General features: G+C 36.0%; 2 pseudogenes; one reads left to right on the forward strand and one right to left on the reverse strand.

Moving 5' to 3' along the window:
- Positions 1-22,214: 22,214 nt before the first annotated feature.
- On the reverse strand, positions 22,215-22,627 carry LOC116854494 (annotated as a pseudogene).
- Positions 22,628-27,361: 4,734 nt separating this feature from the next.
- LOC116854495 lies at positions 27,362-29,947 on the forward strand (annotated as a pseudogene).
- Positions 29,948-72,089: the final 42,142 nt, after the last annotated feature.

Here is a 72,089-nt window from a genome sequence, read left to right on the forward strand (position 1 = left end):
CATAGATACATAAGGTGTCATCACTCAGTTTGTTCCATAATTGACTCTTCAAAATATCATTCTATTCTAAGAAGCCACTTGCTTCATGGATATGGAGAACACAGTGAGAATAGTGAATTCCTTAAGCTATGATACCACTTCCACTTTTCGTTTGGTATAAAATGAATTCACTTTTCATTTCAAGGACCCTAGTTCTTTGAACTGGCACATCTCTGGAAAATGTTCAGTGTGCACCACTCTCTGTTGTGAGAATTAAGTTCAAACTTACATTCACACTATCTGAAGTTTTCCAGTTACACAAATCAAGTAAGACTTTAATGGGCCACCATCAATTTCAGTCCAAGGGACACTATGATTAGTTAGGTAACGTCAATGTTCCCTGTGGGTCAAACCTTTCTGTTCTTGACAAGGAACCTGGTCCTTGTCACTTCTGGATCTCATCATTCTTACTGGATTCAGAAAGCCCACTTTGATAGTAAAAGCACCCGATGTTGTTCCTGGCCTGTGTGGCGCTCTTCACAGATGCTGGGGCACTCTTCTCCAATGTGTCAAACACCAAAGTTTTGTTGACAAGAATATCTACAGGGCTCTCACCGTTAGGGTGTGAGTGAGAAGATCTTACATAAAAAAGTCAACCCAGCATTTCACTTTTTCCAGCCTTTGATTATTCAAGAGAATACCAAGGAAGTTATGAAATCTCAAGTTCATTTAGTGTGGACCATTTTTTGGTCCAAGTTTGAATATATTGATTAAGCAAGTTGTTGGAGCATTCCTAGTCACTCAAATTAACATAGTGAATAGAAAATCTCTGCTTAGTGCTCTTATATTAATATATTTAACTTGATTGAACACTATTCTTTTTCCACTCTGATTCTATACCTTAGGTTAGGTTCCCATACATATTCTGTAGGCTTGTGTTAAAAATGAGAAAAATCATGCAATTTTTTTGGTGTATAGGGTGATTCCAAATGGGTCATACTTTGCCAGTATGCCAGAAGCCTGCTAGGACTTAGTTCTGGTTATAGTTGTAGAAACAAGATGCATGGGTGTGAGATCAGTAATTCATTGCAAAGCACCTACTTCACTGGAGACAAATACAGGTTTTAAGGTAAGGGGAATTTAATATTCTCAGAAAGAGGAATAGAGTTGCCTTTATGGGTAAATGAGGCTCAGTAAGATTTAGGAATTCAAAGTCTTCAACTTCATCACAATCTGTTAATCAGTCTTTATCCCAATTTTTAGGTCTACAGATTTCCAATATTTGACATAATTTTAGAATGCCCATGAAATTGGGAATTCTGTTTTAATAGTAATTTAGAAATTTGTAGATTAGAATTAGGACTTCATTCTCAAAAATCTTGATCCTGAAACCCCAGTGAAATAATGAATTATTTTAGTGTAGTCTTAAAATTTCTCTGACCCCCTACTTGAAACTTGAGCTTAGAATTTAAAGGACTGGCCTTATAATTTTCTTTCTACAAGTTCTCTGTGCATTAGAAGCAAACATTCACTCACATTATTCTTAGTATTTTTCACTACAATATTTTATGGAAGCAAATACTTGGTCACACATGGCCTGGCCTTCTATTGGTATTTCATTATATGTGATAATAAAGGTAATCCTTTTTTGCCACTGTAGGTTGTGGACTACCAGTGTGTCTTACCAATGACATTATTGGTCCTAAATGTAATCAGATCAGAGAACTAATTACATATTCCCATTGTAAGTTTCTGTTTCCCAGAAGAACTTCTGATACTAACAATGTTATCAGTCAGTGTTCTGACAAAGAAGCAAACCTCCAACAATATTACGAAAATACTATAGAACAGGGATTCATTATGGGACTAAGATAGCACACAACTGTGGAAGAAGCTGGAAAATAGGATTTTTAAATTTTTTTTATTTTTTTAACTTTTTTTCAGTGTACCAGAATTCATTGTTTATGCACCACACCCAGTGCTCCATGCAATACGTGCCCTCCATAATACTCACCACCCAGCTCACCCACCTTCTCATCCCCTGCCCCTTCAAAATGTTCAGATTGTTTTTCAGATTCCATAGTCTCTCATGGTTCATCTTCCCCTCCAATTTCCCTCAACTCCCTTCTCCTCTCCACCTCCACATGTCCTCTGTGTTATTTCTTATACTCCACAAATAAGTGAAACCATATGATAATTGACTCTCTCTGCTTGACTTATTTCATTCAGCATAATCTCTTCCAGTCCCATCCATGTTGATACAAAAGTTGAGTATTCATCCTTTCTGATGGAGGCATAATACTCCATAGTGTATATGGACCACATCTTCCTTATCCATCCATCCATTGAAGGGCACCTTGGTTTTTTCCACAGTTTGGCCACCATGGCCATTGCTGCTATGAACATTGGGGTACAGATGGCCCTTCTTTTCACTACATCTGTATCTTTGGGGTAAATACCCAGTAATGCAATTGCAGGGTCATAGGGAAGCTCTATTTTTAATTTCTTGAGGAATCTCCACACTGTTTTCCAAAGTGGCTGCACCAACTTGCATTCCCACCAACAGTGTAAGAGGGTTCCCCTTTCTCCACATCCTCTCCAACACATACTGTTTCCTGTCTTGTTAATTTTGGCCACTCTAAATGGTGGTATCTCAATGTGGTTTTGATTTGAATCTCCCTGATGGCTAGTGATGATGAACATTTTTTCATGTGTCTGTTAGCCATTTGTATGTCTTCATTGGAGAAGTGTCTGTTCATGTCCTCTGCCCATTTTTTGACATGATTATCTGTTTTGTGTGTGTTGATTTGAGGAGTTCTTTATAGATCCTGGATATCAGCCTTTTGTCTGTACTATAATTTGTGAATATCTTCTCCCATTCTGTGGGTTGCCTCTTTGTTTTGTTGACTGTTTCCTTTGCTGTGCAGAAGCTTTTGATCTTGATGAGGTCCCCAAAATTCATTTTTCTTTGCTTTTGTTTTCTTTGCTTTTGGAGACATATCTTGAAAGAAGTTGCTGTGGCTGATATCAAAGAGGTTACTGCCTATGTTGTCCTCTAGGATTCTGATGGATTCCTGCCTCACGTTGAGGTCTCTTATCCATTCCGAGTTTATCTTTGTGTATGGTGTAAGAGAATGATTGGGTTTCATTCTTCTACATATAGCTGTCCAGTTGGAAAATAGGATTTTTTAAGAATTTCAGAGGAATTGGAGATGCACAGGAAAGTCAGTAACTGGCCCTTATCTGGCACATCCAGGTGCCAGACTTGGACCATAAAAGACACATGATGGAGTTCTGGCAGCAATGTTTAAACAACTCAGAATTCCAAATAATAATTCGTTTGCAGTTTTGACTATAGGTATTGGCACTTCTCCATTGCTCACAAATATAAACTACTTAACATTTCATCATCCATCCATTTTGGCAGAAAGAAAGGTGCTTTGTGTAGAAAATATTTTTCGATTCTAATGTGGGAGTGAAATTACATAAGTATTTATTTCAAAGGAAATGAGTAACCACAGATCAGTAGGTTCATTTTATTTCGCACTGATATTTATTTCATTTTTTCCTTGCTGAGTTTAATTTAAAAAATCTTGTGTAGAGAAGTTCAGTGCAATTAAATCAGCAGGAAAATGTATTTATTATGGAGAAAGCATTAAGAAACAAAGAAAAAGACTGCTGAGAGAATTTATTTTGGTAATTCCACCCAGAGGGCTAAGGTTAAAGATTCAATTTATACTCAACAGGGAGGAAGTAGTGAATAAAGGAGGCAGAGTGACTTAGCAAGATATTTTTGTGGTACAAATATTTCATGAGAAATAGTCAAATTTGTTTGGTACTGGGACTAGAAAATACCAGCATGGAAAACAGAGCTTTGGAAAAAATCAACGAGGTCCATTTTGCAGTTGGGAATAGATAAACAGATCTTCTTCAGTATGATATAATAAGATGTAAGCAAAATGTCATGAGAACAAAAAGAAATGAACTCTTTTACCTCAGATAGATTGTGAAGAGTCTATCAAAGAGATAACATTAACTGGAACTTAGAGAATTGGTAAGTCTTTTCTTGCTGCCACTTAAGGAGTGGATGGTGATGTCCTAGCAATGGAGATCAGCAGGTTCAACATTATGGGGGCTCATCAAAGATTCAGCAGTGTGAAGGGAGGAGGGAAAATTAGGATTTAGAAACATGTTGCTGGTATGCAATAAATGGTGATGATCTGGGAGATACGCTGATGGTGGTGCAGAGAGTGGAGAGGGGATGAGAGGACTGATTTCATGAATGATTTTTAGGAGTGTCATGAAAGGACTTTTGTAGACTAAATTAAAATTGTTGGATGGAGAAAAATCAATGAATATCTCCGAAGTAGTAAAATGATCAAAATTTATAATATTTAAGGAAACTAGTACCAAAGCAGAGAAAGGACTGGTGTTGGAAGAGAAATAAATTGCTGCAAAAGATACAACTCTATCTAAAGCTTATTCAAGAAAGAAAAATTGTGAAGATACATTAGAGAGACCAGGGAATGGGCATTTGGAGACATTTTTTAAAAAGGACGAGAGAGAGAGAAAGAGAGAGAGAATATTATGGCTTCTGAAGTTATAGGGAAAGTAGAGATAAGTACAGAGTTATGTTAAGTGGAAGAAGTATAATTCTGTAAGACAGAAAAACCAGAATAAAATTAAAGTCATTTCACAAAATGTTAACAGAATTATAAGGCCAAAGATTTGTCTCTGAAAAGAAAGAAGGAAGGAAAGAAAGAAGAAAGGAAAGAAGAAAGAAAAGAAAGGAAAAAGAAAAAGAAAAGAAAGGAAGAAGAGAAAGAAAGAAAGAAAGAAAGAAAGAACGAAAAGCAAGCCAGTTACTGGGGAAATTTTGGAAATGTAAAATTTTGTTAAGTGTTAAGGAGTGATCATTATTTCTGAAGGAATTGGGGAAAAAACAGAATTTTTTCCTGAAACATGTATAAATGAAGGTGTATCTTAAAAGACATGTGAAAAAGAATTTATAAAATATATGATGCCTCTTTCACTTTTTTTAAAAAGGATAATAAGAAGGTTAAGTTCAACCATATCTCAGCCTTTGCCTGCCCTGAACCGGTTCTTTAAATGTGACCAAGTTGTTGAAACTTAATCATATTTTTTTCCATCATAGGACCAAATTATACACTGAACTTCTATTCAGTTATTTTCACTTAACATTATTTTGTTTATTCTCACCTATGTTATTCTTCAAAATAACGTTTTAGTAATGTAGAATATTTGATTTCATATGTGGATTATGATTTATTAAAGTTTTTCCAGTTGTTGGGCCTTTGTACTCTTATTTTTGGTATTATAAAAAAACAGCTGATGAGCATCCAAATACAACAATTGAAAATAGTTTTTTTATAGGAATTTTCTTGAAGTGGAATTACTGGATGAAGGGATTAAATATATTTATGTCTCTGGAAATATGATGTTCAATAGTCCTCTAAAAATACACGACAGCTACAAGCCCATTAGCAGTGCATGAGAAGGACTGTATCATCACATGCATGTCAATGATCAATATTGACATTTAAAAAAATATTTACTAATTTGAGAGGCAAAAATGGGTATTTCATTGACTTGTTTGCTGGCAATATTGATGATTTTTTATTATGCTTGTTTATTATTTACACTGATTTTTGGGCATTTTATCTAATTTTCTAGAAAAGTTCATTTCTGAAAATGAGACAACCACACATCATTTTTTTGTACATCAGTAGCATAATATTTTGGAAATATATTGAGAAGTGTTCTATGGGAAGAAGAGCACATTTGTGTTTAAAACATTGCATTTCTGAAAGAATTACTTAAATTTGAATAACAAATGAAACAAATGTAGAAATAATGACTCAGAAGATTTGGAATACAAGCATTATTACTGAACTGAATATATATGACATATCAATTATGTAATATATAAATATTGAATAATTATTATGGGCATATTTTTGATATAAACTATTGGTATTCTTATAAGATGGATTTTAAATACAAAACACATGTTAGCAAAATTAAAAATTTAAAAATACATCTTACTGGGAGGAATTAAGATGGCAGAGTGGTAGGGGGATCTTGGGCTTGTCCATTGAACACAAGTAGATCAACATCAAATCATTCTGAACAATGAGGAAATAGATCTGAAAAATAAGAAAACAGTCTGCACAACTGGAGGGAGAGAATGTACTTGATGGAAAATTCAGAGACATGAATTGGGGGAGAGAAAAGCCATGGTGTGGTGGTGGGGAGGGAACCCTTCTTGTAGAGAAAAGTCAGGGAGAGAGGGAGAGAGAAGGAGACAACAGTGGGTGGAGTTTGTGCAAGACACTGGTGTGGGGATCCCCTAGGTCCCACTGGGAGAAAACATTCCCTGTTCTGGAGTACATTTGGAAGACAATATGTTGCCTCTCCAAGGACAAAAAACCCACCAGGTGCCACTGAACAGCTGTTCAGAGTCTCTTGCAGAGGGCAGAAACCTGATCACAACTTTTCACTGTGCTCCCCATATAGTCAGGGCACCCACACAGGTGTGTGAGTGCTTTTCTGGGACAGAATGATGCCAGGTGCAGTGCTGTGAGGTGCTCCTCCAGAGGAGGGGATCAGTCTTCCCCTTGCTGGTTCCCTTAAGATTTGGAGTTATGAATCCCAGCCTCTGGCCAGAGATAAAATACCGAAGAACTGTAGCACCAGGTGCCAACAACCCAGGCACAGAAAAGTTAAGGGTGGGGAACTGGCAAAAGCCTGGGACATAAGAGAGGAGATTGATTGCTATTCAGTGAGGCCATGAGTCCCCCTCTTCAGGGACAAGGGAGCAGGGTGGTGCTATCATACACACACCCCACCCACCAGCACAGTTGGACTTCAGGAGAAACACAGCAGAGTCACTCACACCAAACTCCACAACCCTGAGCCCAGCAGCACCATCTTTACTAGGGCAAGTCTAACTGAACCAGTTCAGCAGGCCTCTTCCTCAGAAGACCAACACAGGGCCCCCATGTGTACCAAGTGCACTAATCATAGAGTACTCCAAAGTGTCAGCTTCAGCTATGAAACTGGCACAAAAACAGACACACAGGTCAGAACAGAGTAGAGAACCCAAAAATGGACCCACAAGTATATGGTCAATTAATCTTCAACAAAACAGGAAAGAGGGGCACATGGGTGTCTCAGTCATTGGGCGTCTGCCTTCCGCTCAGTCACAACCCCAGGGTCCTAGGATCGAGCCCCTCATTGGACTCCCTGCTCAGTGAGAAGTCTGCTTCTCCTTCTCCCTCTCTCTGCCTGCCAGAACCCCTGCTTGTGTGCTTTCTATCTCTGTCAAATAAATAAATAAATAAAATCTTAAGGAAAAAAAAAAACAGGAAAGAATATCCAAAGGAAAAAAGACAGTCTCTTCAACAAATGGTGTTAGAAAAACTGGACAGCTTTCATCCCCATCAGAATGGCTAAAATGAACAACTTAGGAAATGACAGATGTTGGGAAGGATGTGGAGAAAGGGAACCTTCTTACACTTTTGGTGGGAATGCAAACTGGTGCAGCCACCCTGGAAAACAGTATGGAGGTTCTTCAAAAAGTTAAAAATAGAACTACCCTACTGTCTAGCAATTGCACTACTATGTATTTATATAAAGGATACACAAATACTGATTCAAAGGAGCACATACACCCCAGTGTTTATAGCAGCACTATAAAAAAATAGCCAAAGTATAGAAAGAGCCCAAATTTCCATCAACCAATGAATGGATAAAGAAGATATGGTATATATATACTATGCAATATTACTCAGCCATCAAAAAGAATGAAATCTTGCTATTTGTAATGACGTGGATGGAATTAGAGTGTATTATGCTAAGTGAAATGTCAGTCAGAGAAAGACAAATACATATGATTTCATTCACATAGAATTTAAGAAACAAAATGGACGAACATAGTGGAGGGGAAAGAAAAATAAAATAAGGTAAAAACAGAGGGAGAAATACCATAAAGTATTCTTAACTATAGGGAACAAACTGAGGGATACTAGAGGAGAGTAGGGGGTGGGCTAAATAGGAGATGAGTATTAAGGAGGGCATGTGTTTTTGATGAGCACTGGGTATTATATGTAAGTGATGAATCACTAAATTCCCTTCCTGAAACCAATACTATACCATGTGTTAAGTAACTTGAATTTAAATATAATCTTGGAAGAAAAAATAAAAATAAAATGTATTTCGGTATTCTGTTTCCAAATTCCTAAATTGTATTAGGGAAAAAACATGAAGTGAGAGAAATAAGGTAAATAACATCATAAATTCCTTTTCTAATGTAGGTGGAATCAACAAATATAATTCCATTCTTAACATTGATAACTAAAGACAGCATAAACATTTATAAAAATTTGAATGTTGATATTAATAGAAGTACTCCAAGACTGTCTTCCAAAAATGCATATAAAATAAATTTAAAAAATATTTATATAGCTAATTATGTAAGTCAAACGTACAACATAGTATCTTAAACACAAATAGGAGGGAACGAGTTAGAAAAATGTGAGCTAAAATAAACATGCAATAAATTCCACAATTGCTAGAGCCAATGCTCATAAATTCAACTTAGTATTAAATATTATGCTTCTCTAAGGTATAGGGTTGTTGATTCATTATGTTCAATCACTAGTACACCTGAAACTAATGTAATAATTGTGTGTCAACTACACTTCAATTAAAAAAAATTGTTATGCTTCTAAAACACATTAGGTGCATTTCCAAAAAACACTAATCATGGTAGAGCTTATGGGGAAAATAAAGTTGGGACTAGACCTCTGAGAAGTTTATATGAAACTGTTTAACCTCTAAAAAACAATAACAGTCCTAAACAATATCCTAGAACAGATCAAAAGATATTTTAAGATCACATAAAGTAAAATATATAGTGATTTTTGTTCTAATTTGTTATAGTAAATGTAGAAGTGTATCATTAAAAAGAAAGAAGAGAAACAACCAGACATTGTGCCTCTCCTAGTGAAGTGATGCTATTTAAGACTTTTCAACTCTAGATCTATCTAGTAGTTTATAAGAAATATGGGAGATTAAAATCATGTTAACTTCTTGAGGATGCAATCAATGAAGTCTAGAATTTGGAAACTTGTATATAACAAGGGAACTGATTTCTTCAGCAAAAAATTCACAAGAGAAAGAAAAAAAAATGGAAGGCATGAAATAATCAAGGACTATCAATCAAATACACCTTATAAACCTTGTATTTCAGGTTTCAAGATGACTTGTGTAGAGGGAAATTATTGAAAATACAGATAATACAAAATTGGTCATACTTTGATAACTATTAAAGCTTGGTGATGAATGCATGTAGTGTCATTAAACTATACTATACACTTTTGCATGTGCTTGAAATTTGCCATTAAGAAAATAAAGACAAAGCAAAGAATGATATGGAAATGGTATGAATGAGAGTACAAGCTACTGAGTTGTGGAGACAAGGGAAACTTTCCCAGCTATGGAAGGAATAGCACAAATGAATTTTGCTTCCAAACAGAGCAAGTGTATAAACTGAGTCAAGAGAAGGAAACTGGGGTATACAGACATTGCGTATAGCATTCGTATGCAGTTTGCTGCATTTAGCTGTGTTGAAATACTTTGCATTCAACTGTTACTTGGTTGCCTTGACTTGTTCATTATGAACAAAGTAATTCATGGTGCAGAAACATACACTTTAGGAGGACAGACTATATGTAAGAAGGAAGAAGGGATAATGACAATTAAATCAGTATATAGTTAAAATGAATTAAATTAGGCAAAGAAGATCATCCATTTTTCAAATTTTTAAAAATTTTTTTAAGATCATCCATTTTACCTTGACAAAATAATAAGCCCTCATTAAGTATAAAAATCATGAACATTTATACATATCTTATCTCTTACCACATTAATATGTAAGTGCAAATTATTTTCAACCAATTTGTATTTATTATTCAGATGCATTCCTATATGTTTTTTGATATTAGTATTCCTTCCAGTAGTTTTTTTAATCAAACATTTCAATTTTTGAGTGATAATTTTATTTCCATGATCTGGAGGGTGTCTATATTTTCCCATGTCAAGCTCATATATGATATAATGTTTGAGCTTACATGCAACAAAATTCTTTTTGTTATTTTTATACACAAATTATAATTTGAAATGTGTCTGAATTCCTGGATAATTAGACTTCTTTCTTAAATTTTTGTAATATTCCCTTTCTGTCTTCTGAAATTTAGTGTTCAAAAACTTCATTTTTTTGTATCTGTGAAGGTATTTTTCCTAATTTTTAAAAAAGATTTTATTTATTTATTTGACAGACAGAGATCACAAGTAGGCAGAAAGGCAGGCAGAGAGAGAGGGGGAAGCAGGCTCCCTGAGGAGCAGAGAGCCCGATGCGGGGCTCGATCCCAGGACTCTGAGATCATGACCTGAGCCGAAGGCAGAGGCTTTAACCCACTGAGCCACCCAGGCACCCCATTTTTCCTAATATTTTTAGAATTCAAAAAGTTCAGCAGAACTTACTGTACATGTTGCTTTTACTCACCTTACCCTGTTACAAGAAGAGACATTTTGATCACTTAGTTTTATGATTATTGATTTTAACCAATTTCCTTTTCTAGGAATAGTTACTAGTTGCAAGTTGAATTTTCATGATTAATAATAAATATGTTCCTTTCATTTGGGATTATCTCAACTTTGTCCTTTACAATATTTATCCAAATTTTTCAATCTATATTTTTCTGAAAGGTCAAATGTTATTTATTGTCTGCAAGAAACATTTACAAGTATTTGGATGCTAGTTTTACCATTTGGTTTCAATTCATAATACAGACTTGATTAAAATATCATGGCATTAACACAAAGATTACATAAATGCAAATAGTATGAAACAAGTTATATTTTATAGGTATTCTTCAATAGAAAGCATAGCTTATATAGTTTAAATTATGGGACACATGTTAATAGTGTAAGCGCTTCTTTAATTGTTATATTGAGCACAGATATACATAGCTGTGAAGTAACTGAATTTCCACCCCAGTATAGTATTGAATTATTTCACATAAATATCGTTTAAAAATAATTTTATCCATGAATCAGTACTGTAGGTTTAGTTAGTATGAATTTGTTAATTAAGTTTTATTAATACAAGTTTCTTGATAACTCTAGTAACTTCTTTCTCAATCACTAAATTTTGACCTGGCACTTTAACCCTCAGCATCCTCTGATCTGTTGTTATTGTTAGTGATTTCCCATGGATAGAAATAATTACAATATTTCCTTTCTGTTGGAGAGAACATCCAAGTGATTTTGTCTTTAACAAAGCATACTTCTTCAAAATATAAGCTTTGTACTAAAATAAATTAATCATGGTTCCATAGGGATTTACATTCTCTTTCTCCCAGAACTTGTCTCTAATATCAGAGTGGTTTATGTTTTTGAATTGATAGTCCACGTGCAGAAAATTCTTAGGATCCATTCTCATCTGCTTTGGGAAATGAAAAGCAGTGTGGGTCTTTTGAAATGAATGCCAAAAAAGGGTAACCATGTCTCCAGTTCTACCACAGACTTGGATATTGGAGACTTTTTGAGTGTTCCTGCCATCTCTGGTTACTTCCAGGTAGATCCTGAACTTAAATTTGGCTCCAGTAGTATTGATTATGATTTAAGAGATACCAATAAAGTTCTGAGCCTACATTTCTTCTTTTTAAAAATGTTCGTAGTCAGGGCTCCTGGGTGGCTCAGATGGTAAAGCATCTGCCTTCAGTTCAGGTTATGGTCTCCAGGTCTTGGGATAGAGATCTGAATTGAGGTATCACGGGCTCCCTGCTCAGTGGGGAGTTTGCTTCTCTCTCTCCCTCTCCGTGTGCCTCTCCGCCTTGTTCTCTCTCTCTCTCACTTTCAAATGAATAAATAAAATCTTTAAAAAAATGCTCATAGTCATCATAAATCACAATGCATGATGGGGAATGGCTAGCAAATAAACATTTAATGGATATGTATTTATTTCTGTTGTCATGGTTGTTTATCAGTAAGTTTATTCCCAATATATTGATTTTTAACATAGCTTAACTCTTTCGATTCTCTACTCTCGACTAATCCATGGTATTATAATTTGAGAACTTTAACTATTTCACTGCCTTCCCTTAAAACATTTTTTCCTTTTTGCATTCCATCCCATTTTTTTTTCTTTAAATCATTTGTTACTATTTATAAATCTGGGCAAAAAAGAACCCCTTGGTATCTGTTTCTAATGTGTTTTTCACATTGCCTTTTCTCAATATGCTTAATAAACTATTAATAAATAATTTTAAATGATGCTGGAGAAACTACATACTAATGTTGACAGAGATAAAATGCAGCAATTGTTAAGGGCAGATTGATTTCAAGCTTTCATCACTGGATGTGGAGTTGTAAGAACACTACTATAAAACAGTGTTTATTACAATTATATTTAATGAGGACAACAAACAAAATCACGGCAGCATATCCCATTCCAAACTTTTTAGCATTTTAATCAGGAAAAAATATTTCTTGATCAGGCAACACTACCTAATTGGGAAGTATCCTAATGGGTCTTTGCCTGGATATTTGATACAAAAACAAATACCAATGATTGAGAATTAAACTGGGACATGCAACATGGTAATTTAATTCATGATTATTTCCTTATTGTTATAGAGCAAATTATTCCTACGTCAAGCACTTCATGAAGCTAAGGGATGATGTACACTGCTTGAAAAGGTCAATCTCCCTAAGTGGGTAAATGGGCATTTGTTGAGCCAAGAGGGTGACTTGAACTTCTCACTGCTTTTCCAGCGAAAGGGAGGGGCTTCATTCTGAGGCACCTAGAAATTCAGACCCATGCCCTCATGTGTGCCCAGCACGCCCTAAGGAGGCAGTCTCAAACTTGCTTAGAAAGCTTAAAAGGGCATTTGTAACTTCCAGAGGGTTATGCTTTACGACACAATCAATAGATTTACCATGAGTCACTTGAGAAGAAGTGTAACAGAGCTATCAAGAAAACAGGTTTGGGGCTCAGATGACTAGGGCTCAGTGTTGGGGCCTATCCGTTACTAGTTGTTTGACCTTGGGCAAAATGCTCAACCCCTCAAGCTCTCATTTTCCTTACTTTGGAAACTAAGGTTTGTTGGTGGGGAAAGTCAAGTGAAATAACATGAATAAAATTCTCATAGTTCTTGGCACAGAACTGGTGTCTCCAAATGATAGGCTCCAGTTTTTTCTAGATGTTTTAAATATATTTTTAAAATATTTTGTTTATTTGAGAGACAGAGACTGAGACAGAATCACAGAGAGAAAGCATGAGCAGGGGAGAGGAGCAGAGGGAGAGGGAAAAGCAGTGCAGGGAGCCCCGAGCAGGGAGCCTAAGGCAGGGCTTCATCTCAAGACTCTGAAATCATGACCTCAGCCAAGGCAGATGCTTACCCCAGCCACCCAGGCACCCCTAGATGTTTTAAATATTTAAACAACAAACAATGCAATGTATTTATTGTCCTTACAAAACACATAGTTTCATGTGTTTTTCACTTACTTGTAGGAGTTGAGAACCTCCAAATCACATGGAAATAAGAAATGTTTATTAGTGCTAACATTGTTTAGTATTTCTTGATTTTTTTTTAAATGTAAAGTATCTTGCTGAAGACATGACATGACTCTAATTAAAACTCAGTCTTTTAGGCATTTATTTTTGTTCTTATTCTAGAACAGGAGTAATAGAGACAGGCAAAATAATATTCCTAATTAAGTTAATTGTGCCTAGTCAGTTAATCATAAGGTGCATAAATTTATCTCCGCACTGCATGAGCCTAGAAGGTACTTACTGGAAATTACGCATTTCTCACTGAAAATTAAGAAAACTGGGGGCAAAATACAGTTGAGGTTTGCCTAGACACATTTTGCTCTGATTTGATTTTAATAGAAGACATCTTGCAAGAATAAGGTTATGGTACTCTGTTCATGCAATAATTTCTAACAGTCAATAGGACCATTTTGATATATTTCATTATGCTTATAAATTGAAAGGAGACGTTCAGGCCTGCATGGAAATGCTGATGACAGCGAGCTCCAGGCATCTACCTTGCCCCCTTGAACTTCATTCACAGCTCACACTGTAGGAACCACCCTCTGCTGGCAGTCCTGCCATCTTCGCTTCCATTTAAATTGGCACATTTTATTCTAGAGAGACATAGCATGCTTGCTCTGAAACTTGATATTTATCCTGTTTGTATTCTAACCGTCTTCCAAAGTGTAGGTGGGAGTACCATTAGTGTCACAGAATAGTGTACCAATGTTAGAGATAAATGTGTGCAATGGTTTTCAAGGGATAAAAAATGAAGTGAAATTATATAAATAAAAGTTACATATTGGCTGACATACAGGAAGCCCCCCCCAACTGACAGCTACTATTGTTAGAAATTTTTTTGATTGTCTAAATGGCAAACAATACAACATATATGTTATTCTTGCCAAACAAGTAATCTAATATTTCACTGCCAGTCATGAAGAATTCAACTATAATCAATTTCAAAGATGCAGAAAAGGGGAACATTACAGGAATTAAATTGACCATGGCCTTTTGCTTAGGATCTATCTGATGAAGAAATATGGGCCTTCTGGTTTGCTTTGCTCTTTTTCTTTGTTTCTTTGGCTATCACCATATTGAGGGATTCCATTTCTTGGAGCCACTGCCTGACTGATTACAGTCCTCCACAGGATGAGACCAACTGAGGAAGGAAAAGCTTATGAACAGATGCAACATTCCCTGACTGAATTTAAAACCTTTTTTTTTTCTATATCACAAGTTTTGTTAATAAATTCCTACTTATTGAGTGCCTACAGGATGTTTATCTGTACCTTTGGCAATATATTTAATTCCAATTCAGCTATATGCTGTTGAGGTATACATTATGCAAGAGGAAATATTAATTTGGGTTAGGAGACACATTTTGGTTTATTCCAGAGTTCTTTAGATTCTTCAGTGTGACCTGGACAGGGCATATTTTCTATAAGACAAATATATTAGCTCATTTGTGACCCAAGTTTGATGTATCATTAACTTCCTTCTAGCTAATATGTTGGTCTTTTCCAAAAGGAATGATTTATTACAAGTGGGATTCATTCATTCCTAATTGAGGTCATTAAATTACAAACATTTTAAACAAAAGTTAATAGATGCTTGAGCTGGCATTTAAAAAAGTTCACTATTAGTTGATTTTAAGTTAATGAACTCTGTTAAAGAAGTGTATTGTTGCTGATTTAATTTAAGTCTTTATTAGGGATTAAGACTTGGAGGGACTTGCCTAAACTCTCGATCAATCATGTGACCTGAAGCACATTGTTTAACCTTATGAATCTCATATTCCTCGTAAACAAATTGGTAAAAATTATAATTTTCCTGAAATGGTGATTTTGAGTATTAAACCAAGTCAAATAATGTAAAGTGCTTTGCATAGCCAAATGATCTATTATTTGATGATAGTTAAAAGTATCTTTATTTTGGTCCTTTAAAAAATTTTTCAGGTAATTCTCTAAGATAGATCTTAAAATGTTGCAAGAATAAGAAAGAGAAGCAGAGAAACAAATAAAAATTATACAAGCATGGGGTGGAGGAGAGTTCTCTTCAAGGGGCCCCATGCTCTTGATTACGGCCTAGACTAAGGGGTAAGAGCAGGGGAGGTGGAAACAGAGTTCTATCTTGAGCTATATCATGTTTGAAGGGAGTTCCCACTGCATATTCTTTACACCCTGAAAACAAAATCTACACAACAATGATAAAAATAGGCCATAATCCAGATTCTAGTTGTTATCATGAAAAAAAAAATATTGATATCACTGGCTCAGATATGGACGTTTCCACTGGTGAATCATCCTACTTTTTGCTGTAGTAGGGACTAATCTTACAATTTTAACATATTATTGCCCTTTTTTATTTCCTCCAATACTTCTTAGTACAATTAAGCTTTCAAGTTCCGGTAAAGGTGGCTGCAATTTCATTATTTTTATGTCTCATCAAATTATTTACCTTGCCAGGCATTTACCACCTGCTTTTCCCCGGAATTTCAGTTCAAATTTGTTTTAAAGAACAAATGTGTTGCCCTCACTGCTGAGGAAAGAATGTTAGCAGGGGAACAGAAGAGAAAAACATGAAAAACTCATTAGAAGAAGAGCATTTGTTTTTGTAATGCCATTTATAATGTGATAGATTTACGGGAAAGCACTGATGAAATATTCAGGTATGTATATCCAATTTGTAGAAGAAGTAATGGCCATTTCCCCAAGGATTCTGAACTCTCATCTGCTGAATTATGGTACCCCATTTGTCTTGCCTCTGCCAGGAAATTCACTTGTGAATGTTTAAAATACATTGGTTTCCAGGTAGTTTCTTTCATTTGAGGAGAGGGAATGTCTTCTATTTTATTACATTTATATTTGGTCTCTCACTCTGAAGTGGATTGAGGATGGTCTCCCTGGATGTGGTGCATAGGCATAAATTAAGCATGAAGTCCAAATTCTCATGTTTCTTACTTCACTTTCTTTCCTCCCTCGGCAACTACCACCACATGCCCAAATGACACCTCAGGAGACAGTTTAAAATGACTAATTTAGGTTTTGTTATGGTTGAGGTATTTGGAAGGTATTAAAATATTTACTGTGACTTCGCATACTAATTTAACGTTTTATATTTAATATGTATATTGTATAACTCTTGTAATTATTTATAAGATTATTATTATGCTAAATGGAATGGAGCAAACTGTAAGCAAAAAACTTACAGTGATTATATTTTCATGCAAATTCACTAAACTATAACATATCCAGACAACTTCTCCTAACCAGGAGTACCTTGAGGTTGTCAAGAAAGATGTAAGGTGTAATGTCAAGAAGATCATCTCTGCATTCAAAGAGACCTGAGACAAATGTGCATTTCTTCATTCAGCAGCCCTGTTAAACAATCCCATGTTCGGCTAGCAACTCTCAAAAATGTTGATAATGACATTATCACATAGGATTTAATAAAACTGGGGTAGAAACCACTTTTCTTTTGAGAAAATGGCAAATTCACAGATTCACTTTCCTAATTTTCATCTGTGGTTTCGAGAGCAGCAACCACTAAATCTTTGCTGGTGACTTGGCCATATGAGTTTTAACTCCAGGCCACACTTGGTCAAAGCCTAGTGGAGTTCTTCCCATTATAATCCAGGTTCTAGTTATCACTGGCGAAAGGGATACAAGTAACAGCGGGTCTTAAATACATGTACAGATCTTTGCCTTGTTCAAATATGCCACGAAAATAATAACACAGGGCAAAAAAAGGAATGAACCAGAAGTCTAGGGGATAAGGGACTCAGCAAATGAGAAACATCAGTGAACATTCAGAGGTTGGAAAACAGATGAATTAGCAAGAGGCTCTGCAGAACCAACAAAGCTGAAATCCAGGGCCAGCAGAAACAAGGTACTTACAGAGAAGAACCCTTACAGGCTAGGAAGTCCTGTGTTCTAGCAACCTTATGTGTGACAAAGAGTAAGGAAAAATGGAGACATTTGTTGTGCATCTCCTTAAGAAATCCAAAGTTTTTCTTTACTGTGCTTATAGACACCTACCCTCTCTCCCATGATAGTAGCACATGCATTCCCCACATAATTAGAACTAGAAAGACTAAGGACACAGTGAGGTGGGAACTAGCGTATCTTATTAGAAACAAAAATTAAATTGAAGCTTATATAGTTTAGATCACTTTTATTATTTCACTTCCTAGAGATATTGAAGTATTCTCCTATGATGGTTTTTTGGCAGAAGTCCAGTGAAACTTCTGGGTGTTTGCTCAGTCTCCTTTGGTTAAGCCTACGAATTGACAAGGTTTTTCTCCAGTATGGAAATTATAACTGACTTTTTACTGCCTGAAGAAAAGAGAAAAGAACTTTAAGGAAGCATAATCAGTTAATGGAAAGCAAAGCATCAAAGAAATGATAATACCCTCTGGGAGAAAAAAAGGGAAATCTTGCATCCATAACACAACTACTAGATGCTCTTTTTTTGATTGTTGTTGTTTTTGGAAAAGAGAGAAACTGTTCTTAAATATCACCCCGATTATTTATGCAAAAGTGGAAACAAATGAAGGTAAGAACATCTTTCAGAAAGAACAAGGAGAATAAGCAAAACAAAATGCGGAAGAAAGACAATAGAAAATTAAAGGATCATCCCGGGAGGGCTCAACATCCAAGGAATAGGAATTTTAGAAGGAGAAAACAAGAGAATTTTTCTAGAAATGATGGGTCTTATCTAGACCTTCTATATGTATCATCGTTGCAGAGTGGACTCCTACCCATGCAGAATAACAAGTGACTTCTTGAGAAGCTTTAACTCCATTTTCAAGCTTCAAAGCAGCAACTGTGCATTGATGTTTTGGGTTACCTCTCTCTTAACAGGTGTCACAAGTGAAACCCAGCATAAGGAAGAGAGGTTCTGGTCCCAACAGCGTGGGTCAACAGGGTTTCATACGGTGTAACAAAACTCAGCTTCTGTAGATCTCACTGCCACAATCAACAGAAGTCAAGAAGAGTCCCAGAAGCTAGTTTTTCCTTTCTCCCCAAATCCAGAGCCTCTTTGCTATGACTGCTTTTAACCCATAAGGATTTATAAATATTATTACATCCCTTTTTTGGTATCCATCACCTCTATGTCATCCCTTAGCTCTCATACCAATCCTAACAAAGTTCTGCTATCCCTGTTCTTCTCCTTTCCCCCAGCACTTCACTAATTCTGAAACCTTTTCCACTCTTCCCTCTATCATCCTTGGCCCATCCTTGTCAAAAATCTCATGTACATGTTCTTACTTAAATATGATATGCTGAATGCTCTCCCTCTATGCTTCTTTTAGCTTCTTGTTCTTATGTTGAAGAAATATTTTTATTCCTCATGGTTGTTTCAAACCATTCTCCTTCCCTCCTACCTAAAATTCTCTACCTTTGAATATCCTCTCATTAGATTGTATCATCAACATGGTTAGTGTCATCTAAAAGGCTGTTGCCTTATTCTTCTTTATTGCTATTTTTATTCACTGTCACTCTTACATTACTCCTGACTTTCTTCCTATTAATTTAAAGATAAATCTAGATAAAACTTCCAACAGCTTTGCATCTTACTTTCTATGACTTCTCTCCTTCAAAAATCTTGTCCTCCATCCTACTCTAACTCTGGTGGTTGAATCCTAGAACTCATCATTGCCGATAACTTCAATCCTTTCATAATTACATACACCTCTTGCTCACTACCATTTCATTGGATTTCATCCAGTGCCCCCAAATGCTTTAACCCAACTAGGATTTCCAATTCACTGATACTTCCTCAATTTTTTTCCTTGACATTCTCTCTGTCTCCCCTTTACTCATCTTAAATTCCACGTTCCATCATTATAATCATTCCTATCTTTCCCTTTTTCCCATTCTCCTCCCTGAATCTTTGATAAATCTCAACCACGACTGTTACCAAACTTTCTTCCCACACCATGCCTGGACCCATGAATTAGCTGAAGATAAATTCACTTTATTGTTCTCTTTTTTCATTAGGACAAAAGGTGCCTGGATGGCTCAATCCAATAGGCATCAGACTCTTGGTTTCTGCTCAGGTCATGTTCTCAAGAGTCATGAGATAGAGCCCTGCTACTGGCTCCCCTCTCAGCAAGAGTCTGCGAGATTCACTCCCTCTCCCTCTGCCCTTCCCCTCACTCATGCACACTCTTTCTCTAAACAAAACAAAACAAAACAAAAACCAAAATCTTAAAAAAAATCAGAACCAAAGATTCAGATTATTCTTAAAACTGGTCAGTAATCATACAATGTTACTCCAGTATGGTTCATTCATTCTCACACTCTCCTAGAAAACATCTCACAACTTCCCTGCCCTCGGAACTTCTAACAGCCCTACCTCATCTTCATTTCCAGATGATCATTTTGCTGCCTACTTTCTTTAGATGATTGAAGCAATCAATAGAGAATATCTATATATTACTAGCTCTATATCCTTCCACAACTTGTATTCACTGATCCTACATTTTGCTTCTAATCCATTCAATGGATTTATTAAGTACCTCCTAATAAGTGAGGGCATAGAGATAAGGCATGGTTCTTGCCTTCACAGAGTTCACAGCCTCATTGGTGGAGCCAGCAGTCTTCTTGAGAAAGTGGGTCATCATTCTATCAGAGAGGAGATAACTTCATTACCTCTGTCTATGTTATTTGCTCAAGGTTTAGAACTAGCAAACTCCCTTTTCAGCCTTTACCCACCTGACGGCAGAAAGAATTAAGTGGAGCATAATTATTCAAATCAGAAAGTATCAAGATCATCTTATAATCATACAGAACAAAGTGTGGCACTGTTAATTACTGAAAATGATTGAGATTGCTGATTGAGAGGAGTGCCTGCTTTTAAGGGCTGGCTGTCCCATGATGATGGCATAGTGCCATCTGCTGGATGCCAATTCTGGCTCATGATGTGATCTAACCAAGAAAGCTCTAAGAGTTGTGTAATTGTATTAAGAGTTCTGCTTCCTAAATAATTTTTTATTTCAAAACCATTCAAATATTTAATCTTGTACAAACAAGCAGAGATTCAATATGAGAGAAGATATCCAGTGCCTCAAAATGAATAATTCTGAGAGCTGGAAAGAACTATGGGGACCATCTGGGCCAAACTATTTTGGCCATCTTACAGATGACAAACTGAGGCTCAGACACCTTGTATGACATTTAAAGGTAATATTAGGAGAGCTGGATGGAGCTGGATCTAGGAATCTTTATCAGTTATCTTTCTTCTACACCTATATTTCATTCCTTATTTTCCAGTTAGCTGGCTGGTTATGTAGTAGGCATTATTATTATATAGTATTATATAAATTACATTTATATTATAAACTTTTTATGGATGGAAATGAGAGGTGTTCTAATCTAATTTACTTTTTCATTTTACTGATGATAATTAACTAAGAACACATTGACATTCCCTGACTCAGAGTCCAGTCCTCTTCCTTTACTTAAATGTTGTTTTAAAAGATAATCTCAAATGTAAAAATGGCTGGTTAATATGGAAACTAAACAAACAAAAAGTATGAGCTGACAATTGAATTGCTACTTTCAATTTCTGATGGTTTATAACAGCATTACTTTTAGTTTTTTAAATAACAAATTATTATATTTCCAAAGAACTGTGTTTTCTAACAAAATCTAGAATAAGTTTAGTTTTCCATTAATTCCTGGAAAAAGTGCTTCATGTTGTTGCCAAATTCCTTACAGTAACATTAAAAAACAAACAGATGCTTCTGTATTTTTGTTGTTTAAGGGCCAAGTTAGTGAGATGGATATCCTTGGAAATTTGGGAATATGCAATCAGATACCGTACCCCTCTTCCTAGATCTTAATTGTAAATACCTTGATGGAAATACATCTCTTTCTAGATCTTAACTGTAAATAACCTGATGGAAATACATTCAGATGTTATTTGAATTTATGTATTTTATGAGGCAATAAACATTATGAAAGGAAAATGAAAGGACTAATAACCCATATATCTTAAAGTAATATGTTTATACTAGTCAGTAACTTATAAAACATATATTCTTATTATTTTAATACCATACTAATTTAATTTCAAACCAGTAATATAAATTTTATTCCACAATTGCTTTTGAATTCTTACCACATGTTGGGCACCTGCTGATGGTGCTAGATGCTTCCATTATATAAATAAATGTGCCCAGGAAACTCAGTGGGTAGGGATATAGCAGGATGCTGACCAGAGGAAATCTTCTGTTGTTTTGGGATTTTGGAAAACTTCCTCCCAATCCAGTGTAAGAATATTTTCCCGAGTTTTCTTCTAAGTATTTTTGCTTTATCGAATGATGTCCTTCTTGAAATAGGCCAGGTCAAGATCTCTAGAGCATGTTTGAGGTATAAAAGCATAAGGGAAGTTTCCACTCCTCACTTTTTTGTCCTCAACATTTACTTATCTCCAGCTATTGTTTACTTTACCATATCAGTGACTTATAAAGGTTGTTTTCTCTAGATAAAGCAGATATAGTAATAATATTAATAGCTTTTCTTCGATAATCAGGCTTGTTTGTTGTTGTTTCCAAGGCTTACTGAAGATATTACAGCACAGTAGAAAGATTCATATGGCTTCATGTGGCATATGGCTTCATGTGGCATCTGAAATTCACCCCAACTGTGGGCTGAGTGATCTGCAGTTTGGACAGGCTGACAAAGTCTAAGACCTTCAACATCTCCTTAGTGTCACAATCTACTTCAAAGATCTCATGATCCAGGACTGACACCTCAGGAATATAACTGTCTCTCCCTTCTCCCTCCTTCTCCTGCAGTTTGATTGGGGTCCCTCTCACTGGGCTTCCGAGAATCCCTTGGTCAGATGTGTCACACAGCCTGCTACCTCATTGTGGAGCTTCTTGATGGGAATAATGGTGACCCTGAGCAACTCATGCTTGGAGATGTGGGAATCGCTGCCTGGGTGCGTGTAGTATTTCTCAATGATGACTTGTGCCACAGTATTTACAGTTTGGGTGCCAATGCACTGCATGTTGACAGGTCCCTGGTAAAAGAGCAATATGGCTTTTTTTTTTTTTTTATCTCTTGTAATGTTCTCTCAAGAATCAGCATACTGCAGTATGTTACTCATTTTATTCATTAACTAGAGGCTCCATGAATATTTTTTCCTGCCAAAGCTGTCCAAAACAGATGCGTCCTTAACCAATATTTTGGTTAAAGTCTCCATTAAAATTTAAATGATTCTTTGTATCCTGCCATATTACTGAATTGCTGTATGAGTTCTAGTAGTTTGGAGGTGGAGTCTTTTGGGCTTTCCATATAAAGTATCATGTCATCTGCGAAGAGAGAAAGTTTGACTTCTTCATTGCTAATTTGAATACCTTTTATTTTTCTTTGTTGTCTGATTGCTATTGCTAGGACTTCTAATAATATGTTGAACGAGAGTGGTGAGAGTGGGCATCCTTGTTGTGTTCCTGATCTCAAAGGGAAGGCTGTCAGCTTTTTCCCATTGAGGATATTTGTTATGGGTTTTTCATAGTTAAATTATATGAAGTTGAGGAATGTTCCCTCTATCCCTATACTTTGAAACATTTTAATCAGGAACGGATGCTGGATTTTGTCAAATGCTTTTTCTTTATCAATTGAGAAGACCGTGTGGTTCTTCTTTCTTATTGATTTGTTCTACCACATTGATTGATTTGCGAATGTTGAACCATCCTTGCAACCCAGGGATGAATCCCACCTGGATACAAAGTCAATGTACAGAAATCAGTTGCTTTCTTATACACTAACAATGAAAACACAGAAAGGAAAATTAGAGAATCAATTCCATTTACTATAACACCAAGAACAATAAGATACCTGGGAATAAACCTAACCAAAGAGGTAAAGGATCTGTACTCAAGGAACTACAGAACATTCATGAAAGAAATTGAAGAAGACACAAAAAGATGGAAGAGCATTCCATGCTCATGGATGGGAAAAATAAACATTGTTAAAATGTCTATACTGCTCAGAGCAATCTATACTTTCAGTGCCACTCCTATCAAAATTCTACTGGCATTTTTCAAAGAGCTAGAGCAAACAATCCTAAAATTTATATAGAATCAGAAGAGACCCTGAATTGCTAAGGAAATATTGAAAAAGAAAAACAAAACTGGGGGCATTATATTGCCTGATTTCAAGGTTTACTACAAATGATAGTAGTAAATGGTACTGGCATGGTACTGGCTTGCACATAGACCAACAGACACATAGACTAGTGGAACAGAGTAGAGAGCCCAGATATGGACCTTCAACTCTATAGTCAAATAATCTTCGACAAAGCAGGAAAAAATATACAGTGGAAAAAAGACAGTCTCTTCAATAAACGGTGCTGGGAAAATTGGACAGCTATATGTAGAAGAATGAAACTTGATCATTCCCTTACACCATACACAAGGATAAACTAAAAATGGATAAAAGACCTCAACATGAGGCAGGAATCCATCAGAATCATAGAGGAGAACATAGGCAGTAACCTCTTCGATATTGGCCACAGCAACTTCTTTCAAGATATATCTCCAAAGGCAAAGGAAAGAAAAGAGAAAATAAATTTCTGGGACTTCATCAAGATCAAAAGCTTCTGCACAGCAAAGGAAACAGTCAACAAAACAAAGAAGCAAACCACGGAATGGGAGAAGATATTTACAAATGACAGTACAGACAAATGGCTGATATCCAGGATCTATAAAGAACTCCTCAAACTCAATACACACAAAACAGATAATCATATCAAAAAATGGGCAGAAGACATGAATAGATACTTCTCCAATGAAGACATACAAATGGCTAACAGACACATGAAAAAATGTTCATCATCACTTGCCATCAGAGAGATTCAAGTCAAAACCACATTGAGATACCACCTACACCAGTTAGAATGGCTAAAATTAACAATACAGGAAACAGCATGTGTTGGAGAGGATGTGGAGAAAGGGGAACCCTCTTACACTGTTGGTGGGAATGCAAGTTGGTGAGCCACTTTGGAAAACAGTGTGGAGATTCCTCAAAAAATTAAAAATAGAGCTTCCCTGTGACCCTACTATTGCACTACTGGGTATTTACCCCAAAGATACAGATGTAGTGAAAAGAAGGGCCATCTGTACCCCAATGTTCATAGCAGCAATGTCCACAATTGCCAAACTGTGGAAAGAACCAAGATGCCCTTCAACGGACGAATGGATAAGGAAGATGTGGTCCATATACACTATGGAGTATTATGCCTCCATCAGAAAGGATGAATACCCAACTTTTGTATCAACATGGACAGGACTGGAAGAGATTGTGCTGAGTGAAATAAGCCAAGCAGAGAGAGTCAATTACCATAGAGTTTCACTTATTTGTGGAGCATAAGAAAGAACACGGAGGACATGGGGAGATGGAGAGGAGAAGGGAGTTTAGGGAAATTGGAAGGGGAGGTGAACCGTGAGAGACTATGGACTCTGAATAACAATCTGAGGGTTTAAGGGGCGGGGGGGTGGGGAGGCATGGGAGGTTGGGTGAGCCTGGTGGTGGGTATTATGGAGGGCACGTATTGCATGGAGCACTGGGTGTGGTACATAAACAATGAATTCTGGTACACTGAAAAGAAATTAAAAAAATAAATTAAAAAATTTAAATGATTCTTTAAAGTTATTTCTTATGTAGCTGTTAACTACTCCATCAGACACATAGGAGTTAAAAAGTAAAAGCTGGTTAAAAGGGGAAGGTGGTGGGCACCTCGGTGGCTCAGTCATTGGGCATCTGCCTTCAGCTGGGGTCATGATCCCAGGGTCCTGGGAACGGCCATGCATCGGGCCCTCTGCTTTGTGGGGAAGCCTGCTTCTCCCTCTCTCACTCCCCCTGCTTGTGTTCCTGCTCTCTCTCTCTCTCTCTCTCTCTGTTAAATAAATAAATAAATAGGTGGAATCAAAATCAAAGGATAAGGTAAACAATCATACTTAAATACACAAAACCACTTTTTTTAAAACCCACAATATATTGAAATAGCAATTTCCTAGGTAGTCTTCTATGTTTTGCTTTTATTGCTAGGTAAATTTAAGATTCTAATAGAATGACTCTTGACTGGTAGGAGAGATTAATATTCAAACCTAATACTTAGCTCCCAGGTGATAAGAAGGCAATTAGGAGTAATGGTGGCTGCAAAAATCAGAGTCAGTTAATGTCATTGAAGAGGATAATCAGAATTTTTGTGAAATTGTATTTTTGTGAAGTAGACTGCTTAAAATGTCCTCTGACAGCATTTATAATACTGAACAGATCAACTAAAAAATGATTCTTTAGATTAAATACAGAGAATTATTCAATATAAGAGGCAGTGGAGTATAGTCGCTAAAAGCACATAGTTTTGAGCAAAATTCAGAGATTTTGGGTCTGAGCTTTTATAATTTCCAATTGTATGATCTGAATTGTTCTGTACTTCAGTTTCTCCATTAGCAAAATTTCCAGAGTAATAATGCATACTTCATCATGTTCTTGTGAAGACTAAGAGCTGATTTACCGGAATCACTTACACCAATGTGTAGCAACTAGTAATCACTGTAAGTCAACAAGCTAAGCTATTAATATGAATTGGACAAATCAAAATACCCAATAGATTTATTTAATTTTATTCATCCTCAAATTTTTACAGCTGTATGGACTTTAACAGCAATAAATGTTTCTATAATTGAGATGATTTTTAACAACATAAACAAAAAACAAAGGCAAACCCATAAAGCTTAATGATCTTAAAATTCAAAAAGCCTGGAATTTTTTTCCTGCCAGTGTGTGGCTTTCAGTAAGTCATTTAACATACCTTAGTAAAATGTACCAAAAAATGCTGATCCTTGTAAAAGACATGTTCTAAGGATGAAATTAGGTGATAAATAAAAATGTTGGAAGTCAATTTTATTGTTATTGAAAATGCAAATATTATTACTAAGACTATACAAGTATTATCTTAGTGGAAATTTATAGGAATTTCCTCAGTCAAATAATAAGAGACCACTCCAGTTAAGAGACTACTTCCAATGCTCTTTAAAAAAATCACGTCTTCCAGTTGAAGATAGTGAATTGAATCTACCTTTACTCTATTCCCCCAACAAATTAAATTGAAATATTTATAAAGAAATGGATTTGTCATTAGCATCCAGAGATTTTGAAAAATTTCTGAAAGATGGAAGATGGGAACATAATCACAATCTAAAGCTGAGAAAGCAACATGCAAAAAAAACAGAGAAAATTAAACAAGATGGGATTGGGAGGGAGACAAACCATAAGTGACTCTTAATCTCACAAAACAAACTGAGGGTTGATGGGGGGAGGGGGGTTAGGTGGGGTGGGGTTATGGACATTGGGGAGGGTGTGTGCTATGGTGAGTGCTGTGAAGTGTGTAAACCTGGCGATTCACAGACCTGTACCCCTGGGGATAAAAATATATATTTATAAAAAATAAAATAAAATAAAATAATTAATTAATTTTTAAAAAAAGGAGGGCACTTGTGATGAACACTGGGTGTTATATGCAACTGATGGATCACTAAATTCTACTCTTGAAATGAATATTACACTATATGTTAACTAGAATTTAAATAAAAATTTAAAACATTGTTAGATGGAAAAAAGGAAAAAATAGGCAAAACTACCCTCTAGTTATTGTGGGTATGTAAGTATGTATGTATAGACTTGAATGAAATCTAGTAAAATGCTTCTGAGTGAAAAAAAAAAACAACCCACAGAGAGAATGGCTAGATCACTTGAAAGCTCTTTTCACCTGGATCAGGTACAGAGAGACTCCAAACTCTGGATAAGAAGGCACTCAGGGTTGGAGAGGAAAAGGGTGATATAACAATCATAATTAATCAAACGGTTAATGACACAAATACTGACAAAATCTCTACCATCCCTACTTCAAGCATGCAGCCAAGCCATTTTTGCCCACATTAACTCAGGCAGAATAATCACAGAAGCAAGTTACAGTCTCTTAAATCAAATTACAGTCTGTTAACACTTCATATCAGAGTTATTGAAAATCAGTATCAGTATCTAACTTGTATCAGACTTATTAAAAATTCAAATAACTTATTCCATTCTAGATCTATGCAATTGAATTCTGAGGCAGGACATTAGAATATGTACTTTGAGAAAGTTTCTCAAGTGATTTTTCTGCTTCCCACTATATTTTGAGAATCATCACACTACAGAAATGAACCACTTGACTTGTGATGACAAGATCTCCTTTAAAATGTGTTGAAAGCCTATTGTTGTTTTCTTATTCTTACGGAGATGCAGCCAGATTTAATAACCTCCTGTCTGAAAAAAAAAAAAAATCCCCAAATATTTGACAAGTTTTTCAGAAACTGAGCATCAGGCAGTATAGGATTCCTTTTTTTATTTATTTTTTTCATTTTATTTTATTTAATCTCTTTCCAATGTTCCAGAATTCACTGTTTATGTACCACACCCAGTATTCCATGTAATACATGCTCTCCATAATACCCACCACCAGGCTCACCCAACCCCCACTCCCCTTCATTCCAAAACCTTCAGTTTGTTTCTCAGAGTCCACAATCTGTCATGGTTTGTCTCCCCCTCCAATTTCCCCCCATTCACTTCTCCTCTCCATCTCCCAATGCCCTCCATGTTATTCCTTACACTCCACAAGCAAGTGAAACCATATGATACTTGACTCTCTCTGCTTGATTTATTTCATTCAGCATAATCTCCTCCAGTCCCTTCCATGTTGATACAAAAGTTGGGTATTCATCCTTTCTGATGGAGGCATTGTACTCCATTGTATATATGGCAGTATAGGACTCCTGAGAGAGGCAACACAGAGGAGGCTAACCCTGTGATTGTTTCTGTTTACTGCCTACAGAGCCCACTAAGATAGCAAGAATCTCTAGACCTGCCCAGGGTTTCCCTCAATTCTTTGTTGAGTATGGATTAGCATGTTCAAGTGAGGAAATTATCTCAGACCAGAGAAAAAATCACCCGAAAGAAACAAAAGGGTCAATTCTTGGTCTCGTGGGGGGCCAGAATGAGTTTGTTTTCCTACCTGAGAAACAAACTTTGTGGGTTTCTGAGTGAAAGGTTCTTGCCTCAGTAGTGGGCTTCTCTGTCCCATCTAACAATGTTATAAATAAGACTTGAGAGGATCAGACAAATTCCAAGTTGCTTGACTGAATTTACAGTAATATAAAAATGTCTATCACTCAGGAGTTAAAATTCAAAATGTATGGCACTTAATAAAAATATTACCATGCAAGCAAAGACACAGGAAAGGTCCCAGGGCAGGTAAATGAGGGGAAAGGAAATTTTTCTTCCAGCAAATGGTGCTGAAACAATTTTATAGCCATGTGTTTAAATGTTAACCTCAACTCTAAGCTTTGAATAAAAATTAACCCTAAATGGATTGCTGTCCTAAAAATAATGGCTAAAAACTATAAAATTCATAGACGAAACCAGAAGCATATAGGGATGTGAGCTTGGCAAAGATTTCTTAAACATGATGCAAATTGTTTTAAAAGGTAATATACTGGACTTCATCAAAATTAAATACTTTTACTCTTTGAAGGATTCTCTTTTGAAAATGAAAGGCAAACCTGGGAGAAAATATTTGCAAAATATTTAGCCTACAAAGGAACTTTATCTAGAATATGTACAGAACTATGATGATTCAATAAAAAACAAAAACAAAACAAAACAAAAAACCAGTCCACTTAGAATGGGCAAAAGATTTGGAAAGTTTCACTTGTGTGAGTGTGTATGTCTCTGTGTTTGTGTGTGTGTGTGTGTGTGTGTGTGTGCACATGTGTGCGCATGTGCAGAAATGATGTTGAACATTTTTTTAGGTATGTCTATATTCTTAATGGTAAATAGGCACCTAAAAAAATGCTTAACATCATTAATCATTAGGTCATCAGCCTCGGACCTCAGGTAGCTGAAGGAGAAAATGTGTTTGGTGTCTGCCACATCTTTGCATCCTTCAGTGACACTTTGGTCCCTGTCACCGATCTTTCTGGCAAGGAAACCATCTGCCATGTGATGGAGGAATGAAGGTGAAGGTTGACTGAGATGGGTCCTCTCCCTCTGCTGCCATGTTGACTTCCCAGGATGTAGCCCAGAGGTGGAAGGAGCTGGGCATCACTGCCCTCCACATCTACAGGACACAGGAGGAAATAGAACCAAGACCCCTGGACCTGGGACCCAGCCAGCACTCAGAACCCTTGCCTGCTCAGGAATGAAGATCGGACAGATTGAGGATGTCACCCCCATCCCCTCTGGTAGCACCCACAGGAAGGGGGGTCACCGTGGTTGCCATCTCTGAACAGCATTCCTCAAATTACTGTTTTCTGTTAATATTGCCTTTGTGTAAGCTTAAAAAAAAAAAGTGGCAGATAGCATCAAGAGTGGTGTTTTACTGTAACTATCCTACAATATATATGTAGTTTGATGTTCTTCCTGGTTATGTGGTTCCTTGTCAAATGACACCCATACTTGCTCTTCAGGCTCTCCTAAGGTACACCAAGGTACCTAACGTTGTTTGATAAATTCTGTTGTGCTTAAGTCAGCCAGTGTGAATTGTGTTCCTAACAACTGAAAATCCTGACAGAGTGAAAAAAAAAATAGGGGCACCTGGGTGGCTCAGTTAGTTAAGTGTTTGTCTTCAGCTCAGGTCATAATCCCAGGGTCCTGGGATCGAGCCCCATGTCCTGCTCCTTGCTTAGTGGGGAACCAGTTTCTCCCTCTCTCCCCTGCTCTTGCTCTATCTCTCACTATCTTTCTCTCTCAAATGAATAAATAAAATCTTTCAAAAAATCAAATTAAAACCACAGTGATATACTACTATACTCTCTGTACGATGACTACAGTCAAGAGGTTTAGTAACACCAAGTCTTGGTGAAGATGGGGAGCAAGTGGTCCTCACACACTGCTGGTGATAATGTGAAATACAGCCACATTGGAAAACAGTTCGGCAGTTTCATGAAAAGTAAAATTTTCACCTAGCATGTGCCCCAGTCATTCCACTTCTATGCATTTACTTAAGGGAATAGAAAGCCTGCAGCTATACGAAAACGTGTATCTGAATGTCCATGGTAAGTTTTATTTGTAATAATCAAGAACTGGCAACAATCCAATCTCCAATAGTGAAAGAATGGATACAAAAACTGTGACATATCCATGCACTGAATTACTACTCAGCAGAGAAGGAATGGATCATGGATAAATACAACAAAATAGAAGCAATCCATAATACTTATGCTGAGTAAAAGAAGCAAGACAAAAAGTACAACCTATATGATTCTATTTATTTATTTATCTAGGAGAGAGAGAAAGAGAGAGTGAGAGCTCATGCAAGGAGACTGGGGAGGGGCAGGGGAGAGGGAGAGAGAGAGGGAATTTTAAACAGGCTCAGTCTCACAACCCTGAGATCATGACCTGACCCAAAATCAAGAGTCAGATGCTTAACCTACTGAGCCACCCAGATGCCCCAATATATGATTCTGTTTATATAAAATTACAGAAAATGAAAACTAACCCATGGTATCTGATACATTGATAGTATCTGTGAGTGACTGCCTGGGCTGGGGTAAGGGCAGGAGATGCAATTGCAGAGGGGCGTGTGAAAACTCATCAAATTTCTACTTATGTATATGTAGTTCATTGTATTCCCTCCTAGTTTCCCTCCTGAGGGCCAACGTACCTATCCCAGAGCAACTAAGAATATTGGTTGCTGAAAGGTCACTGCTGTGCTTTTCTCAGGCAACTGCTCTCAGGAACAGAGAAGTGGACCACCCAAAGTTTTAACCCCCAGGGAGAGAATGGTAGAGGAATAATAACGGTTTGACACAGAAATAGAATGTCTCTGTTGTTTTTCTTCAACTAGGATCACCTAAAGTTTCATTTACAGCCACACTGAGGGTCAGTTCTTTTGTGGGTCTAATCCTTCCTTCTCCACTCTTTATAGTCTCTCTCTTGAGACCACTCCCTAATACTCCATGCAACTCCATACCTCAGGGTCTATCACCAAGGAACCCAAGCCAGGATATCTGGCCTCAGGATTGGTATAGGAAACAGATATTAAATAGGATTTTAGTGCTGAGTCTTTTATCAGCTGTCTGGCAATTATTGGTGGAATATAGATTATGGGTAGCTATAGCATGTTGTCAAAATACTCACCAGTGGTGAAATGGAAGATGTAATTAGTGGAGGGGAATTACTGCCTGATGCTAAGTATCTCGGGTGCTTGGGAAGTGTGATGGAAAGGGTTAATTATGAGGACTATGAATTGGGAGGCAGTTGCTGAGTACATTTGATTCATGGATTTATTGAACAATGATGATGATTCACTGCTGGCCCAAGGAAAAATATATAAGCCATAGTCTTTTCCCAGTACTTAAGGAAAACCTCCTGCACCAGGGGTGTGTGTTTGCCTAAGTTTGGGACAACTCTGAAGGGCCATCCTAGCTCAGTAGCTCTGGTAGGATACGCTGAGTCTCATCTCCCACTGCACTGTCAGTCCGCTCCTGCATCTGGTCAGTGTGGCTGTGCTCACTGTCTTCCAGCTGTATCTCCAAGGAGCATTCTCCAATGAGCTATTCGCATGTGACTTCTTGTAGTCTATTTGCAAGAAATCCAATTGGAGGCCTGCCTGTGTGCTTTATAGCTAAGCTGTCCCTTTTCCACTTACACAAAGTTTGCCTTCTGTGTCCTTCAGTGCAGCTTCCAATTCAGGAATTTGGGCTCCCGGGGAAACAGGAAACAGGCTTATACCACAAAAGCAAAACTGGCCCGAGTCACCTCTGTACAGCATCCAGGGGCTTCATTCATAAACGTGATTGATCCTCAAACATCGCTAGACTTTTGAAGGGGAGCAACCGCACAAAAAGAAAGACCAAGATGAATCAACGGGACAGTTATTCATTGAGGAAAGAAAGCTAATTGGGCAAGGGAAGAGGAGGCTAAACACTCTAATTGGTATTCTTGATCTAACAGTGTTTTAATCAGGCTTTCCCTTGATTACCTCGGAGGTGGAGCAACTTTTTACGTTCTTAAAGTCCATTTGTGCATTCTCTTCTGTGTCTCCCTCGTATGTATTGTTTGGCAATGTGTTGGCTGCGCTATACTTATCCAATTATCTCAGAGAAAGATTTTGCTTGTTTGTGTTCTTTTTTTTTTTTTTTCCGTATTTAACTTAAGAGCTCATTTGATTTCTTTCTCTTTGTCTTGAACCAATGTTCTTTCTCTAAGGACAATGTTCTTTTTCTAAGGATGTATTCTTTATGTTATCATAATATAGAAGTAATTTTTTATGAGAAGTTTTGAAGGGAGAGTGCATTTTTTTATTGGAGTCTCAACTAAAAGCAGATTCCCATTGGGCAGAAACAGTAATTCAACCTCTTCAAGTAATTCTATTAAATGTCTTCTCTCAGCTGTTCTGTTTGAGGTCCTTTGTACATAACCAAATCATAATTAATATCAATGCATACATCTGAGTCCATCTGTGGTATTTAAAAAAAGAGAGAGGAGGAAGAAATTGAAACAGGAAGAGGCAGAGTGTGTAGAGGGTGTAAATATAGGATTGTAAGACAACTTAGAAGTAGTAATTTGGGTACAAAGAATGGGCAAAATAATGAAGACTATTAAATATGTTGGATCCAATCCTAAACTATGTATTAAGAGAAAAATTAAGTATCTCTAGAAAGGATAGTATCTCTAGAATGTCCTCTACATTTCACAATTTTTTCTTCATTTAATATCTTTGAGGAGGCCATTCATGTAATGAGATGATTAAAGGATCAGTGTTTATAGCACCTTGGCATGAATTTGAATCTCCATTTTTGTTTGTTTGTTTGTTTGTTTGTTTGTTTTTTGGCAGATCACTTAACTTCTCAGAACCTTGGCTTTTCTGTCTTGGAAAGGGGGATAGCAGTAATACCTCCTTTCTGGGGTAGCTGTTTGGATTAAATTCGTGAAAACAATACCTAGAACACAGTAACACTCTGTGAGGATAAGATATTGTTATCATTTTTAAGATAGTTATTAGGTAAATATACTAATGTTCAGATATCAGTTTTTAAAGCCATTTAGAATGTTTAATTTTGGTATAAATTAAAGGGGGCATTAAATTAGTAACAAGTTTCATAAAAATCTAGTTTGGTTTTATTTATTCTGTGGCTTAGAAAAATTAATGCAAGTCTAACACACCTGCTAAAAATTAGCTTTAAATCTTTATACTTGTAAACTGCATCATCCCAATTATTTTAGATAGATAAGCACATTTAAGTAATATGTTTTCTAATAAGATTTGCTTGTGTAGATATATATTTTAAACATTTTTTAAAAATTTTTATTTATTTATTTGACAGAGAGCGATCACAAGCAGGCAGAGAGGTAGGCAGAGAGATAGGAAGGGAAGCAGGCTCCCTGCTGAGCAGAGACCCTGATGCCGGGCTCAATCCCAGGACCCTGAGATCATAACCTGAGCCGAAGGCAGAAGCTTTAACCCACTGAGCCACCCAGGTGCCCCTGTAGATATTATATTAAAATAGTGAATGGATTAATCATCTAGAGCTTACTATAGAATAACACAACAGTGACTAGTGTGGTCTATGTTTAATAGTTCTTTATTCAAGCAAGTTCTAAATATGACTCAAAGCTTCGGTTAGGTTAGATTTAAAACCGGATCTAGAATTCAAGACATATTTTTATTTATTTATTTATTTTTTAATTTTTAAAATATTTTATTTATTTATTTGACAGAGAGAGACACAGTGAGAGAGAGAACACAAGCAGGGGAATTGGGAGAGGGAGAAACAGGCTTCCTGCCAAGTAGGGAGCCTGATGTGGGGCTCGATCCCAGGACTCTGGGATCATGACATGAGCCTAAGGTAGACGTTTAACGACTGAGCCACCCAGGAGCCCCTCAAGACATACTTATAAAGATACTATTTTACCTTATGAATTTCATTTATCCAAATTGTTTATTTTACTTGTTAGAATTGTTGAAAGTGCTACTTTGAATGTGCAATATGTTATATATTATATATCTATTGTTGTATTTGGTTTGTAAGTCTCCCATTGTGTCATTTATATAAAAGAATGTAGTTGAAACAAATGATTTTTCTTTTAAATTCATGTGGAAATATCTATTTTTGGAGACAGTTCTTTGATTTGGGATTGACATCCTTTTTGGCATTAACATCAATTGAAGCTCTAATTTCCTTTTGTGATTTGTATGAAATTTTTGTTTAGGATTTCTAGGCTTCTTATACAGTGTTGGCTTCTTTGTTGCTTTTTGCTTTTTAAAATATGCTTTCTATTTTTTTTTATTCCACTTTATTTTCTTCAGTAACTCATATAATTTCAGCACGCTATAAAATGATTATTTGGGACATCCATCTCCACACCCTTTTTATGAGGTTTAGTTGAAGGAAATTCAGAGGTGGTAAAGCCAACTGTTCTAGACAGCTGCATTTGAAAAAAAAAAAATATATATATATATATATATATATTAAAGAAAACACAAGCCTTCAGAATAAATCTGCCCTTATTCCTCCCTTGTTTCTATCTTCTCTCTACTCTTCAAGAAGTCCTTCCCATCTGGAGTTACCTTTGGAAACATAACTTCCTTAACTTTTACTTGTGGAGTTATTTCCCATATATCCCTACTTCAAAGACCACTTTGGCCAGGGTTTCTTTCCATACTCATTACTCTCTCTTGAATCTTAAATTCAACTCACCATTAGCTAGTTATTAAAGGAGAGAAAAAATATTTGTTGACCTTCAGTGGAAGGAAAAGGTAAGGGGGAAAAAAAAATCTCTGAACACAAGCCATGAATCTTTTGGTTATCGGTATTTACATTGGGGAGAAAATTTTGAGGAAAAAGGTGATATTATTAATACAGGCTTAATTACACTGATAAAGCCTTGGATAACAGCATAAACGGTATAGCTGAATAATAGTATAAACAGTATAAACCGATAAAGCCTTGGAGAGCAGTATAATCTTTGCTCTGATAACAGATTGAGCCTAAGGGCTAATAGAATAGATGAAGTGTTGCAAAGAGGACAGATTGTTTTCCTGGACAATTTTATATTATGCAATGTGTCTATGAGGGTATAGTGCTTCTATTTGCCATTAGTTCCACCTACTTTATCATTTTTCCTTCTGCCTTCTCATTCACAAGAAATTCTAGTCTTTGACACAGAACTTCACAATGCTGCCCATGTGACATATTCCAGTGTTTAGTGCATTGGGAGGTCAGTGCAAAAGGATCAATAGAGAACTTTGTTTATCATATATAGTTAGCATGTCAGCTAAGGTGACCTGGCTTTTTGATAGATTGGCCAATGAATCCTTTCTCTTTCCTCTCCCTGTGACATTTTTATTATGTGTGGCCAACCAGAGGCTACTAATATTGTTCCAAAAATTATATGTGGGTTTTAGCGAGAAGCAAAAGCCCCAGATAAGCTGCTGGTTCAAAGTGCACACCCAAACTGTAATTCCAGACATTATCTCAGCTAATTACATGTTTGTGATTTCTATTTATGTTATTTGAATATAAATCTCTCAGAAAACCAATTTGGATGATTGTTAATAAGCAAGCCCCAAATTGGAAGTTTCTATGTTTATGGCTTTCTTAATACTAAAAAAAAAAAAAAAATCAATTTTTTATTTCTAAGACTTTATGCAAGTGGTTAAATATAAAAGCATTCCTTTTAATTGTGTAAAAAACTTTGGTTTGAATGTGTCAAATATTGTTGTTTTTTTTTTCATTTAAGCTTCTGTAATGTTTAAATATATGCTTGGTTGGAGATTGTGTTATTCTTTGAGTCCAGAAATGTTCATTAGCATCCTCACAGGGAGTAAAAGTAACTCTGCCATATGCATGTATTTAGTTTCAAGTGGAGAGGGAAAAAACATTTTCAGTAGGTTAAAATTATTCTCTATGTCTCAGAAAATCTATGGGAGTAATTATGAGAAGATAGCATAATTACACAAACCACAAACTGGATTTTCAAAATAACAGGACACTTACTTATTTTAAATATTATGATGCATTAATAAAATGAATACATACAAAGGGAATGTTTATTAACAATAGTAAGGCAGTAGGGTACAGAGGCAAAAAGTAGTGGTCAAAAATGTAAGTGATGTTTTGGTTCTCAATCTGTTCAGTCTTATATTAATTATGAGAGACTATGGACTCCAGGAAACAAACTGAGGGTTTTAGAGGGGGTGAGGGTGGGGGATGGGTTAGGTTGGTGATGGTATTAAGGGGGGGCAAGTACTGCATGGAGCACTGGGTGTTATACACAAACAATGAATCATGGAACACAAAATCAAAAACCAATGATGTACTGTATGGTGACTAACATAACATAAAAGAAAATTTTTTTTGGACTCTAGGATGTGAAGTATGCCATTTATTGGTCCTTCCTAACATCATTCCAAAATGGTTCTTTCAAGAACTTTCACTGTGAAAGGAAGAAAAAGGGAAAATAGAGTGATAGTAACCTAGTCAAGGATGTGTTGATTGTTGGCTTAAGGCTAAATATCTAAAATTTCAGAAAAAGTGTTGTCTAGGGACAGGAAAAAGGTTAATTGGGTTATATTAAGGTCAAAATGAGGTTAGACACTATATATCTTTTCTAAAGGATTGTAAAATACTCTACCTTCCTTCTGTTGGGAAGAAAACATTTTTATTTACACTTCAAGATTCTTTTGGCTGGTCTAATAATTAAATTGAGATGAAAGAGATTAACAGGAGAAAATCAAATTTAATTATGTACATATGGAGGTTCCATAAGATTCTGAACCCCCCAGGCAGTCAGGGAGTTGAAGCTCACATGCCATCCAGAAGGGGTGTAAGGGTTTGGAACTTCAAAGTGGAGGAAGACAATTCTCAGGAAGATGAAAAAGAGTAAAAGTTTGGTAAACAATGTTTGTAGGGTCACTCAGAATCAATGGTACATAAAAATTTCAACAAAAAGACTTTGCTATGTTCCTCCATGTTTACCACATCTAATTCTTATTATAATAGGAGTTATCTATATATGGTTCTCGTGCTTCAGCAGGTTCTCTACCTAAATTATTTCAGGTAGCTTGGGGGAAGGTGAAGGATTCTTCCTGAGGCTTCTGTTTTTTTAAAAATATTCGGCCTAAAATAATCCAATGCCAAAGAGACATTTTGGGGTGGCAAACTTTGCTCCCCTATATCTTCAGTTCATATGCTGGAATTATTGAGATAATCTGGGCTATTAGAGAATGATAATATCATCTCATCATCATTATGTGATCATCATGGTTTACTTTATTGTTGACGATGGGCCATTCATAGCTCTTAGCACTTAGCAAGCATTAAAAAAATCAGTCCTTACAAAAAGTCTATGAGATAGTTGTAACACATCTCAATATTATTATTAATTTCTTTTGCATAGTTTTTTAATTAATTTTTATATAAGTCTTCCACAATATATATTAATATTTGAATTGTGTTTTATAATTTTTTAAAAATATACTTAGTAGACTTTAAAAATCACTTTTACTGATTTCACAGAGCACTTATTAAAAATTTCACATTTTCATTGTTTTTTATTACTATTATTTTTTAAGATTTTAATTTTTTTTTTTTTTTTTTTTTGGACAGGGAAGCAGTGAGAGAGCACAAGCAGTGGGGAGAGCAGGCAGAAGGAGAGGGAGAAGCAGACTCCCCGCTGAGCAAGGAGCCCAATGTAGGGCTCAATCCCAGGAAACTGAGATCATGACCTGAGCTGAAGGCAGAGGCTTACCCAACTGACACACCCAGGTGCCCCACATTTTCACTGTTTAGATTATGATTTTAATTGATTTCTGTTTTCTGGGGGATATTTAACTGACAGCTTTTTATTTATGGGAAAGCATAGGAAACTTCTGCATCATTGGTTATGTCTAAGAATGTCCTTGCTCATGAATAGTAGCTCAATTTGAAATTTAATTTTTATAATAAATATTCCCCACTTGAAATGCATTCTAGCATCAGATAACTAATCCAGTTTTTAATTTTTCTTTGTCTATGAGTTATTTGTTACTACCTGCATGGTTGTAAACATTTTTCTTAATTCCATAAATTTAGAAAGAAAATAAACAGATGTTGGAATTGGTATCTTGTCATTAGTGTTGCTTGGGGCTCAGTGAGTTCTTCTGCCATGAAGTTGCAAACATTTTTTTTTCAGGCTTTAATGTTGATATATTCCTCTACATTATGAAGCCCTGCATAAAAATTAATTTTTTATTTTTTATTGTTCTTCTATTTTTAGTTCCTAGCAGGATACCTGATGTATTTGTTAAAGTCATCAAATTCTTGAATGAATTGTCCTAGCAGCTTGAGAAAATAATATTTAGAGCTTTCATATGGTAATGTAGAGGCCAAAAGAACCATCAAGAGACTGAAATTTAAAAAATATATATTTTAGAAGTTTATCTCTCCTGTGAAAGGTTAGAGTTATTTCTGTCAGAAACAGTTGTCAGTACATTATATCAATAGTCCAAACTTCAACAGTCATCAATCAGTAGATTTTCAACATCATCAGGATGTCCTTGCAGCTTTCCTTTAGATGCTTCCAGGAATTTGACAATAGTTTCTATTTCAAGTATTCTGCACATCTTTGTTAGAACTTCATTTGGATAAATGGTGTTAAGTCCGCAGAAGTCTAAACTATCTTCTTTACCCACACCCGTACGTTTTCCTAAATCATTGAGAGATGCTGGAAAGGATTATTTTGTTGGACTCTGCCCTAAGGCAAGAAGTTAGTAGTTTCACAAAGGGAATTTGTAATGCTGTCAGATGATAAAATTGACAACTAGGTGCGTTAGTGGGATCTTCGAGGTGCTGTGGGTTACCTATTTGAGAGTGATGCTCTATCTAGTTAATCTTCTGCTGTTGCTGTTGTTATAATTTACCAACATTAAGCAAACACATACCTTTTGCTTGTGACTGCTGAAATTTTCTATTTTGTTGAATAAATAGCCAAAGAGAAGATGAAGGTATTTTTTTGTATGGTAGACACTCTAAGAGCAAATACACTTTGAAGAAGGAAGAATCTTCAGACAATTACTAAATAAAATTGGTTTAATAAAACACTGCTCTTATGGTCAAAATGAAAACCATTCCCGCTGACCCACATACAGTATTTTGGGTATAAGAAATATATTCTCAGATGAAAGAACCATTAATTTATCTTAATTTCCCCATGGCACCCATATTACATGGGGGAAGTAATTACACAGTGGATCTGTTCTGGGGAGGCTCAGTTAATCATCAGGTGTTTTCTAACCTCTGCCTTACAAGTAAAATGATGGCACTGCAAGAAAAGTAATACATGCTAAAGAAGTGATGCATGCAGGGATTGAGTCTGGTAATGTTTAGTTTCATTTCCTTTTAAACAAGTCTATTTTATGTATGAATGCAGTGTGAAATTACTCTCATGGTTGACATGAGGAAGGGAGGTATTCATACTCAGAATAATATTGTTTTTAAAATTTGAATAAAAGATAATTATAAAAATCAATTCGTATTTTATAATCAGAAGGATTTACAATCTTTTAAAAATGGTATCTAATCTAGTCTTAAATAATCTTAAAATAATCACATATTTACATGTGTTAGGTCATTGATAATGGATACTACTTTTATCAGAAGTAGAGGAAAATGAAACGTACTTTGATTTTTAGGAAATAGTGCATGTGCGTATCATGGCAACATGTGCTACAAGATAGACCTGGAAACCACTGTTCAGTTCTCTGGTCTTATGGTTCGACTTTTTCAGATTCCACATATAAACTGCTGTAACAGATAGTCAGGAAGGATTGACAACAAAAAGGGAATTTGAGGTAAGGAGAGAGACTTCCTTCAGTGATGGAGTTAACATATTGTGTTAGCGAAATCACAAGAATTCTACAGTAATTGTGGAATATTGGTAAAATGGGGATATGGAATATAACTACAGGAGTAATTACCTTGGATAGGTGAAAGGGGATAGGGAACTGCTTATGCAGCAGAAGACCTAGCTTTATAAAGGACCATGGACAGTTCACTCATTGCAATAATAGGGAAGACCAGGGAAGTGGGCACAATCCTGAATCTTGACCAGAAATCCTATATACTTACCAAGTTGAATATGTTAAGTCAACTTCTTTTTTCAAATGATCCATCCGTCTACCCATCCTCCATTTGACACAGTACATAACTCCATTCTTTATTAAAAAATAAAAACCAGAATCCATCATATGTGAACTCTCCTTAACTTTTAATCTCTGACCAAACTTTGCTGCAATAACACTAATCTTTCTGTCCCCCTAAGAGATTCTCTAGTGAAAGCTGTCTTTGCTCCTGAGATCTGTTTCTGCTTTGCTATGAATTCTGTCCCCTTTCATCAGCACCCACTTTGCTCCATCCATGATCCCCCTTCATACCTGAATTTTATCTTCCCCATTTTTTCAAATTCCTCCTTGCTCAGGTCACACCCACCTAAAAGGAAATAAATACCGTCTTTAATCCTATATTACTTTTCAAAAGTCCCTTTTCAAAAGTACCTTTTACCTTGGTAGCTGCTTCTCAAAGAATCCGCACTCATTATTTTGCTTTTCCATTCATTTTTTAAAATTGAGATATAATTGACTTTAATATTAAGTGAGTTTCAGATGTACAACATAATGGTTCAATATTTGTGTATATTGCAAAATTATCTAGTCTAATTAACATCCATCAGTGTATATAGGTACAAAAATATTTTTCTTGTGATAAAGACTCTTCAAATCTATTCCTTTAGCAATTTATAAAATACACAATACTGTTTTACTGACTGTAGTCACTGCTCTGTATATCATATCTCCACTCTTATATGTTTTATAACTGGAAGTGTTTAACCTTTCCTTATTACACAACCATACCATTCATACTTTAAACATTACCACAGCAATTATCATAATTATCAGTTAATAACATTTGTTATTATTAGTAAAAGTATGAACTATTTCAAATATGCTGGGAGGTATAAATAAATAAAATTAATTTAGCCCATAAAATAATTATCAAACTTAGAAATTCAGTGACAAATGATAATCACCTTTGTACCCCTCTTCACCTGTAGTTCTTTCTACTAATGCAGAGAAAACAGGCAACTCTCTTGAATTCATTATTTATCCAACTCATACACTTTTTTTTTAATCTGTTAGGATAAATCTATGTATGCCCAGAAAATATGATTTTACTTTGTATGCATATTTTATATTAATTTTATCATACTATCTGCATCCTACTGCAACTTTTTCTTTTCTCTCAAGTTTGTGATATTTGTCCCTACAGATACATGGGTCTCTAGGTGCTCATTTTTACTGTCAAATAATACTTATTATAGGAATTAGTGTACTGTATTCCAATTGAATGAATATTTGTATCATTTCAATTTTCTTTTAATCAAAACTCTTGCAATGAAGATCTTCAAATGTCTCCTTATAAACAAGCTGGGTGTTTTTCTAGTGCAATACTTCTCAAAGTGTGGTTTGGGGCCTGTGAAATCAAAGTTATTATTATGAAATATTAAGGTATTAGTTGTCATTTTCACACTCATTCTCTTATGACTTCAGAGCGGAGTCTTCCACAGGCAACAGGACACATGCTGGGACAATAAATTGAATGTAGAAGCTTGTATGAGAACTCTGGTTGTCTTCCATTAACATAGACAGTAAAAAGATCTGCAAAAATGTAGAACAATGCCTCCCTTTCACTGTTTTTGTTTTTAAAAATGTAGTTATTTTATGAAAAATATTATGTATATTTATGTATGATTGGTTTATTTTTATTTTAAAAAATTGAACAATAAGTGTTTTAAATTTTCTGGGTTTCTAAAAGATTTTATTTATTTGAGAGAGAGTAAGAGAGAAAGTGCAGGAATGCATGTGCATACACGGTGGGGGGAGGGGCGGAAGGTGAAGGAGGAGCAGACCCTGTGCAGAGCAGGGAGCTAGATATGGAGCTTGATCCCAGGACGCTGAGACTATGACCTGAACTGAAGACAGATGCTTAACTGATGGAGCCATCCAGCCAGTTTTTCTTTCTTAGTTTCCTATCTTCAATTTTCTATCTTAATTTTCTAATGCACTAATTCTTTTTTTCTTTTGTGCTATTCCTTTACAGTCATCCTCTACACCCTACAATCTCTGGCATCCGTGGATTTGTTCTTCAATCTCTATTTCATCTTTCGAAGAATGTCCTGTAACTGGAATCAAACAGTATCTAACATATATAATCTGTACAGACAAATGTTCTGTATGTCCATTATTCTCAATAAATTGTAAGACTATAAAAAAGTTATAATATAAAAATAGTCTGATAACTTCTGCTCTGGTGTACACATTCAAGGCTTGGATTGCTTTACTTGAGGTACATGCATTATCACATTTTCTAGATATTGCCTATTTCCTCTTGAAATCAGTATTGTATGAGAAATAGTGTTGCTCCTAAGCCTTGGCAATATTTGGGATTGCCACTGCCATACAACTATTGTCAATTTGTTGAGAGCAAACTTTTGTTTCCTTGTGGCTTGGATTGCATTTCTCTCACAACTAATATGATAGAGCATTTTGCCATATACTTTTGGTTCCTGAGTTTCCTCTTCTGAGACTGACTATATGTTACATATAACAAAGTATTAAGTCATGTACTATAACGTTAATATTTTGATGTACAATTATCAGAACATAGAATAATCCCATCATGTTTTGTTTCTTTCACTGTTCGTGGAGAGTTACTTTGAATGCTTTTCAGAACCATCCTAGAAGTTGGATGCACCATTTCCCAGGGTCCTTGCAGGAGTTTCAAATCCTACATTCTGGGAGAATGCTCACATATCGATAAACTCTCATTCATCTAAATCTATGATTTGTGCATCTTGGTCCCATATACTCAGAATCCAGGCTCAGGCTTATTCACTGGGCTCCTAAATGTGCATGTTGACTAATCCCTTCAAGTTCCTTCCGAGCACAGTCCAATATCTCCCTTAGGAAGAGAAGGAAAACTGACTGGTTATAGTGAGACATGACACTGTTTATTGACTTTGTGATCAGCAAGAGAGTTAGGGGTCAGAACACTGGGTGGGAGGGTTCATGCTTCCTTGCAGGTATGAGGATCTCCACTATGTTCAAGTGAGAGGAAAGTACCAAGCTTCGACAGCAAGTGGTGTGCAATTCTGTTGGCACAAAGCATTAAGGGAAATCCTGGAATTCAAGAGTTTTAAGTGCATCGAGTCAAGTGATCCTATTCCAAGTGTCAGGGCCCCTTTCTTTTCCAGGCAGGACCCTGACCTTGGCATACAGACCCACTGTGTTTGGGATTGTCAGAACATTTCTACTCTAATGTTAAGTGCTATCTCTACTCTTAATCTTTCTTGGCCTGTCAGGTGCAGTAGGGGAGAATGCCTTTAGAGCTAAAAGCAGACATTCTGACTTTCGCTCTTTGACCTGCTATTTACACTCAGTCATTAGTTACATTTTTCCTCAAAATCCTCTTTTGCACTTACCCATAAATATCCAATTCCATTGCTAAATAGTCACAATTTACTCATAGTTGTCATTTGCTAGATATATGGTAGCTGTTGATGTGGTATCTTGAACTGGAATATTATCCAAGGTCACTACCCATGAAGGTTTCCACACTTGCATTGCTACTGGATGACAAGTGACCAAACCTAAGTTCTATATTTACCATCTACCATCTACTTTGTCAAGTCACTTTTATTATTATTGTTTTATTTATTTTTTTTTTTTTAAGAGGGAGACAGTGAGAGAGAGTGTGCTCATGCAAATGGTGGGGAGGAGCAAAGGGAAAGGAAGAGAGAAAATCTTAAGCAGGCTCCATGCTCAGCTTGGAGCCCTATGCAGGACTCAATCTCATGACCCCAAGGTCATGACCTGAGTGAAAATCAAGAGTCAGACCCTTAACTGACTGAGTCACCCACGTGCTCCTCAAGTCAAAACCAAATGCCACAAATTAATTACCCTGGGAAGCATGTGGGGAATTTATTAAGGAATACCTTTCAGATGATCTTTTGGATAATGGAAGGAGGTAGGAGAGAGAAGAGGAAGAAATTCAGTTCCAATACAGTTCCAGTAAAAACCCCCCTCTGCCTCCAGCTTAGGCTGAAACTGTCCTCCAGAACTGAGTCAAGAGGCCAGGTCTTTATCTCAGTGTCAGTCAGTCACTGGATGCAAAATCTCCTGGAAGGGTTGCATGTCTTTGGACTGGACAGCTTTCTTCAGCTGAGGCTATTTCCAAAGCAGTGTGAAAGCAGAAAGCTGTCTATCCTCGGCTTTCCCAGCAGTTGGATCAACATGTCTTTCATTCCAAAAGGAGAACTGGAACATTACAATGTCCACCACACAAAGCTTTCAGCTTTTTCAGTTTTGCTAAGTCAGTATACCAGTTTTCTGTACCACTTCTTTACTCTTAGTTTCTAAAATTTAGTCTATTCTCTCCTCTACAATTTTTATTTTTGTATTTATTCCTTAAAAAATACCACTTAAATGTAATTTCATAACTGTGTCAGAAGTGAATAGAAGTAAACACATCTATTTAATATACTCTAAAAACCCCAAATCGGAAGTAGTATTCTGGGTGGGGTAGCATGGAAGACACTGTTCTTATCTCTAATACATGTTGTCCCAACTTTTATTTCTTTTGTTTCAGATCTTGGTGCTTATACAGAGGACTTTCTAGGATATGTCATCACCTGGGCACATACACAGGATGGGGCTGCACTGGGTATTTATTACATTTTTTACTTTCTAAGGTTGTAAAAGGAAATTGTTAGGTTGACAGAGAAAAGCACATCCCTCTGAAACCTAGGGGGTGAGGTGGGCCATGACACAATATCATGGAAAACATTCTCTCCTTAACCGTGTGGCCTGCCTGTCATTAGCACGCACACACACACACACACACACACATGCACACACACATGCACACACACATGCATGTACACACACACACTCTCTCTCAATCTCTCTCTCTTTCTTTAGGTAGAGGAATGGATTTGAAGCAACAGATGCAGAGAAATACTGTTCTGCTCTTTAACTGTATTCTGTATATCACCTATTCTGGTATCCTGAGGAAGTATTTATTATATCCATATTCAATTTAAAAATGAGGAAGCCCCAAGCATCACCACGCTGATATTTTAGAAAGCATGTCCTTATCATTTCTAATTTTCCCTTAAAGTAATACAGTTAGTATGAGCTACAAAATTTAGAGCTTGTCCTGCAGCCTATTGTGAAAAAAACTCCACTTAGCCTTAGGCTACATTGTATCATGTTGTCAAAAATGCAGCACTTATAGATATGGCCTTTTGTGCTGTGTACTTTCATTCCAGGTGAGAGAGCTCTTATGCCGTTCCCAATTCAGTTGTACCTGCTTCTCCATGCTGTTGACAAGCTGGGTAGAGATGGTTTTCCTCAAGATTCTTTTTCAGCCAAGGTACCATCTAGAAATGAAGGACCACTGTTAACTCCACAGTGTTAACTCTACAGTGGAGTAGGCTGCAGAAAGAAACTACTTGATTTCCTCCCTGGAGGGAAAGAACAAGTAATGATGAAACTGTCACTCAAAAATAAAATGTTACAATATTTCAATTTCCTTTATTCTACCAAAGGGATAATTAAGTTTAATACTACTTTCGGTATTTCACTGGTGAGGATTTTCAGTTGGGTAACTGAAACCAGTGCGGTTAAATTGTATGCCTAAAGTCACACAATTATTCAGTGACAGAGCTGGCAGAAGAACTCCAGTATCGTGGTCCCTGGAATTGGTGTCTTTCTAACGATAATTAAGTGATTACTGTCTGATTATTTGCTTGTTATGTTAGATTGAGTGATTGGTCACATTCTAGTCACTCCAAATTTTTCTTAGTAATTTTTTCCTTTCTATTACACTGACTTGCCCATTCTAAGTCTCTTCAAGTGTTGAACTGAGGAGATTTGCTTGTTCCATTGCTACTACGATAGCCTATTTAGTTTATCATGATCTTTTAGGACTTCTATGAATATTTTTTAGCTCACTGACTCCTGTTCTTCTCCTGTATACCATCCGTTAGTAATGAAACATGACTCCTATCTTGCAACACTTTATCCCGCCAGTTCAGATCTTTCTTTTGCATAAGTTCATGACTCTGTATGTTGTATATGATTTTTAGAAATATTTTATTTTATTCAACAGCATTTATCTCAAATAATAATGTTTTATATTATTATTTGATTGACGGCTGATTGACTTTTTTCTTCATGTCTTCTTTCTTCATAAACCTCCATGAAGACAGGTTTAGATCTGTTTTTAAAACAGGTATTAAGGGGCACCTGGGTGGCTCAGTCGGTTAAGCGTCTGACTTCAGCACAGGTCATGGTCTCAGCATCCTGGGATCCAGCCCCATATCAGGCTCGCTGCTCAGTGGAGAGTCTGCTTCCCTCTCTCCCTCTGCCTCTGCCCCCACTTGGTTCTCACACTCTCTTTCAAGTAAATAAAATTCTAAAAAAAAAAAATAAAAATACATAAAACAGATATTAGAAGGACCACAATGGCAGCATAAGAAGCTCCTGAAGTTCCCTCCCATAAATGCATCAGATATACAGCTACTCATGCAGCAATTTCCCCTGAGAGAAAACCAGACACTAGTTGAGTGACTCCTATGTATCAGGCGAATGAGAAAACAAACAAACAAACAAAAACAAACAAACAAAAAAAACACAACAAAACCACGGTGAAAAGAGTAGGAAAGGCTGAGATACTCTCCCCATAAACCCATCCCTGGTCTCTGGCACAGTGCCGCACAAGCAGGAGAGGACTCCTGACTCCCAGCTTCTCTCTGAGGAGCAAAGGATTTGGACCTCATACCTTGTGCCCAAACTTCTCAGGCTCCTACCCAAGGGACAGACTCCCAAAACACCTAGCTCTGAAATCCAGCAGGGCTTGTGTCCATGTGGCCCACAGGACCATAACAAACAAAGTGTTTTTTAAATGGGACTAGGAGTCCACGCCCACTGCTATGCACCTGGGCTCAGCACAGATGGAATAGGCAAAAACATCCATTTCCCAGTTTCTCCCTGGAAAGGGACCTAACCTCATACTTTCTCAGCTGCAGCCCAAAAGTCCAGCTTCTAATTCATTTGCATGAAGGTGTTGACTCCAATCCTCCCTTTTGGGACACTGATGGGTCTTGGCACACCCTCAGCTACTGGGAGCCACTAAGAATAAAGATGGTGGCTAGGACAATTGATAAGGCTTGAGAGACAAGGAGGAGCTTGGGCTGGGCTGACTGATGAGGTTCATCTCCTGGGTTCATCTCCTGCACAAAACCACTCTGTCAAAACCATAATGAGCTATCATTTCACTTGGGTTAGGATGCCTATTATCAAAAAACAAGAGATAAATTCTGATGAGGATGTGGAGGAAAAGGAACACTTGTACACCATTGGAGGGAATGTAATTTGGTATAACCACTATGGAAAACAGTATGAAGATTCCTTAAGAAATTAATAAAAGAATTACAAATGATCCAGCAATCTTACTTCTGGGCAGATATCCAAAGCAAAAGAAGTCACTACCTAAAAGAGATACCTGCACTCCCACATTCATTGCAGCAATAGTCACAATATACAATATCTAATATTCACAATAGCCATGATATGGAAACATCTGTGTGTCTGCTGACTGATGATACATGGAAAATGAAAATGTGAAACAGAGAGAGGCTGGTTAAAAGGTATAGACTTTCAGTTATAAGTCTGAGGATCTAATGTATAACACAGTGACTAAATTTGGCAATACTGCATGGTATTATTGAAACTTTTAAGACAGTAAAACTTAAGTGTTCTCACCAAAAATAAAAAAAAGTAAATGTGTGAGGGCATGGATGTGTTACTTAAATCAGTGGTGGAAATCCCTTCATAGTATGTACATGTATCAAACCATCACATTGAATACTTTAAGTGTATCACAACTGTATTGGTCAATTATACTAAATAAAGCTGAAAAAATAAACATAGGTGAAAAAAAAAAAGTGAAAAAAGTCTGCATTGCCAGTGCTTAGAACAGTCCATCGTACATAGAAGGTGCTCAATAAACTTTCCTTATGTAAGCAAGTTATGATAATGCCACTGATATTTTTAGAATTCAGGCCCCAAGATTTTTATATTCTTCATTCTTTATTCTTCTTCATTCTTTATTACTTATGATTATAATTACTCTTTTTTAAAAAAACATTATATTTAACATTCTCTTTCTCCCAATTCTTTGATAATATTATTCAACGATCAGCAGAGGATCCCCTGTAAGAAACACATTATGGATGAAATTAATGTCACAGCAATGTTTTGCTAATGGCTCAAATTCTGCGCACTTGGGATGGAGTAGGCAGGAAGGCAGGGACAAAGTGTGTGTTTGTGGAAGCCATCATCTCCATATACCTGCATTAAAAGAATCACAATAATTATCACAACAGTATTTTTAGTATGCCTTCTGTGCCAGGGATTGTATTATTAGCATATCTTATTTAATGTAAGTCAACAATAATTATTGATTTTGATATTTTTACCCACTTTTTGAAAGTGACATGATTTGTATAAGTCCATGCCACTAAGAACCATATAGGTCCTCAGATCCTGGTCCATCTTGTACCAAAGTTTCAGCGATTCAAAATTTCACTACACAGTTTGAAACAACTTCTTAAAGTAATATTTAAGCAAAAATTATAAGAATATATGAGATAATCAGTAAATTCAGTAATAGAGGTAATCAGAAGAAATCATATTCTGTAGTCATATTCTGTAGTACATATAAACCAAATATTTTCCCTCACCCCTATTTCTTCCAACTTTCTGAAGCCTGTGGAATTTACAGCTCAATATAGAAAAATGAGGGTTAGTATATGAGTTTACTTGCAAGTGTCTTCATGCCTTGCCTTTATAAATCACTCTTTCTAAAAGCTTTTTCTCAAGGGAGATTGAAGATTTATAGACTTATTTTTTAGCATCTCTACTAAAAATGTTTTCTACAAAACTGAATAAGAGAGTGAACTTTTACTTTGGCAATGGCTTTATCACCACCCAAAAGAAATAGTTTTTGATAGAAAACATTGGTTTTGTATGGATCCCAGTTGCTTAATGTCTTTGGCCTGAGTTTAAGAGTCTGTTCAGCAAAGCGAAAACTGAAATGAACAATAAAAATAAAATTATGAGATTATACTCTTCCTTTGAAATTTTGGACTCTGCATTTGCATGTATCTATTTGTAATTGAAATTACTCGGTCTTTCTTTTGTCATTCATTCAACAAGTACTTGTTCTATGGTAGACACCGTCCAAGGTCATGGGTATGTGATGGCGCATAAGACAGACACACAGCCCCTGTCCTCAAGAAGCTTTTGTTCAATGATGAGACTTAAACAATAAAAGCATGTCTATATGAACACATACACTGTGATTATAGCCATTAAAAAATAAAGTGTTTGATGACAAAGAATTATGGAGAAGGACCGCTTGATTTTCAATAGACAGGGAATGAAGTTTCAGTGAAGGAAGTATCTAAACCTGGAAATTAGGAATTAGGAAGCAGTCAAGGCAAGGTCTGGAGAACACAGCATCTGAGGTTTTACAAGTACAAAAGACTTATAGTGGAGAGTGTCACATTGTAGGAAGAGGGAGTGTGACTCGTGCCTGGTGATAAAAAGGAATGGGGGCATATGTTGAGGTTGTAGACATTGACATGGTTCTAATAATGTAAAGCTTAGGAGTTTAAGATAAAGCTTAGATTTATGCAAGTGCATGGTGAAAATACTGAAGTGTTTGAAGCGGGTAATGATATGACCTGACTTATATTTCATAGAAATTACTCTTATGGGGAAAATAAAATGAAAGAGAAATGATAGGAAAGCAAATGGGTAAGGAGTGGAATTTTCCAGAGGAAAGTAGACTGATGGTGGCCCTGAAGGAGGAAGGAAATGGATATGTTTGAGTCAGGGGGAGAACAGTTTCATTAAAACAACAGAGCAGATTTATAACTACAGAATTTAGGCATGGTAGCACCTGATTAAGTGGCACTGAGGTAGAGAGATGCTTCTAGTGCCTTTTAGAAAACAAGAAATAGGCTCTTACCTATATTCTTAGTGTGTAAGACGTGGTCATTCTAATGCTAATTACCTTGCTAATGATTTATATAGTCTTTCTCTCTGTCTACACTTTTGGTCTGTACCTTGTGGCAGCTGAGAGCTGGGACTAAAAAGAAGCAATAATTTCAGTCACTCAGTTTTGTTGCCGTGTTTTCTACATAAGACAGTGTTATATCAACAAATAAAACCTTACCGGATTTCAATTACTCATCCTGTCTCTAATTTCCATATTTAAAATAAAGAAAAACAAAACAAAGGGAAAGCAAGAGCTTTCTTTAGTTGCAGTGGAAGGTAAAGAAACAGGATGTATTGGTGCATGAAAAACGAATTTCAATGCATTTAAGCCTTTCTTCTTCATTTATTAGACTTCAGCACTAAAGAAAATTTGTTGCATTCAGCTGAATTTAATTTTTCTTTTCTTTTCATTTTGACTTAAGTAGAAATGTTTTTAAATAAAATGCAAGTAATCAACATGTAAGTTTTTCTCTTAAGAACTGTAGTTATTTTCATGATTTCTTTTTCTATGGAAGATGCTTACTTGGTGTTTCTGGAGGCTCCTCTCTGTAAGACAGGTTTGGTCTGCAATTTCTGTGATTCCTTTGGCATTGACAATGTGTGAAATCCAGGTAGAGGGTGAATACAAACACATTTGGCTTTTGTGTCAAAGGGTGACCTTTTCCCTTTAAAAATATGTTTTGTGCTTTTGAACTGGACCTAACTTAATGGCTGTGTGTTAAATATTGTGACACTGCTTCTGGCACACTTAAGAAAAACTTTAGTAAGATATGATTTTTTGCAATTATCTGTTTAAACATGTATTTAAAAATGTAAAATATGAGAAAACTTATTCACAATTCATTGAATTGTGTGATGAAATATTGTATCAGATCCTAGATATGGGTTACTAATACAACAACAAAAAGCTCATTAGGCCTGAGTGGTTATTTTTGACCTGTCATCATTATTCAGTTCTATTTTGTATCTATCACAATTAGACAATGATAAAAATTCTTAATTTGTTATATGTAACTTTTCGGTTATATTAAATTCAAAAACAATGTTCTATAAGTGCTTCTCAATGAGTATCTTGCTATAGATGACTAAACTGGTGGGATATGAAACATGGTACAGACCTTTTTGATCCCCAGTTAAAATTCAAATATAACACTGTCTAGAAATAGAATTGTATCAAATGTGGGTTTTTTGGTACAATAACATGATCATATACACATAATATTTAGTTAGTTTATTAATATGATGAATAAATTTTCAGATGATGGATCAACTTTTCATTCTTGGGATAAATTGAACTTGGTAATGTTTCATTCATTTGAATACATTGTTGATTTTATTTTCTAGTATCACATATTCCTTAATAATTTTGCATATTTGTTTTTGAATGAAAATTGATGTAATTATAATTTCTAGTGCTTTTTGTCTAGCTTTGGTATAAACATTACGTTAGTCTTGTTTTTTCTGCTCCTTAAAAGATTTATATAAGATTTGATTCTTTTTCTAAGTGTTTGGTATAACTCACCTATAAAACTGTGGTAGGTTGTTTTTGTTTTTGTTTTTGTTTTGAGCAAGAGAGCATGTGTACATGAGCAGGGGTGGGGTAGGGTGGGAAGGGCAGAAAGAGATGATGAGAAAATCTTGAGCAGACTCCACACCAAGCATGGAGCCCAGCTTAGAGCTTGATCTGATGACCCTGAGATCATGACCTGAGCTAAAATCAAGGGCCAGAAGCTAAACAGACTCAGCCACCAGGATTCCCCAAAACTCTCATGCGTTTGAACTCTCTAGCATCTCCAGGACTTTTAGCATCACTTGGTTTCCTCTTGGTTTATCTGTGTCACCTGCCTGCCACACCCTCAGCCTTCACACACTTCCACCATGGTAAAGCTGATGGAGGCAGAAGATGAAAAAGACATTGAAGGAAAAGTGAATGGCATCCCCAGAAGAAAGGCAGAAGGTGCCACAATTACAGGTGGAAGTGATATTTTCTCAGGAACAAAAGGCTGCAGCTGTCATTCCTTTAGAATGCACCTGTCACCCCCAGACAAAAAGAAGAATCCACATTTGCAATGAGGCCAATCATTCTAGCTGGAACCAGTTTTCTCTAATCCTATTTAATCTTTTTTGGTTTGTTTCATTTTCTTCATTTCTATCTTTTTTTTTTTTTTGTCATTTCATGTGCTTTATTTCAGAGATTGGAGACACTGATTAATAGGTATCAATTTGTTTCAAATTTGTGAGTGCCTAAGTCTTCTCATTTCAAGTCAGTGTTATTTTGTTGGGTTTTAAACTTTTATTTTTCTTAAATTAACATATAATGTATTATTTGCTTCAGGGGTACAGGTCTGTGAATCATCAGTCTTACACAATGCATAGCATTCACCATAGCACATGCCCTCCCCAGTGTCCATAACCCTGCTACCCTATCTCTCCCTCTTCCACCTCCAGCAACCCTCAGTTTATTTCCTGAGATTAAGAGTCTCTTATGGTTTGTCTCCCTCCCCGATCCCATCTTGTTTCATTTTATTTTTTGTCCCTTATTATGTCTTCCTGTGATGACTGTACCCACTAGCATTCCTTGTAATAAAGCTTTCATTTATGAAACATTGTTGTCCTTTTCTTCAGTTCTTTCCTGAATTCTGTGCGTTCTCTTTTCATTATCTCATTGTTCACTTATAACTCCAAATATTTTGACCATATTTACTCTTTATTTTCTTAGTTTTGCTTTCTGATGCTTCTTCATTGGTGCAATTTTTCTGTTGGAATTTCCTTTTAAATTAAGTTGAAATATTTCATTATTTCTGTTTGTGATGACATTTTTGGTGAGTTTTCTTTGACTTCTAAGAGGCTTTGCTTAATGTATTTCATTTTTCTTGAAGTGTCTTTGTATGAATGCTACTGTTTTATTTTTATGTCATCAATATTTGAATGAATTGGATTTTCTAGACTAGCTTTTATCAGAAGGATCTATGAAAGATAGGAAGAAGTTAGGGTACTTACTTGGTTTCTTGGCCCAAAGGACAATTTTTTTTTTGCTGGTAAAATGATGAATAATTTCTTTATGGTATATTGTTTTTTGTGGCCAGATTTTTTCTGGTCTTGTGATATTTGTTATTTCTTGAGGGTTTCTACCAATAGGCATTTCTTTCCTTCTCTTTACCTTTGACTCTTAAAGATATTACCCCTATAGTCAAAGATAATCACCTCTCTCTTAGAACTGGTGTTGACTTCACTCTGACACCTCTGTCCATACCTTCCATGTTTTGTTTTCTCCAACATTGCAAGGCTTTTTCCTCTTCCCTGATTGTTTTTGGATTTTAAAAGTAGTGGGCTGCTTTTGACTGGAAGGGACTTTTTGTTGCTATTTCTTGGCTTTGCCCTCAATAGGATATTTTAACAATCCCAGTTATTTTGGCTGAGCCTGCTCACCTCATCTCCCACTGTGGCTTCCCTTGCCAATCTTGCTGGTAATAAAACCCTCCAGTTTCCCTCCAATTTGAATAATTTAAAGTCTGTAGACTACTTCTTTGTCATTGAGTTTCATTGAATTTCTATGTAATTGGGTGTTTGTTAGTCCTCCATGTTTTTATGTACAGACTTGCTCTCTTTTTTGTTTTCCAGTTTTTGCTTTGAAGCAGTTAATGGCCTGTTCTCCTATTGCCTTTCTTTCTGGCCACTCTTAAAAAATGTTTTGGTAATCTATATTTTCATCAAATGTATCTAGATTTTTAATCTATTTATCTATCTATCACCTATCATTTTGGGGAAGGATTGATTGAGCTTCTTGTATCTAAGAATTCATGCTTTTATCTGTTCTCAAAAACCATTATTTCTTCAGACATTAGAGTATATTAGAGGAAAAGCCTAGAATTGTCACAAAGTGGAACTTAAAAACCTCTTTTTTCTTTTACTCAATCTTTGATTAAGTATTAGATTTTATTACTCTCTTGTGTTTCTTAATTTTTTTTTCATAGTTTCTATTTGCCTCTATGTGATACATTCTGAGAGATTCCTTCAGATTGATCTATTTTACAAATTCTTTCCTGGGTGACTTCAATTTGCTATTAGGCACTTTTATTGAGTACCAGATCTCAATCATTTTATACTTTTTTTAAAAAAGAGTTTATTTATTTATTTGTCAGAGAGAGAGAGAGAGAGTACAAGCAGAGGGGAATGGCAAGCAGAAGGAGAAGCAGGCTCCCCAATGAGCAGGGAGCCAGACGCAGGACTCAATACCAGGACCCTGAGATCATGACCTGAGCTGAAGGCTGATGATAAACCGACTGAGCCACATAGGTGTCCCTCAGTTATTTTATACCTTATTTACTGAAATTCTGTATGTTTTTCAAATATTCTTGGTCAACCTTTGTAGTTTTTTATTCACTTCTTGTTTGTTAGTTTTTCCATTTTAATGCTTTAACATATTAGATATTATTATTTTTTCATATTATGTATTTGATAATGCCAAAATCTACAGTATTTCAGGGTTAGAATATACTATTTGTTATTTCTTCTGACTCTTGCAAGGTATTCTTCTGTACCTGTATCTGTTTTGTGTCTTTTCCATTATGAGCTCATGTATATTTAAATGTAATCTTTCAAAATTTTCTTTGCTTTTCCTCAAAGATTGGGTGCACATTTTCCAACATTGTTGTTGTTGTTTGTCTTTTGGTAGTTAGCCATAAAGCTAGTAAGAATTCCTGCTCTTAATTTAAAAAGAATTTGGTTTGTTTTAGATACTTTTTTTGCACAAAATAATTTTTAACTACCATCCAGAGGCAATACTAATGATAGTCAGTATTCTCATAGTCTTCTATTAGAGAGTAGATATTTCCTAATTTACCCACAAAGTTTGTCACCATATTGCTCCTTTCTTTAAACAGGAGTTCACAGAGAAAATGTTCTACTTCATGCTACCTTTGGCTTTTTCTTCTGACCTCTTTATTATTTATTTATTTATTTTATTTATTTTCAGCGTAACAGTATTCATTGTTTTTGCACCACACCCTGTGCTCCATGCAATCCGTGCCCTCTCTGATACCCACCACCTGGTTCCCCCAACCTCCCACCCCTCTACCCTTCAAAACCCTCAGATTGTTTTTCAGAGTCCATAGTCTCTCATGGTTCACTAAAACCAAACTCTAAGCAGAGAAGACTATTTAGCTATCCCAGGAAAGAATCCAGAAGAGTAAACGGCATCTTCTCTAAAACTTTCCTTCCCTCTCTTCCTTTCCCTCTCTCATTTTTTTCCTTCCTTCCTTCCTTCCTTCCCTCCTTCCTTCCTTCCTTCTCTCCTTCCTACTCTGAGTTGCGTAGTTTTTTTTTTTTTTTCTTGTACCATTATACTAAACTAGTCTTACATTTTGGAAGATTTTTAAAATATTTTATTCAGCAGTTTGGGGTCTTTTGGATAGAAATTTTACTTTAGTGTTGGAAACTGAACTCTATATTTACATATAATTTTACTTTTTGATTCTTTAATAAGCTCATTTTTTGGTGAAACTAATAAGCATAAAATACAGAAAACATTATTTCCTATGGCATGCTTCTTCACTTATAAATTATACATTATCTTTCAGGAAAATGTTTAATACAGAAAGATAAACAGTAGGGCAGGTATAATACCCGCATTATAAATAAGAATCCCAGAACACCAGGAAATAGGGTCACAGGATTGCAGACCAATAGGAAGTCACTAGTTGGCAGATACATCATAAATTCCTTCTCTTTCCACACTGAGTTTGATGTCCTTTAATTATCTCTCTATGCTCAGTTTTAAGACCTATTTATTCTGTGTGGATTTTGTATCTGACATTTTTTTCTACGTCCAACATTATAGCAAAAGTTCTCTGTTATTAAAAACTACGGATAGATGCTAACTTATACTTCTAGGCTTCTGTTATTTTAGAGGTCTAGCACTGATAATAGAGTCTTACAAAGTCTGGTGTGAAAGTAAGAAGTCTCGATAATTGCTACTCTCAGTTTTTTCACTTCTCATCTTGGAAATTGAAGAGTACTGAATTATGCTCTAATTGACACTGAAATATAAAAAAGCAAATAAAAAATTCATGATGACCTTTGGGAATATGGCAGATAGAATGTGGCAAATATGCAACATTAGTTTCTGATCTAAATTGAGGGGTCACAGAGCATTCCAAATGGGTAGTGTCATATATGGCTACAAATTATGACTTTTCAAAGAAAGCACACATCAAAGTCGGCTTTGAATGCTTTTTAAAAAATCCTAGTATATGAACAATTATTAATATTAAATGGCAAATCAATGTAGGTCACAGCAAGGGACAGAACTATAGAGCCTCAAGCATGGGTTACATGTTTTTATAGTATTTGACAGAATTGCTTTACGAATTGGTGTTTTAAGCACTTTTATGCCTATACGATTCAAGGAGCTTATATAAAGAGCATATATGAGTCTGACATTCTAAGTGAACCTACATCAAAGACACAGGATTCCTGAAACTACTTCTTTTCATAGGGCATATAGTGAGAATGCATAAAAAAAGACTTTCGTTGTATCCATACAAAAAGATGAGCTAATTTATAAATATAATTTACAGGCAGGTTGAAAGGCTAACAACACATCAGAAGTTACTCAAATTTTGCCTTCCTGAAAAGTTTTTCTCCTTGGAAAATGTAAAGATAACTTCAAATTAATTTTTCGTTTCACTTTATTTGTTCTTAATACCTTTCTTTACATTTTGGAAATTTTGTGTCTATGTTAGTCTTTGCAAGATTCCCAACATAATTTTTATGCAATGAGGATTCTGGTTGGTTTTTGTGGCTGTTCATTTCAAACCCTAGAAATGGGTTTATTTTGTTAACCTTTATACTTAATAAGGAAAGAAATGGGATTGTTATTGTACACTCATTCTCCTCACTTTTCCTTCTTCCACGAGTCTCATACCCTTGAAAACAATCCCCAATGGAACATATTCTTAACTGTTGATTTCACACATTCATCACTGTGGATTTCATTATGTCATCCATTTCTTTTTTTTTTTTTTTAAGATTTTATTTATTTATTTGACAGGGAGAGACACAGCAAGAGAGGAAACACAAGCAGGAAGAATGGGAAAGGGAGAAGCAGGTTCCCTGATGAGCAAGGAGCCCCATGTGGGGCTCAATCCCAGGACCCTGGGACCATGACCTGAGTTGAAGGCAGATGTTTAATGACTGAGCCACCCAGGTGCCCTCATTACTTCTTAAAAACAGACAGATAAGGGGTGCCTTGGTAGCACAGTTGCTTTAGTGACTGACTTTTGGTTTCAGCTCAGGTCATGATCTCAGGGTCTTGGGTTGGAGCCGCATCTTGGTCCCCTTGCTCAGTGCCAGGTTTGCCTGAAATTTTCTCTCCCTCTCCCTCTGCCTTTCTCACTTGTGCTCTCTCTCTCTCTCTCAAATAAATAAACAAATCTTTGAAAAACAAAACAGAAATACCTCTATTGCCATCACCCTAAGATAAAATGATCACTTGTTTCTTTAGTGATCAAAATCTTCTGTAATCTGATTTTAACATAACTATTTCTAGTGGCATCTCTTTTCCTTTCTCATACCCTTCTTTCCTCTACCATAGTGACTTTGAGCTTCTTACTGTCCCTGAGGTATAGACAGATTATGAAGCTGTGTTATTCCATTTATCTGGTGTATCTTTACTTATCCCTCTTTGCTTAGAAAGCTCCTAATCACACATTCATCTAGCTTCTTTGTGAGAACTCTTTTGATTTTCTGATATGATATTTGTGTGGCACGCTGTCTTTCCCTTACACTTTTTTGAAGACATCATAATTCAGCACACCCTGCTTTTGTGTTATATGACCTGTCACCTTGTCTCTCTTACAGTCTTTTAAATAACTTATGACAGGACCTATTGCACATTAATTACACACTCTAGCACTTTCCAGCAAAAATAGAAATGCAGTACAGGTCTGATGATAAGATTGTCATCACTGATGACTTTAACCCATGAAATGAAGAGTTTAGGGTTGATTTAACAATTACCATACATAAATACACATGAAGTTATACCATACTTATATGTGTATATCAGCTGTACAATACAGAATAACCAATATCATGGATTTACTTATTGTAAGTTTCTGTTATTAAATAATAGACATTTTCAACAATTAATTGGGAAGGTTTTATCTCAGCAGAACTAAAAGAAAATTCATGGTTTTAACTCTCCTCTATATTTGGCTTAGTCGATTTAGTCATTTAGAAAATGTCACGTTTGTTTAAATATTGATATTCTTCAAGGGTTAGAGATAGTTGAGAATTGTTCTGTCCTTCCCCACAACCTTGTTACCAAGTGGTAAATTATAATGAAAGTAAGCTCTAAGCCAAATTCTACCAAATCATGAATTAATACAAGTGGGCACAAACACAGCCACACAGTGAAGAACAGGAAGTCCGTCTCTATGCCCAGACACTGCGACTAAAACCTTAAGCGGAAAACATATGAGGCAGGCACGATGATATTCTAATGGCCAAACTGGCTAGACTTATGATCAAACCTGATGGCAGAACCTCCATAAAATGGAAGGATGTGGGGACTCTGTACACTGCAGCCAAAGGTAATCTGTTGTATAAAACTTCCATGCTTGTTAGATTTGTTTATTCCATTCCATGAGTTAATACTAACAATGCTTGATGATGTTGATCCAAATCAGGCAAATTTAATGCTATTTAGACATCCCCCCACCTCTACTGTAATTCCTGATTGGGTTCTTCAAATATTAACTAACATTTGTAGACAAACATCAAACCACTTATCTAGAATTATCTTTGAAATAAACTATAGCACAAACAATATAAAGATATTCTCTTTTATTATCACTGTTGTAACCCTGCATCCTTTCCCTACCATTTCCACATTCCACTGCAATTCATGAACAACAAAGGGAGTCTCTTGCTTCAGGGCTGATATTAGAAGTAGAAAGATAGTCCCTCTCTCTTTTGCTTACAGAATTTTCAGTTTGGGTTGTCTTTTGACAATCTAGCATTTTCAGATTACATGAAATCTGATTTTTTTGAGGTCTAAGAGCGTGGGTAACTTTTACAAATGTCTGTCAAGTCTGCAGACCAATGGCTTTAGCTATCCTGACTATTCCCTCTCCTGTTGCTGGAGTAAGTGGCAAAAGGAAAGTTTCATCTCTTTGACAATCGATACCCATGTATAGATAAGCATTTTCAGTCTACCTAGAAATCATCCTCTACCATTACAGAGAAGTACTTCACACTCTGTAAAAATGGACTATTACACAAATTATTAAAATAAACTTCTATGCAGACAATATAAGGATATTCCTTGCTGCATTAACAAGTTCCCAGTTTGGAATCAGTGTCTGGAAACTTGAAAATTGTTGTCTCTCTCTTCCTGGTTGCTATTACTATTACTTTCTATTAATGGCCATTTATATCAATATTACAAACGTGATAACAAAAGAAAAACCTAAAACTTTAATAGTCTTTTAAAGAGATAATTTTGACATTGATAAAAAGAGCAACAAAACTTTTTATCTGAGGTTTTCTGGAGAAAATAAAGAATTGAGTTTTAAATACATCTGTTTTTGTCTAATTAAATCCTTTTTGAGAAAGAAAAATACGAAATCATCAATGTTAGTTTTTAAGTAGGGAAACAGATTTCACTAAAAGGAAAATTTGGAACAATTCTCACAAAACTAAAATACTGTTTTTTAAAATGATATTATATTGTAAATTACTTATATTAAAACTAATAAACAACCATAGATTAAATGCTCACAATACTAAACAAAGTATGTCTGTTAAATAAAAGGGCTTACATAACCTGTTAAGTGTAAAATTTGACTGTGATAAATTGAATAATAGTTTATATTGGGAACTCAATGTTTAAAAAATCCCTAAGGATTCCTTTGCTGTCAAATTGCTTTATTTCTGACATACAACTTTAACCTTTAGAGCTGTAGTATTTCTAAAAGGGTGTTTGCTTTGTTTGAGAAAAAAAATATATTGAGCCATAACATGATTTTCATAAAGTTTAAACAAAGCCCTGAAAAAATAAAGCTGAGGGTTTATACCAAACATAACCTTGAATTTTATTCATCCTTTGACATGTGTCTGCAGGATACCAAGTTTAATTATCGAACATGGAGTTGGTATAGTGTATCTGATGCTTCAAAAACAAGCTGTTGTTAGACATCTCCATGCTTTTGAAGTTTTGAAATTATCTGCATAGAATTAATAACTGAATAAATAAGTGACTAAATTTGAAGAGGCAAAAAGACAGAGAAAGGTGTATAGGCAAATAAAAAATTTCCATTGTTATTTCTCCCTTTTCAGATATTATAGAATCATGTTATCTTACATATTTAAGCATATTCAATTAACCAAGTAATTATTCTTCTCTTCAGATGAAGTTTCTAGCTAATGCAAACAAACTACCTTCAGTCATATTAAGGATTATACAGCTATGTGAAGGTGCTATGGAGATGCAAACTTGAAGGCAGTGCTAAGTCAGACAATGATGTGGACTAAGTTTATTTACTTGGATTTATGTTTTTACTTCGTGAAATTAAATTAAAATAGCTTATATGCCCGTTTTCTATTTATTTAGAAAAAGACATAATTAAGGTATAGTTTCAGATGAGTTTTAAAGGAAAAATTTTATTTTATATGTGCATTTTAAATAACATGATGATACTTATGACCCTCCAAAAAAATTGTAAGGCTAGAAACATTCAGAGGAGAATTTCAAGTTGTCAAAGTATATACATGATATATATGTTTATGTTAAAGGCAAAGGGTTGACTTTGATTACGAAGGCCTTGGAAAACCACCCAAATTACCTAAGTTTAGTTTCTTGATGCTTAAACTATATTAGTTACTGATTTCTATATAACAAATCATCTAAACTTCAGTGGCTTAAACAGTAAGCATTCATTATTGCTTATGGAGCTTTTAGTTAGATGGCTACTTCTTTCTTGGTTGCACTCGTTCGTACATCTGCATTTGGCTACAACGGGAGTAGAGGGGTACTGGTCTTGGGTGTCCTAAACTGGGACAGCTTGGACCATGAGGTATCTCCATGTGATCTTTCATTCTCTATAATGCTCACCTCAATTTGTTTTCATGGTGGTGGCAGGTTTCCAGGACAGTGAGCAAAAGTGCTCAAGTCCTTTTAAGACCTAGGTTTGAGATTGGGTACTCTGCCACCTCCATGGCATTTGATCAACCAAGGCAAGTTAAATTCAACGATGGGAAAATAAATGTTACCTATGGTTGGAAAGAACTAAAAAATCACGTCTCAAAGAGCATGGATATAAACAGCAGTGAGAAAAATCTGGCCCTTTTCTCAGTCAATCTGCGTGAAGATGTTATTGAAGAATAACAAAGTAAGAAAGAGATGAAAAACACATTGATTAATGCTTCTCAGACTTTAATGTGAAAAAAGAACTGTCTCAGATATTCATTAAAATGCAAATCCCTGGGCCAGATCCCCCATTATGATTTCAAGTCTGGGATATAGTCTAGAAATTCTCAGTCAAACAGAATATCTCCCTCCCCAGTGATGCTGATGGAGATAGTCTAATCACTATGAGAAATATGAAGTTAAATGATGGAGGGAGAACTCTGATCCCATAATAATGAAGGTTGAGTTACAACAGGAGAAAATAATGAAGCAAATAAAAACTATTCATTTGATACTGTTCTAGTTTTTAGTGTTCAGAGGGCTTCTATATATGTTATCTAAGACCCAATAAACCCATGAATCAGGTGGGAATGGGATATATTTTGATATAGCCATTCAATGACATTTATGAGACATACACATCAGACTTCTATCATAATAACATTTTTCTCATGATTTCAATCTTGTGACTCAGGTAAATAAATAAAGATGGTGAAACTAAAAGGAGAATCTATTGTATTTATTCAAATTTTGACCCAGTGCATGAGCATTTGAAAATGGAAAGATTGTGCTTATTGAAAATTATTTGAGAGTAATTGATTAATTTGGAAGGAAGGGATTTTTCTAATTCAAAAGTGAAAGAAAAAATGTAAATAGCTAGCAATAACTCAAATTCTGTCTTTAAGAAAAATGGGTACTGATATTGTTAAGCTATAATATTTTGAAAGTATAATTATTATCATAGTAAAGTTCATTATTAAGTTTTTGCCTAGTTTCTGTAGTATTAAATTGCATTTTAGTTTTCATTAAGCACACAAAATAATTGAACTGAGTATTTCATCATGTGGAACTAAACTTGAGAACTGCATTATGAGTAGGCAAATTTCACATAATTGGTATATAAAGAGGTCACTAAAGCTATTCAAGGAGTCTCATAAGAAAATAAACATAAGCAAAACTACACTGTAAAAATATCAAGTATAATTTGAAGTTAGAATATTGGTGAATTACTGAAGAATTCAGAACTTTTTAGTATTTAATGGTCAAAAGATAATTTCACTTGGTAAAAGTCTAAGGGTATACACATTTAAGCTAATCATTTTTGACAAAAGGAAATGAAAAATTGCCAGTGCTAAAGAAAAGCACTGTCTTTGTTTCAAAGTTAGTAAGCTAACTAGCTTCAGTGAATCAGGAGAGGAAAAAAAACTAGCAAGCTTTAAAGAAGATGCTACATAAAAGCCAAAATATTTGAATGACTAAGTGAAAAAATATTACAATGAAATTGATCATCTTTTGCCGAGGAGACAGAAGTTGAAGATTTAAAAAGTTTTTCACACTCCTCATAATGAACTAAGAAATAACAAGTGAAAATTAAGACGAATAATGAGGAGAATATGTAAAGAGGGAAGTCTTGTTGGTCAGAGGAAATGTCAGAGATGGATGACTTTTTTTCTTAAGAAAACGACAGAGATTGTCTAAGAACTTATAGAATATTTTCAGGTAAAATTGTATGCTTATTTAGGCATATTTTTATGCAAGTAACTGCAAGTCTTGACAAGTTCTCTGAACTGTCTGCATCTCAGTGTTTTATTCCACAAAGAGGACACAGGAACTTCCAGTCCAAAAACCCGGAGATTTCATTTTGATCAGAATTGTGTAAACTCCATTCTTCGTAGAAAACCTAATAGATAATCTAGTGATAGAGTTATTGGTGGGACTTGACACATAATTTTTTGAGATTGGTTCATTAACCATTTTTTAACACTCTTGCTGAATTTTTCAGTCTATTGTTTTAAGAGGCAGACCTAATCTGTCTCAGGATGTTGTATTAGCTTGCTAGGGCTACTTATGTAACAAAATACCACTGATGGCACAGCTTCAACAGCAATTTATTTTCTCTCAGTTCTGCAGGCTGGAAGTTCAAGGTCTTGGGGTCTGAGGGTTTGGTTTCTTGTGAGATCTCTGTCCTGGGCTTGCAGATGCCTGCTGTCTTGCTGTATCCTCATGTGACGCTTCCTCTGTGTGTGCACATCCTTCGTGTCTCTCTGTGTGTCCCGAGTTCTTTTTATAAGGACACCGGTCTGATTTGATTAGGGCCCACCCTACTGACCTCATTTTATCTTTCTTTTTTTAAATTTATTTATTTATTTCAGAGACAGACAGAGTAAAAGGAGGGGGAGTGGCCGGCAGAGGGAGAAGCAGGCTCCTGCTGAGTACAGAGCCCAACGTGGGCCTCAATGCCAAGATCCTGGGAAGGCAGACGCTTAACAAACTGAGCCACCCAGGCATCCCAACCTCATTTTACCTTAATCAACCTCTTTAAAGCCCTATCTCCAAAATCGGTTTCATCTGAGGTACCAGGGCTTAGGTGTTTGGTATATAAATTCTGAGGGACGCCATTCAGCCCCACCTTAACCAGTTTGGGGAGGTATAATTACAGATTAGGTGGCTTAAACTACAAGAATTTATTTGTCACAGTCATGGAGACAGGGAAGCTCATGATTCTGTGTCTGGCAGATTCTATGTCTGGAGAAAGCCTGCTTCCTGGTTCATAGACCTTGGCTGTCTTCTCTTGGTTAAACACATAGGAGGCAGGTTGTTAGGTGTGGTAAGTGTATGCTTAAGTTATAAGTAACCATCACATTGCTTCCCAAAGTGATTGTACCATTTCCCATTTCCATCCTCCTCTAGTAAGGGTCCCAGTTATTGCAATCTTCATCAACATGTGGTATGATGTTTTTTATTTTCAATTTTAGATATTCTGATGTATCTGTGGTGATAGATCATTGTAGTTTTAATACAGACATTTTTAATGCCCTTAATTTGATATATATATATGTACACATATATATATATGTGTGTGTGTATGTGTATATATATATATATATATATATATATATATATATATATTTGTTTAAGTGCTTATTCAAGTCTTTTGCCTACATTTAATCGGGTATTGTTTTTTCCTTTTGTTTTGTTTTCTTGTTATTGAGTTTTGAGAATTTTTTATATATATTGTGTATAAGGCTTTTCCCCCCAGATATGTGTTTTAAAAATATTTTACCATTCTGAGCCTCCCAACAGTATCTTTCAAAGAGCAGAAGTTTTTAATTTTGATGAAATCCTAACTTATCAAATTTTTCTTTTCATACCTACTGATTTTAATGTCTTATCTAAGAAATGTTTGCTTAACTCAGGACTGCAAAGATCAAATCTGAACCTATTTACATGATCATATATGCTTTTTTAATGTAGATCTGTTATGGTAAAATATATTGATTGATTTTCAAATATTGAGCAAGCCTGGTTCCCTGAGATAGAAGCACATAAATTATATTCCTCTACTAATAAAAAGTTACTTGTGTAACATATAAATACATCCATCCATGGAACTGAGGGCAGAATCAAGGCAACTGCAGTACAAATGTGGTTGAATCATCATTTATTTATTAAATTATCTAAACTGGTGAAATTGGTCTGAATGTTTAAAGGGGACAATCCAGTCAAATCACACTACACATGAACTGCTTTTCTGTACAGGATCTCAGAACAGAAACTTAATCTCAGCTAGTATAGCGTGCCTACCATCATGAAGTGTTTTCTTACAGATCTTGGTTATTTTTTTCTACTGTCGGTCACTGAGTTAGAAAATAGAACTCCAGGGGCGCCTGGGTGGCTCAGTGGTTAAAGCCTCTGCCTTCGGCTCAGGTCATGATCCCAGGGTCCTGGGATTGAGCCTCACATCGGGCTCTCTGCTCAGCAGAGAGCCTGCCTCCTCCTCCTCTCTCTCTCTGCCTGCCTCTCTGCCTACTTGTGAGCTGTCTGTCAAATAAATAAAAAATCTTAAAAAAAAAAAAAGAAAAGAAAATAGAACTCCATACTGCTTTACCTCTGTATATAAATATGTTATCCTTCTATTTATGTTCCCCTTATAATGCAACAATATGTCTCCAATAAACAGATAAATTTTTCATTATCTTTTAGTTACTTAATTTCTCCTTTTGAAAGGCCTAATTAATTATTTAATAGTTAATTATAATTGATTTATGCATCTAAGAAAATAAAAATAATTAGAAGTGTTGGCATATTGCAGAAAGGAAGGTTTGACTTAATTTATTTGGCTATCATAAAATGATTTAAAGTTTTAAACATGCAAATGAACTGTGTGATAATGACATGTGAATTTGGAAAAAAACTGGGTTTCAGAGAAAATTGATAAACGTTATTTAATAAAATATCATTTTATTGTGAAAATATTTCCATATGCCTTATGGAGCAGCTGAGTTAGGAAAAATGATAATTGAGCAATAATTCATAAAATTAGGTGAGCACATAACCTAAAGCAGTGTTTGATGGGTTGGGGTAGATAATATGAAGAATTCTCAGAACAAGACCTGTGCCTCAGGAGAAGAGATTACCTAGAAATAGGAAAAAAAGGACAGACCCATCACCTGCTGGTTGATCTGCTGCAGACAGGTAACAACTTTTTCCGATGCAGTGCCCGGAGACTGGGTAGAGTCCTGACGCTGCGCACCAGCTGATGAGCAATTATGCGAACTAGCTACATTGGTTAATGGCACTCAGCACCGCCTAGAAGTCTGGCAACGTCTTGTCTCTTTCACCGACTCAAACTTATCTCCAGCCTTCCACCCGCAATGTTATTTGAAGATCTTGCCTCATGCTTCCCTGAACAAAACAGGTTAAAATCAGACAGTAAATTCCATGTTTCCTCATCTCCCAAATTTCCATATCCTTCTTTATCTGTATTATTTATTATTTTTCTGTCTGTTTTTCCTCTTATTTACATAGATAGGCATGTCCCCTTTTCTGGAAAAAACAATCCCTCCTCTTATTGTCTGTCATTCTCTTTCATATTAAAAAGACCCTATTTTTGGTTTTACCCACTTGCCCTTGTGTCTTCAACTTATCTCTCATTCCCATAAGTATTCAATACTCAAGAATTCTTGACTCATATTTCCTACTTGCTAACTTCCATTACTTCTCAAAACCACAGGTAAACTTCTGAGTTGATTTGTTAGTATGCCATATTAATTTTCTCTCTCTATTCAGTCCTGTTTTTCCAATGATATATATTTCAGACATAAATATATAGAGAAACATGTAATACGTATGTTATCATACACATTGATAATTAGTGCCTCATGGTTAACTGCTTTTCAACTACACTCCTACACATGCACTACCCTCTTCTGTTATTTAAAATTTATTCCTGGGCATCTGGGTGGCTCAATGGGATAGGCCTCTGCCTTTGGCTCAGGTCCTGTTCTCAGAATCCTGGGATGGAGCCCCACCTCAGGCTCTCTGCTCAGCGGGGAGCTTGCTTCCCTTCCTCTCTCTCTGCCTGCCTCTCTGCCTACTTATGATCTCTCTGTCAAATAAATAAATAAAATCTTTGAAAAAAAATTTATTCCCAGATGGCAAATAATTTCATTTGCATATTTCTATGTCTCTCTAGGACTATTTTAAAAAGCATAACCACAATATCACTTTAAGATTCAGTTTCCTTAAATGAAACTGTGGCATCAAGCAGGAAACAGAGGTACTCCAACATTTGGAATTGGGAAGTCAGAAGGATTAACATGATTTACAGAACCCTAAACCCCAAAGACTTCTGTTATACTGAATTGAGTTTCCTTTACCCTAGGCTGAGACTCCCTTGTATCTCATTCCCTCTAGGTCTGTTATAGTCTTATTCTCCCACTGGACAGAGCTCTTTGAAAGGAAACTAATAATCCTAACCTGTAAAGTCATGAGGCCAGATCTCAGCTCTCCCTGGGAATTAAACAGAATTAGAGCGGAGAAGAAAAATTCATAGACTCAGAGATTTTTTTTTAAAGATTTTATTTACTTATTTGAGACAAAGATCACAAGTGGGCAGAGAGGCAGGCAGAGAGAGAGGAAACAGGCTCCCTGCTGAGCAGAGAGCCCGATGTGGGGCTCCATCCCAGGACCCTGGGATCATGACCTGAGCCAAAGGCAGAGGCTTTAACCCACTGAGCCACCCAGCTACCCCCACTCAGAGATTTGATAATTAAAATTAGGCTGTATCTCTGGTTGTATATGGGAATGGGTTTTAGGGTGGCTCACCTAAAGGAATTTGAGTTAAGAGTAAATTTGTTGATAATGAGTTCTCCAACCAGAGAGGCTACACTCAATTTATTCAAATGGACATGGATTCTAAGTTTTCTAAGTTATTATACAAAATTGAATCTATCATTGGCTCATGTAAAGGAGATCGTCAACCAGAAATCACTAGTATAAAGTAGAGGCAGGGGTGAGGGGCGGGAATACTAAAGCATGACATGCATCTCCTAATTATGTCCACTGAGAAGGCCCAAAGGAAATTCCTCTTGCCAAAAATTTAAGAAATATTTCGCTACTTGATAAAGGAAAGTTATTCTTATTCTAATGGAAATACAGGTGAGAGATAATGCTATTTTTTATTATTTAACTTTTGTTAGTTAACATATAGTGCAATATTGGTTTCTGGAGTAGAATTCAGAGATTCATAACTTACATATAATACCCAGTGCTCATTACAGCACGTGCCCTCTGTAATGCCCTTGATGCATCTAGTCCACCACTCACCCATTTCCCCCCACCAACCCTCAGTTTATTCTCTATTATTAAGAGGCACTTTTGGCTCCTTTCCCTCCCTCTTCTTTTTCTTTTCCCCCTTCCCATATGTTCATCTGATTTCTTTCTTAAATTCCACAAATAAATGACAAATACCATATGATCTCACTTACTTGTAGATAATGCTATTTTTTTAAAAGATTTTATTTATTTATTTGACAGGCAGAGATCACAAGCAGGCAGAGAGGCAGGCAGATAGAGAGAGAGGTGGAAGCAGGCTCCCTGCTGAGCAGAGAGCCTGACGAGGGGCTCGATCCCAGGACCCTGGGATCATGACCTGAGCCAAAGGCAGAGGCTTTAACCCACTGAGCCACCCTGATGCCCCAGATAATGCTATTTTTAAAAATAGCTCTGGTCCCCAAGAGAATGGAGTCCTTCTGGGTGGTCTACTAAATGTCTTATGAATTGTGAAGTTTCCGTTCTGGCTGGTGGGAATAGACACTAATCTGTTACCTCAAATCCTTGGGCTGTTTCTTTCCACAGCCTCAGGTGGCTTCCATATACCCATATGCTCAACAGGATCCCACTGATCTCAAGAGGGACACTCTGCAGGTATAAAGAGCTTTTTCTCTGTGGGGCTCTCTCCTTTCCTGCTCTCTGTCCTGTGAACAATGTCCTTGGTCTCCCCATACTCTCTGCAAAGGCTCTATCTCCTCCACTCAGAGTCCGAGGGGTTCTGATGGCTTCCGCCTTCCCCTACATTTTGACTTGGAAAGTCTCTCAAAGCAAAAACTGGGGCACATGAAGAACCTGTCTCCTTTGTTTCCCATTTCTGAGAGATCATATTCTTTCATTGCCTAATGTCAGTGTCTTAAAACTTGTTTTATATATTTTGTCAAGTTTTGTTATTTCAGGGAGGAGGGTAAATTAGTCCCTGTTACTCCATCTCAGAGGCGAAAGTTTCTATGGTTTATTTAAAAGTGTGTAGATTTCCCAATATATGGAATTTCTCGGATGTCTTTCTGTTTTTAGCTTTTTAAATTACATTTGGTGTGTGTCCCACCAAAATTATTAAGAGAGAAGTAATGGAATATCTATGGAGAGAAATAGCAACAACATTATCCATTTCTTTATCTCAAGGTTTATTTGTGATAAGCTTTGAGCTGAATGAAAGATTTGATGTAAATCAGACTGGGTTTCTAATATCTGAAAATAGGATTGTTTATCAATATCTGAAAGTGACATAGAAGCTATGGAACCTACTTGTGTTATCACCTAGGTGCAGAGAAAGTAAATCCAGCAGACTGGATTTGAAGATAAACTAAGACAAAAATTTGCCTATATTGTACTCAATCCAATAGAGTCAATAAACCTGGAAATTATGTTCATTTTCCCATTATCTACTTAATAAATTTGTTATACCTTTACAATTAGACAGTGTTATTATCTTCTCACTATTGTCAGGTTTTCAAAAACTTTTATTGCTTATTGTTGGGAAGAAATAGAGAATCTCTGCTACAGTTACCATATTCCTATTAAAATACCCACCAAGGCCTAAGAAAATAATGCATTAATAAATAAAATAATAATATAAAAATTAAGACTCAAAAACAGTGCCCAAATGAAGATTGGCCACCAAATTTTTGCCAAAATCTGGGCAAACATACCCATGGAGATAGACAAGGACATGTGATGAATGAATGGGCCATGAGCAGTTTTCCCTCTGGCCAGAGCAGTCCTCACAGTTTGAGAAAGGTCAGGAGATAGATGGGGATTTCTCCCACCATTTGCCTAATGTCCTCAAGAATCAGAGGACACTTGGATGTCCTGAGGTGTTGTTTTATGAAGTGGCCAGAATTGGGTTCTCCACTCCTCAATCAGACCTCTAAATAAATACTTCATTTTTGGCATTCGATAGGTGATTATAACTCCAGTAGGAAGTCAAGGAATTGGTTCACGCTATCTGGACAATTGGTCCCTGTAGTAAAGTTATTTAGATAAAAATGAGGCCCATGAAAGAATTTCCTAAGACCTGTATGTGACTTTGGCAGAGGCTGTCCCTGGAACTGCTAGTCAGGCAACAGTCCAAATCAGATCATGCTTTTCTCCCTTTCTGTACCATTTTCTGTTTACTATTTATTATCAAGTATTATTATTTGATATGCTATTATAAGAACTATTTTAGGAAAAAGCAATCTGTTCTCATCACCACACCTAGAAACTAACAACTTTAGAGGGCGTGGGAATAAAAATAGTTGATAAAACCAGTAGATGTAGATTTTGAACTACAGTACAACTTATAAATTGTATTATATAATTTTTTAAGTATGAAAATTAGGAAGTATATTTTTACCACTATAGCTATTTCCTTCCCCTTTATTGGTCTTTATATTAAAATCTCATATATTAAGTACCAGTAATACATGAATTCACATGCTATTAAGAAGCCCTTCAGTTTTCATTACTAGGGAGGTTAGAACATCAGTTTTACCTCAGTTTTACATATTTATTTTACTTTGTAGCAAGATCTAAATATAGAAATAAAATAAAATCGTTACTGATATATCAGTAATGACTTGGGTAATTAAATAGACACAGGATGACCACCACTGGCTTATTAAAATCTATTTGCATGGTTCACCTCCCCTTCCAATTTCCCTCAACTCCCTTCTCCTCTCTAACTCCCCTTGTCCTCCATGCTATTTGTTATGCTCCACAAATAAGTGAAACCATATGATAATTGACTCTCTGCGCTTGACTTATTTCACTCAGCATAATCTCTTCCAGTCCCGTCCATGTTGCTACAAAAGTTGGGTATTCATCCTTTCTGATGGAGGCATAATACTCCATAGTGTATACGGACCACATCTTCCTTATCCATTCGTCCATTGAAGGGCATCTTGGTTCTTTCCACAGTTTGGTGACCATGGCCATTGCTGCTGTAAACATTGGGGTACAGATGGCCCTTCTTTTCACTATGTCTGTATCTTTGCAAAATCTCTAATGTTATAACAAGCTCAGAAGGAGAGAGAGGGGTTATTATTCTGTGCCCTGTTTTGAGAGTAAGTCTTTTTATGCATACCCACAACTCCCGAAAGAAAGAAAGAAGAAAGAAAGAAAGAAAGAAAGAAAGAAAGAAAGAAAGAAAGAAAGAAAGAAGTAAATGATTGGATAAAAGTGGGTTTTGCAAAGGATTATCTGAAAACATCAACTGAAGGAAGAGACTAAAGGTGAGTAGAGCAGAATCCGCACCAG

This window comes from Lontra canadensis, unplaced genomic scaffold (genome assembly GCF_010015895.1).
Source record: "Lontra canadensis isolate GAN:19392208 unplaced genomic scaffold, GSC_riverotter_1.0 scaffold92, whole genome shotgun sequence".
Taxonomy (NCBI): domain Eukaryota; kingdom Metazoa; phylum Chordata; class Mammalia; order Carnivora; family Mustelidae; genus Lontra; species Lontra canadensis.